Genomic DNA, 60,737 nt, shown 5'->3' on the forward strand with positions numbered 1-60,737 from the left:
GGAAAAATTATATAACTTGTCAAAACTTCAGTTTCTTTGATTTAAAATAGGCACATAATACCTGCCTCAGGTGGCTTGGTGGGAATGAGAGGAGATACTTTATGTAGAAATTCTTGCCCATAGTAAGCCTGCTTGAACGGCCATGAAAGTGATGATGATTATGATGGTGATCTCATTACCAGACCAGATCAGGTTTTTAAATTTTCTTTTTGAACTTCAAATTACAATTACTTTTTTTAATATAAGTATTTTCCATACAATATTTGGGATTACTTATACTAAAATTTTGTTCTTTGCTTATTGGAAATTAACTAGGTATCTTGCATTTTTTTCAGTGTAGAAGTTATTATTTAGTCATTTTATTTATTTCATATTTTATTTATTATTTTTTATTTTTAAAGATTTATTTATTTTATACAAGAACCAGGGTACAGGCCAGATGCGCGGGAGGGTGAGAGGATTCACCAGAGACAGAGTGGGGAACAGAACAGGCAGACAGATGAAATACACTGCTGAGGGGAGCAGCGGGGCGAGACAGGAGAGGTCTGATGTGCCATGTGGGATCCTTGCCGGTTGGCAGGTATTGAATGGGTGCTGCAGAGGCTGCAGATAGCTTCACAGCGGCGCTCAACTGCCTGCGCCACCAGGGGAGGCTATATTTCATATTTTAATTGCATCTTTTTTTTATTCAAGTAATGTTGGTTTACAATACCACAGATGACTTAGAGGTATAGATTCACACCTCTTCAGATCAATGTTATGACATCACATCCACCACCAAAAACCCCATATTCCTCCAAAATATACCATTGTGTTCCCCCACCCTCCTTATTGTCAGATTTCTAGGGTTTGTTTCGGTTCAATTTTCCCTGTTCCTTTGCTTTGTTTCTTTACGTTTTACCTATAAGTGAAATCATCAGAAATCACCATCAACATAAAGTGTTCTCTTGATTGACTTATAATATTGAAATGGTATCCACAGGCACAGAAAGTAAGCTTCAGGATAGATTGGTAAGACTAAAGTTGGGGGGAAGGTTCTGGAAGAACAAATCCTTTTTCCTCTGGTTTTCAATGTAGTATAACCACACCATTTGGCCCTGTAGCTGTACATTTTATAAAAGAGTTGGTGTGGAGATAGCATTGTTAGTTCTCAAGTTCAGCTACATTCTGGCAACTATAAAGATGGTAACATTTGAATGGTTTTACAGCTTAATTTTTACCCAGGAATCAAGCCTACAGGACTACTGTTAGTTCAAGTGTATTTTTATTTATTTATTTATTTATTTATTTATTTATTTATTTATTCATTCATTCATTCATTCATTCATTCATTCATTTATTTATGCAAGCACTGGGTAGAGTCAGAAGCGCGGGAGGGTGAGAGAATTCACCAGAGCCAGAGTGGGGAGCAGAACAGGCAGAAGGACCGAAGTACACTGCTGAGGGGAGCAGCGGGCAGCAGGAGAGGTCTGTGCGCCATGTGGGACCCTCCTCTGGTGGCCGGGGAGCAGCCGGGGATTGAACTGGAGCTGCAGAAGCTGTGGGCAGCTTCGCAACCCAGCGCTCAACCGCTGCGCCACCGGGGAGACCCAGTTCAAGTGTATTTTTAAGAACCAAAATATGTTTGACCTAGAGTCAGAGACACCTTGAGAGCTGGGGCCACAGGTAGTATCTTAAATACCAGTTCTTAGTCTCTTACCTTGATATGTACTTGGCAAAAAGAAGGTCCCTGGCCTTACCAGGCAGAAAGAAGGTCCCTGGCCTTACCAGGCAAATTAACATTAGTAGAAATAAAAAAATTAAATGTTGGTTGAGCATAAACATGATAATTTATTATTCATTTCATTTTCCAAAATTAGCAAGAAGAGACCTAAGGACAGGTAGCATTTCCCCCAACACAGCATTCTGCTAGTCAGCTGGCTCCTTCCTTCCTTTTGGGTCTTGTTTGCTTTCCTACTTTCTGTTTTAAGATAATTTGAACATTCCTCTCTTTTCTTCTGAAGAACCCATTCTACCCAGACCTCATCTCTTTTTCTCCCCGGGCACTTGTGAGAATATGTTTTTCCAAATAAATACTTACATTCTTACTTGATACCTTAATGCCTAAATGAATATGCTACTTACTAATGTAGATATTAATATAATTTTATATTATCTTATTAGACATAAACATATTAAAATAAATTTTGAATCGTCTTTGACAACTTGTAATTCATCAACTTTTGGTACTCCTGGGGATCATTCTGTTTTTGTTATAGGGAGGGGAAATTAACATGATATTTTATTTGGAAATAAGACAGACCCTGGAAAATGAAGAAACACTAAATGATTTCTAAAATTGATTCAATCTTCTATACATCACCATTTAGCACAGACTGGTTTAAAGAAACACAGGTGGGCCCATGTATAGTCACATGAATTAGGAAAATGATTCAACTACACTGATTCTCAATTACCTGATGCATAAAATGGTTTAGGAGGATTGAATGTAATTAAATAAAATTGAACTTTTTTTTATTTTTTTCATTTTTTATTTGTTTATTTTTTAAAAAGATTTATTGATTTATTTATACAAGCACTGGGTATAGTCAGAAGCGCGGGAGGGTGAGAGAATTCACCAGAGCCAGAGGGGAGAGCAGAGCAGGCAGACTGACAAAGTACACTGCTGAGGGGAGCAGCGGGCGGCAGGAGAGGTCTGTGTGCCATGTGGGACCTTCGCCCAGCAGCCGGGGATCAAACCGGCGCTGCAGAGGCTGCAGGCAGCTTTGCAACCTAGCACTCAACCACTGCGCCACCGGGGAGGCCCTTTTTTTATTATTTTTTAAAATATTTATTTATTTATTTATACAAGAACCGGGGTACAGTCAGATGCGCGGGAGGGTGAGAGAATTCACCAGAGACAGAGTGGGGAACAGAACAGACAGACTGATGAAATACACTGCTGAGGGGAGCAGTAGGCGAGACAGGAGAGGTCTGTCGCGCCATGTGGGACCCTCACCTGTGCCGGCTGGGAGCAAACTAGCGCTGCAGAGGCTGTGGACAGCTTCATAGCGCTGTGCTCAACTGCCTGCGCCACCAGGGGAGGCCCTTCTTTTTTTGTGTGTGTGTTTTGTTTTTTAATTTATTTATGCATACAAGAACTGGGGTATAGGCCAGAGGTGCGTGGGGGGAGAGGATTCACCAGATACAGAGTGGGGGGGAGTAGAACAGGCAGATCAACAGAAATACACTGATGAGGGGAGCAATGGGTGAGTCAGGAGAGGTCTGCTGTGCCATGTGGGTCAGCTCCCTGGCTGGGATTGAACTCGTGCTGCAGTGGCTGTGGATAGCTTCAGAGGTTGTGTCCCAACCCCTTGTGCCACCAGAGATGCCTCTAAAATTGAACTTCTTATCCCATCTAGAACATAATAAATGACCACTAAGTGATGACTTACTATTTTATATAGTTACTTAGGTTGGAAACTCTGAAGTGATTCAACATCAAGAGAAATGGATGCTCTTAAAGATTTAATAATTTTCTTCTGGTTTGCAGCTCAAAGTATAGGAATGTCTAACAATACGCTTTACACTTTTTACTAGTTACAATTAAAAACCCTTTCCCTGAATATACACAGATGAGTATCTAGGTATAAAAATACAAGTTTTAGATAGATATTTCTATTCTGCAGCATTAAACAACCTTAAATGAAGCTAAACAGTCAGTCCTTGCAATGATTTGTGTGGACGCCTGGTGGAAGGAGCACAGGCTGGTTTTCAGTAGACAGGACTGACCATGTGCCTCTGGGCAGTGTCTTGACCTCTCTGAGCCTCTCATTCCTTATTTAAAAGCATTCTGTTCTGTCCCTCAGCCTTAAAGTGACTTGTAGTGACCCTTTGGTAGCAGAGTATAATTCCTATCATGTCACCACAGAGAGTGCCAAAATATCCTAATATCTGTTTTTTTTTAGAAGTTGGATTTGGTGACTCCTAGACACAAAATTGGTCATTTTTGCCATTGGTACCAGCAAACATGATACAAATGACAATTTAACTATCATTAAAAATAATTGCCAGTAAGGGAGTTATGATGGGGTCATTAATATTCTATTTAATGTACTTTAGTGAGTATCTGACTCCTAATTTATGTTCAGATGAGAAAACGTAAACTCCAGAAGCTGCAGTGACTTCTCTACATATTATAAAAATAAGTTGATAGTAGAAGCAAGAACGTAAACATACTGCAGAATTGAAACAACATACGTTGGCATCTCAGTTATTAGGCAGGGAAAGCAACAGCGAATAGTGTGAAGGGAGCCCATTTGCAGCAGTCTTTTTAGATTAGCGAGGCAGTGGTTTCGCTGGAGAGCAGGTGTGGGGCACAGTAGTGAGAGGTGAGATTGAAAAGATAAGTTATAACCAGTGTGGGGAAACTCAGCAATGGAGGGGATAGGAAAGAATGGAAGGTTTCTGAGAAGGGAGCAAAATTTAGCAGGAAATGCAGTCTCCATGGCACAAACATCTTCAAGCCTGGACTTCTAGGGAAGGTTTGGAAAATGGGGAAAGCACACCTACCTGTGTTCTCAAGTTGATTGTGGAAGCAACAAAGGATTAACTGGGGAAATTAATGAAAACACAAAGAAGGCATGATATCCATGGCCAGTGGGACACTACTAAGCTATAAAAAAGGATGAGCTTGTGATTTGCAACAACATGGATGGATCTTGAGGTGGTTATGCTAAGTGAGATAAGTCATAGGAGAAAGATAATCACTGATGATTTCACATGTAGAAGATAAACAAAGTTAAAAAAAAACCAACTAAACAAAACAGAAGCAAACCTGCAGACTGACAACAAAACGGTGGTTTCCAGAGGGAAAGGGGAAAGGGGAGAGGGGATGGGAAGAACAGTAGAGGAATTACCTAGAAAGAGATGAATGGTAACTAGACCTCAGTGCTTTATTTAATTTATTTAAAAAGATATTTGTAAGGGCAGGAATGGGCGCAGTGCAGGTTATCTATGATTCTATGCAGACGGGGTAAAGGAGGAGAGTCCTGGAGCCCTTGGTGGCTTTTGCAGACTTTTATTGGGATTTACCAGGATACAGCAGGCAGGGGTGCTGGGGGGGGGAGTGGGAGACTGGCAGGCCTCCCAGCCCCCAGCAAGTCTTCACTTTGTCTGGGCTCTCCGGCGTTCTCTGATGCTCTCATAGTTCTCCTGTTTGTTCTGCTTCTGCTTCTTGTGGTTATGCTCTCTCTCAGTGTCTGCTCTCCTGCTTGCATCCCTGTGACACCACCCTTATAAGCCTAGTCTTAGCCCAGGTGTACCCACTGACACATGCCTACACCCCACTCCAGGTGTCTGCCATCAACATGCATTCGGGACCACAGGGTTCTGTCATCTATCCTAATGGCCAGAGGGCAGAAAAGCCTGATACGTTTTACCTTACCCTACAATATTATTTTCCTTAAAGAACAAATGTGACATATTTGGCTTTTGATAGGGCAAATCAATAATTATCATATATAGAAGAACAGTCAAAATGAAAGGTTAATGAAAGAAACCATCTCAGGGGAAGATTTTGGAGGAGAGTGGTAACCAGCAAACTAACAAGTGGTATAAATGTAGTAAGAAGCACTAAGACAAGGACAAATCTCTGAAGTTAGCTTTTTTGGGGAAAGACCAGAAAGCAGGAGTGGATCTTAAATTGATTATGCACAGCTTCCAGGGAGCTTGTCATAATTAGCATTCCAGCTGGTCTGAATTACTGTTACATTTGGATTCAGGACTCTGCTTCTACAAACTTCTTGAGATAGTCTTTGTAGTCTGTGGGTCGTAGTTTGTAATAAACTATTAGGTGATTTGTCTAAGATATTTTCACATTTTAGTCTGCATGGAGACAGAAGAATCAACTTGAATGAGTTTTCCTTGGGCAATCTCAGACTCTGGAGATGAACTAGTGATATTTTCAAAAAGCAGACTAGCTGGAAAGATTTCAAGACATCCTCTTTCTAAAATTTTCAAGGATTAAATTTAATAATAATTTTGTCCTAAAGGAGCTGTTTTTTCCTCAGTGATTCTACATTAATCTGAAATTTTTTTTTCAATCTTGCCCACTATAAAAGTAAGATAAAATATCCCTAGCTAGTACTTGATTAATAAGGCAAGTTATAAAAAAATAATTAGCATAGGGCCTCCCCACTTGAGCGCTGGGTTGCGAAGTTCCCCACAGCCTCTGCAGCGCCAGTTCGATCCCCGACTGCTCCCCAGCCACCAGAGGAGGGTCCCACATGCTGTGCAGACCTCTCCTGCCGCCCGCTGCTCCCCTCAGCAGTGTACTTCGGTCCTTCTGACTGCTCTGCTCCCCGCTCTGGCTCTGGTGAATTCTCTCACCCTCCCTCGCTTCTGATACCCAGTGCTTGTATAAATAAATAAATAAATATTTAAAAAAAAGAAAAAAAAAGAAAAAAATTAGCATGATGCACATTACAATGCAGGGATTGGCAAACCTTTTCTGTAAAGGATCAGACAGTAAATATTTCAGGTTTTGTGAGTCATATCACAAAGTTGCAACTATTCAGCTCTGCCAGAGTAGCTTGAAAGCAGTCACAGACAATAAATAAATGGATGTGGCTGTGTTCCAATAATACTTTATTTGCTGAAAGAGACAGTAGACTGGATTTGACACACAGGCAGTAGATTGCTGACTCTTGCTGTAAAGGCTTCATGAATTTTATTATTAATATAATGACTTGCAAATAATCTAATATTTAGCAAAGTAATGTCTTTAAATTAAAAACTAAGTATTTATACCATCTGCAACTCCCCACCCCCACCCCCACAAAGGCATCTTATAGGAGCAATGAAAATATAATCTTGCATTTAAATGCTGGTGTCATTTCAATAAATTCTTAAGTTCCTACTGACAGATTGCCCTCATGTTGTTCTAGGCCCTCGAGGGAGAAATCCAGACCACAGTGAAGAACAATGTCTATAAAGGTTCTGGAGAAATAAAAGGAAAAATTTACCTAAATGTTTTACCTATGACCTTTCTCCTATCTTGGATGACTTTGGTCTGGACTCCTGGCAAAGTTTATCTCCCCCAGGTCAGTTAGTGGAAAGAATGAATGTTTTACAGCCTCATGTTTATCTATTATGTTGCTTAATGTCTATTGACTTTGGGCTGTTTGGGACTCTTAGACTTCAGTTCCAAGAAAATGTCTGTTTCTTCTAACAAACTGATATTCTTTCTTTAGTTAGATGACAAAGACTACATATTGTTTAACTAAGGTTACACTAGATATAAGACTCAACTGTTATAATGGTGTCCCTCTGCTTGGCAAATAGACTTTTCTTCCTCAGTGCTTTTTTTCAGAATGTGAATGATTACCTAAGATTTATTGTAAAAAAAATGAAAGACTTTTTTCATTGGACCCTCCTTCAAATGCCTTTTGAAATATAAAATGGACCCTCCTTCAAATGCCAGCTGAAATATAAACCAAGAATTATACATATAATTAATCAGATCATATTTGTTACAAGAGTGGCTTTTTTATGGAATGCTTCCCCCAAAGTAACTTAAATGTAATTAAAAATAAAATAAATTGTTAGTAATTACTTTATCAACAACACAGGTTTTTATGCATTAGTATTTTATGGGGGTGGAGTTGTTGTAAGTTCTAGACTCAAGCTAACCTGCGTGCCAATCCCAGGACCAGCCATGTGGTTTTGGACATGTCACCCAACTGCTCTGAATCTCTGTTTCATCATCTGTAAAATGTGTAGTAACGGTATCCATCTCCCCAAATTGTGAGAATTAAACAAAATAATACATATAGAGTGTATATAACACAATGTCTACTCTATGATAAGTGGAAAATATAATAGAGAACTATTATGACATACTCATTTTTATTTTTACAGCAGGGTTTCTCTTAACATATGAGAAATGTGGCCATTTTCTCAGCTTTCATATTTTTAGTTTTTCTTTAAGACATATTGAATAACAATAAAAGCTTTATGCTCACACATTAGAACCACTGAAGTTGGAAAAAAAAAGCCACAACCACAGCAAGAAGCCCCAAGATTTTCAACAGGAAGGAAACTGGGGAATTTGATGGAGCTTTTAGAGCCCTTGTTTTTAAAGGCTTCAGTATCCTTTGTTTCTGAGTGAGGATGGCACGCTTGGCTCCTTCCCATTGCCCTGGCCCAACCAGGCGATACTGATAGGAGTTGCAGGGTCCAAAATAGAGTTTCACAGCCAGTGTAGGATCTTGTAAGAAGAGTGAAAGGAGGTCTGGTTTCGCACCTATCTCCAGGGCTAGCTCATCCAAGTAGTCGATGTAATTGGTCTGCAGTATTTGGCTCTGGCTCTCTCCAAACCTTCATGAAAAAGTAAAATGGGTAGGTTTACAGATCAGACATTCAATAGGTGTTGAAAAATGAAAGCATAAGGGCCTCCCCTGGTGGCACAGCGGTTGAGCGCTGGGTTGCAAGGCTGCCCGCAGCCTCTGCAGCGCCGGTTCGATCCCTGGCCACCAGTGAGGGTCCCACAAAAAAAAAAAAAAAAAAAAAAAAAAAAAAGAAGGCATAAGTGAATGAGTTTTGAATGGAGCTTTCGTGGAAAATGCCAATTTACCTCATTAGGAGTCCCTCTTCCCCCCACCCCCAGATTGAAAGTAGACTGAAAAATAAATAGCCATGAATTCATGGAAGTTTTAAGAATGGACAAGATTCATAGCCATCAGTACTACCTGATGTTTACTATGTGACAGCTTCATGTCTCTAGGCAGGTATAGACTCTTTTGGATTGCTACAAATATTCTTAAGGTAATACAGAGGGGCGCCTTGCTCAGTGTCCTACATAGAGGATGCTTACTATTTGTCTGTTAAAATTATTTTTTTATTTTTTAAAAAAAGATTTATTTATTTATTTATACAAGCACTGGGTACAGTCAGAAGCCCTGGAGGGTGAGAGAATTCACCGGAGCCAGAGCAGGGAACAGAACAGGCAGATTGAAGAAATACACTGCTGAGGGGAGCAGTGGGAGCAGCAGGAGAGGTCTGTCATGCCATGTGGGACCCTCGCCAGTGACCGGGGATCGAACCGGTGCTGCAGAGGCTGTGGGCAGCTTCGCAGCCCAGCGCTCAACTGCTGCGCCACCAGGGGAGGCCCAATTGTCTGTTAAAATTATTAAGGTATCTGGCTCTCTAGCTGGCTGATAGTAGATACTCAATAAGTGTTAGGTAAATTAGAAATTGAACATGAGATAACCCCGCCAAGTGAATTCTCCAAGAGTACATGATCAACAGTGAGCCCCATTTCACTGCATTGTAAAGTACAAATCCTGAACCTTCACTTCTCACCAATCCCTTTCTAATGTAATTTTTTAAAAAAGATTTATTTGTTTATGCATACAAGACCTGGGGTACAGGCCAGAGGTATGGGGGTGGGGTGAGAGGATCCACCAGAGACAGAGTGGGGAACAGAACAGGCAGATTGACCAAAGTACACTGCTGAGGGGAGCAGTGGGTGAGTCAGGAGAGGTCTGCTGCACCATGTGGATAGCTCCCTAGCTGGTCAGGGATCGAACTCATAATGCAGAGGCTGCGGACAGCTTCATAGGTTGAGTCTTAACCCCTTGCACCACCAGGGAGGCTCTCTAATGTAATTAAAAAAATATTTATTTTATTTATGCATATAAGAACTGGGGTATAGGCCAGACGTGCAGGGGATGAGAGGATTCACCAGCGACAGAGTGGGGAGCAGAACAGGTGGTTCTACTGAAATACACTGCTGAGGGGAGCAGCGGGTGAGACAGGAGAAATCTGCTGTGCCATGTGGGTTAGCTCCCTGGCCAGGGATGGAACTAAGTGCTGCAGTGGCTGTGACAGTTTGACAGCACTGAGACTTAACCCCTGTGCCACCAGGGAGGCCCCTTTCTAATGTAATTTGATGAGAGATTCCTCTGTTAACTTTCCAGAGATATGTAGACTACTGTTACCACCATGGCCTCCAGACTACGCCCTTTTTAACCAGAGAGTGTGGGTGGCTTGAGAAGATATGGACTATAACACAGACAGAAAACAAAACTGAAATGAAGTGATGTCAAGGAAAAATGTTCTGCTTTGGTAAAGTTTCTATCTTGAAGTAGTTGCCTTAAAATTAGTATGCATAAGAATTACTGAGGAAGAACATAACTCACATATTTCTACTCTCATTTGGAGATTCTGATTCACATAATCTGGGTTGTGACCCAGGAATTTGCATTTTTTATAAGCAGTTAGGTGGCTCTTATAGGTAGTTAGATCAATATACTTGATGTCGAGAAGTTTTGTAAAAGCTATTCTTACAGTTCAATTCTGTTTTCACTCCTCTTGATAATGTCCAACATCATGGTATTCTCTGAGGGCAAGGTACACAAGCCTAGAAAATAAGAGCTTCGTTGAGTAGTGGATTTTAGTCAATATCTTTGCTTTAGCTAGGAGTTAATTTTATTATGACTAAACTCTGACCATTTACCTGTGTTAAACATTCAGGGCTACAGTGCTGTTGAACTCCAGGGGCACCCCACCCATTGAGTTTTAGCATGATTAAGTCCTTGAAGCACAGGCTACAGCATGAATTATGGAGTTCAGAGGAGTAAGAGAAGGAACTGGAAAAGGAAGGTGAGCCTGTGGAGCTGGGAAGGCATGCCAGGTGATTGGAGATTTATTCTGAAGGCGATGGTAAGCTATGAAAGGATTTTCTGCAGTTGCTGACAAGATCAGTCTTGCCTTGGAAAGATTCCTCTAGATGCTGAGTTTCAGAAAATAAGCTCCAGGCAGGTGAGTTTGAAGACAGTAAGACCAGTTAAGAGATGTTGAGAGACAGAGTAGAGCAAACTAAGATAGAGTAGTGGGGATGGAGAAGGTAGAGTCATGTAAGAATTATGATTTGTATATAATTCTGTTCCCTGTCCAATAAGTTTCAGATAGGTAGAAAAATGGTAAGTTCTGAAAAATTAAACCAAAACAAACCCTAGAAATATAAATGAAGAAATGAAGCTGCTATAAGGGAAGAGAGGGTGGAGGTAGGAACAAAAGGGAGAGGTGACCCAATGGTCTGTGGTAAAAGACTAGAGGTGCTTTGATGGTAAGTGTGGTATGGTGACAAATGTCTAAAAAGGTGCGAACCTATTCCTCTAAATCATATAAATGCTGTAAAACAATATTACTTCAATAAAGAAAAAAAGATTTAGTTATCAGACATCTCAGTTCAAGGATTCCAAAACTGAGCTCATTACACAGCATGGGCTAGAGAGGCAGGACTCATGCTGTCCCTTGAAAACTACTATAAAACAAAGACTGATTAATGCTCCTAGAAAAATCCGGATACTTTCAATCAGCTATGCAGGCCCAGGACATTCCCAGAGAGTTCAAGAACTAAGGTTGGTGGCTGCTGAGGGGAAAGAATAGGTGGGGGTTAGGGGGAGTGTGTCTGTGTGGAGAGGTTGACTTCCCAAGCCTTGCCAAGGGAAACCCAGAACATTGTGGAATTCCTTGGAGGAATTTTCCTGAGTTCATCACTGAAGCCCTCCTGTCCAGATTTCCTTCTTCTTCCTTCTCTATTCGCAATACTGCTGTCTACCCACTTTCCATGGTCAGAGATCAACAACTTATTCTTGATTCCTCTTTCTTTCTCTAATTTCCCCACATCATGATGCTCAGATTATTTCAACCCTATCACTCAGATTTAAATCCTGGCCTTTATCTCTCTGTAGGCTCAGTTCCATTCATAGTTTGGTATAAACTGTTGCAGTGGCCTTCTTATTGGTCTCTGAGGCTTCACTCTTTTCTCCTTTCAAATCTATCTTCCACACTAGTGTTGACACAATGGATCAAAAATATAAATCTGGTAAGAGCTCTTCCTTGCTTTGAATCCTTCCTTGGGTCCTAGGACTGAAAACTTTCTACAAATGAAGATTCTAGGTCCTCAGGTCAGGCTTTCTTACTCAGGTTCCCTAAGGGCCCTCCAGATGATTTTTATGTGTAGTCATATTTGGAAGGGGCATTTTTTTGGATCTAATTTTTTTTTTATTCCAAGCTCTTTAGCATACTTTACAAGTTCCTGTGTCCTAGCTCCTTCTTCAAGAATGATCTCTCACCTTCTCTGTTTCACATGTCATGTTGTAGGAATGTTAAGTAGCTTATAATTCTCAACATCTAGCAAGACTCTGTGCTTTGGCTTAAGTGATTCTGCCCCTGAGAAACCCACCCATATAGGAAACTTTCTTTGACTATGTGCCCTCCTTTTATCCCACCCTTCTGTTGCTAAGAACCATTTCTCGATTTCCCACACACTCCATGCATTCTTTTATCAAAGCATTTGTCCTTTTATGTTAAAATTGGTTTAAATTTCACTCTATCCCACCAGGTTCCAGCATGGGGCTAGGTATGCAATGTGTTTTTACTGAGCTGAATTAAATCCTGGAGTCTGGAAGATTATATCCTCAGAGGAGTACAAAGTGCTAGATAGATGCTTAGATAGAAACTTTTCAATATTTATTATTACTTTGTAGGGATTTATGAGGTCAAGATGCTTAGTTATTAAGAGTTAGTTTGGATTAAGTATGGAGTGGGACCTAGGTCTTGATTTGCACACATTCTGAGGAACTTATAAACATCATATGAGTAGTACCAGAGTCATAAATGTTTTTCTTAACTGTTCTCTTATGATACAAAGAAAGGATGACATGTACTTGACTTTATGCCAATCAAAACTTTTTAATATTTTAAAGGAATGATTGTAGATGTTTATTATACCACATGTCACTATTTGTTATTTTCTCAATCCTCCACTCACTTTTTAAGATGTTAAAAAGTGAAAGCAGCCAAGGTTGGCAACCTTCTTATCTAAAATTGTTGTGGGAAGAACTCCAGGAGATTTGAAAACATCAGCCATTTACTTACCTTTAAAAACTCTTGTCGCCCAACGAGCTTGAAGTTCCACGGTTGGAAAAATGGAACCTAGGGGCTGGATGAGGCCAATGCATGCAAGGGTTGACTTCTCCAGTTGAGGAGGGAACATGTATTTATACAGTGAGACCATATTATTCTCCACTTTCACAAGTGAATCTTCAAGGAAGGGAAAGGAGAATGTATATCCTGTTGCAAAGACAATGACATCAATGTCCTCCTGTACTGTTCCATCTTCAAAGATGGCAGATGTTTCTGTGAGCTCTTTCACTCTCGGTTTCACTTGGATTGCTCCGTAGAGTAGACGACTGGGAAGATCATCATTTAGTATAGGCTCTTTCATAAGGTATCTGAAACACACAGAAAAAAACATCAGAAGTAGCCCTGAAAGGGGATTCTAGAAGTCTCTTGGTATTTCATGGGATTGGTTCTGAGAATTAAAAGATTTTTCAAATGTCCATACAATTTCTCACTTGACTAGTTGGCCTATCTCAAGCCTTATTATCTGACTTTATTCTCATGTCACAAATCTATCCCCTCAACAAATAAGAGAAGACATGTGGGTGATGTGGGTAAAAGACATTTTAAAAAGAAGGCATCCCTAAGGGCTTAAACAAAATGACAGTGCCCATGGTCAGTCCCTGAGTATTGCTTCGCAACATCCCAATGATGTTTTGACCATTGTTTTATGTTATACCTTCAACCATCTTCTGTTCCACTAAGTCTCTATCTGATGATCAGTAAAGAAGAGAAAATTTGTTAAATTCCTACTCATTTTGAAACTTATTAAGAAATCAGTGTGGGGCCTCCCTGGTGGCTCAGGGGGCTGAGCGCAGTGCTGTGAAGCTGTCTGCAGCCTCTGCAGTGCGGGTTTGATACCCGGCTGGCCAGGGAGATGCCCAAATGTGCATCTGTCTCACCCACTGCTCCCCTCTTCTGTCTCGTCGACTGCTCCCCTCAGCAGATTTTTTGGTTCGCCTGCCTGTTCTGCTTCCCATTCTGTCTTTGGTGAGTCCTCTTGCCCTCCCGCACCTCTGACCTGTACCCCAGTTCTTATATGCATAAATAAATTTAAAAAATCAGTGTGAAAATTAATGTATAAAATTAAATTTGGGTGTATTTGTTGATCCCAAGTTTCATGCAGTCTCTGTGACAACATAGGTAATGGAACAAAGCCAGTTCATATTTCTGAGATTTCCTTTTGTGGATTTTAGTACCAGTTAAAAAAATAGGACAATATATGCCATACACATCAGACCTTAGAATATTGCAGTTATATGGCATTTGTTGAGAGTCCAATGTTCTTTTTTTTTTTTTAAATGAAAGAAGACTGTTACCAACTAAAGAAAAAAAATAAACATCCATAGTGTTTGCCTGTATTTATAAGTTCAACGATGTGTAATGCTGAGATCAACAAAGATTTGGTTTTTGACTATGAGACATTGAGTATGTTCTCAAAAGCCTCATGGAAAGAAACTTCATGGTGTATAGTTCACAAGCACATATTATCAGATGAGAATTTGGCATGTTTTCTACCACATGCCTCTTAAAGTGGCCTTTTCCAATGTTGAATAGCTCTTGTTATACTAGAAAGGTCTCTCTATAACCCCAGTTCTGTTTTCTGGAGGAGGTGGTAGCATTGTGACTTCATTGTCTTAAGAATTTATTTAATTTTTTGTTTATTATTTTTAAAAGATTTTATTTATTTATGCATATATAAGAACTAGGGTACAGGCCAGAGATGTGGATAGTGAGAGGATTCACCAGAGACAGAGTGGGGAACAGAATAGGCAGATTGACCGAAATACACTGCTGAGAGGAGCAGCGGGCAAGTCAGGAGAGGTCTGCTGCACCATGTGGGTTGCTCCCTGGTTGGCCGGGGGATCAAAGTCATGCTGCAGTGGCTGCAGATTGCTTTATAGGTTGCGTCTTAACCCCTTGCACCACCAGGGAGGCCCTTAAGTATTTACTTTTAAAAGATATACGGAACAAATTTGGACTGCAAATTCCATGACCTATATGATACCCAAACTAATAGGTTGTAGCTTAAACTACCATGGTAGCAACATGATTCTTCGGAAAGGGAGGCTACTCTTGACAATCTTACTTAAAACTGAGCATAGCATAAAAAAATCAAAATAACTCTACTTGTTTTGAGGCTCAAGGCCATAATTTTCGTGGTTGAACCACCGATTCATCTGTTGTTCCATCATCCATTTCAGAACTGCTCGTGGCAGGACATTTCGGAGCATGGAGCTAAAACGAGTGTGAAATATCATGTCCCAGGGGTAGCCGTCTTCAGAGATACGACTCATGACCCAGGAACCCTGCTTGGTGCTGATAGACACCTGATAAGAAAAAAGGAATGCATTTAAAATTAGGGCATCATCCTTTTAGGGAGCAATCTACATTGACCATCCCTTCAGGAGGGGCATCTGTCTTGGCTAGATCCACCAGATGGTGTGATATACCTGAGGATTTAGGCTGAGAGTTTCACTGACATGAATACTTCAAACCAAGGGCCAGAGGTTTGGTTTTTGTTGGGGTAGTTGTGGACGACTCTGCACCTGTAGTGTCTTGAATAGTGCTTTTGGACTATGGTAGAGCCTGCTTTATACTTATGGATGTGAACTTCCTTTAACAGGGTCAGGGCACACTCAGGAGTAAGGTGTGTTTAGATTGTTATTTTGGGCTTTCCAGATGCACCTTGTTCTACCTCTTGCATATGTAACTCTTAAAAAGGTTTTCTCATAATTATGACATATACTATTAATCTCATTGATACTGAAGAGACACTGTTTAAAAGATTATCTAAGGAGCTGTAAGGCACACAAATGCAGCTATGGTGGTGACTTTGACACCATAGACAGATTTATTACATGGCAAGGCCCATATAAGGAACTGGCTCTTGTGACCCAAGATTGATATCTTTGGAGCATCTTTTCAAAATCCAAATCCTGACAACACATAATGGCCTTGTATAGGGCTTCACTTGGATGGCAGGTAAGTCAGCTCCTTTCAATTTCTCTTTCACCCTCTCCTTTTCATTCTTGACAGTTATTCCCCAATGGAATAGAGACATAGCTGGGGTTGCCTCTTTTTGATTCTGCCTCCTCATTTATTCTACACACTGAGATCTTCAAGCTATGAAAAGTAAAAAATGGTTGCGTGACATCTTGGGTCCAGTAAACCTCTTTCTGGTGTTAGTGACTTGCTTTGTGTCTAGGTTGGTGCTGACTAGTAACACTGACATTGTAACCCTTTCATTAACCTGCTTAGGAGACATGTTTGTTTATCACTTTTATTATTGGGCCTTTCCAGGCCTCAATATGTGAGACTAGGGGAGTTTATGTTTGTGGACATGCTATGGTAAGTTGTGTATCCAGAAGTTAGTAGGCTGAGAAGGCTGGTGTAAGAGTGTTAGGGATCCTGGGTCCAGCCTCCATGGAGAAACAATACTTTCAGGAGAGGACCCTTAGCTATTTTCCCATCTTTACCTAGGTCTGTCCTTCAAGAAGGATTTATTTTCAATCATTCCCAACTATCACTGTCAGCATTATCTACATATTAGAGTTTTTGGCTTTTTGGCAGCTGAGCAGTGTCATTTCTGGGCAGGTGCAAAGATGACAATGGTCAGAAGGCCACAGAGCACCTCAATAGCTATGATCTTTATGGCTGGGCCTCTATTTTATCTTTCTATCTATTTAATTTTTCATGGTCCTTGGGTGAATGAAGATTATTTACATTTCAAACAAAATTCAAATAGCCACTAAATTTCTAAAAGGCACCCCCAAAATATGAGCAGGTCAACTTTTCATTAAGTCCCCAGGGTAGAAACAACCCTCAGTGCTGAAAGTCATCTAATCCTACTATCTCATTTAAAACAAATGAGGGACCCATAACTCAAGAGATGTGAAATATCTTGTTAGTTATGTTGCTCATTAGTGGCTGTGCCAGGAGGTAAACTCTGTTTTCTTGACTTCTGATTTTCTATTCTACCACACTGATTAACCATCCATCCAACCAACCAGCCAACCAGCCAACCAACCAACCAGTCAACCAACTAGCCAGCCAACCAGTCAACCAACCAATCAGCCAACCAAAACAACCAACCACCCAGTCAACCAACCAACCAACCAACCCACCAACCAGCAAACCAACTGATAGACCAATTATGAGTAATGGAGGTTGATGATATAGCTGGGATTTTCTGAAATGCCTTCCCCTTTCCTCTCCACCATAGCACAAGGTCAGTAGAGAACATCCCACCTGAGCAGCCTTCTTACTCAGCTCGACGGCAATATCTGAGGCAGAGTTTCCTATTCCAATCACCAGGATGTGTTTCCCCTCAAATCCCTCTGGATGCTTGTATTGACGACTATGAAAATACTGGCCTTTGAACTTCTCAATACCTTCAGGGGAAAGAAGATAGAAGCCCAGGAACTATGTTAAATTAATTTCAATAGAATTGCATTGTCAGCTTTTCCTTTCTGGGGTCAATCATTTGTTTGGCCTTTTCTCCTTTTTAGGGGTTACACTAGTAAGACCAATTGACAAACTCAAAGTATAAAGCATATAAGAGATGGTAGGTTAAGCATATAGTACAGGACCAAGGGAGTTGATTTTAGAAGTGCAGCTTAGATATTTATTAAAGAATAAATAGTTTTCATGAATAGATGCTGGCTTCTGACTACCCATTATCCTATTTGGAATTGTACATATACTTCAATATCATATAGCATACATTTAAATGTTTCTTAAACTTATTATAAAATGCTTTTATTATAATTCTGCCACAGTTAGAATGCTATTTATTATTCTATTTTGCAAGAGCAAACAAAAACTAAACTAAAATAAAAACCAGGGACATAGAAATTGAGAGATAGTTTCCACAATGCTGTAAGACAGTAACTTACTGGGAAAACCTCTTTGAAGACAAGTCTCTTTTCTGTTTCTTTTCCAGGAATACATGACTTTAAATATCTGTTTTGAGGGTGGGCTGCTTGAAAGAAACTTTAGATCATATTTCTTAAATTGTAATCCCTTAGACAACAGACTAGCATCACCTGGAGCCTTGTTAGAATTGCAAATTCTCAGTCTCAAGCTAGACCTACTGAATTAGAAATGTTAGCAAGTTGGGGCACTCCAGGTGATTCTGTCTGAGAACCATTGCTTTAGATCAATAGGTTTCAATGCTGGCTTCATATTAAAATCACTTGAGCAGCACAATTATTCAATTCCTACTCAATATCAGTTGACTCTTTGGAGGTACCAGGTGTAGAAGCTCCACAGGTATTTCCAGTGTGGGGCATGGACTGGAAACCACTGCATTAGATAATTTCCTGAGGGCCTTGCAAAGGAAGTACACTCTCTCACAAAAGGACTTGGGAGGTACCAGGACATATAGCAGTAGGATTTCATTGCCATCCTTCCTCCCTTGCATGCACTCACCCCCACCCCCATCAATATTTTGTAGGAGCACTTATTTCCAGGAACTCTTCCCTGTCCATAGGTATGGCTCTGTGGAAAAGCTCCATGGACACAATAAAGTCACAGGTGTTGGCAGGATGGAAAAAGACTGAGGTCAGCACATGGATAACAGGGACTTTCCACCAGATAACCAATTTGGATGAAAATTCTCTGTAATTCTGGGGGGAAGATTTAGTGACTCTAGAGGAGGTTAGCCAAAAACCCTGTGTATGAAGAGCCAGAGAGGTCAGTATAATGGAGATGGCATTGGGAGACTCATCTTTCTTTTTCTTTTTCTTTTTTTTTTTTTTTTAAAGATTTATTTATTTATTTATACAAGAACCTGGGTATAGTCCATAGGCCAGATTTGAGGGCAGGTGAGAGGATTCACCAGAGACAGAGTGGGGAGCAGAACAGGCAGACTGATAAAATACACTGCTGAGGGGAGCAGTGGGTGAGACAGGGGAGTTCTGCTCGCCATGTGGGACCCCCGCCGGTGGGCCAGCTGGGATAGAACCCGCGCTGTAAAGGCTGCGGACAGCTTCACAGTGATGTGCTTAACCTCCTGCACCACCAGGGGAGGCCATGGGAGACTCATCTTTCTGGCTCTATCTGGATCTTAATATTATGTCCAGCTGCAGCAGTTCATTTTGCCTACCATCTCAAACTGAATGGAAAGTATCTCGACACCTACTTTGAAATGCTGGAATCCTTTTGGGCCTCACCTGGAAATGACTCCAATGGGATGTGAGGGAGGATGTGGTGGCCACTGCAAACCATAACCCCATCAAAGATGGCACTCTGCTCCTTGCCGTTGCTCTCGGTAACAACCTCCCATTGGCCAGAAGATGCAAAATCCGGGCATTTTTTCACCCTTAGGACTGTTGTCTTGAACAAACACAGAGAAGGCAGTATTGAGCATTACTCTGACATAACGGGGTAGCATCCAACCCTGGGAATGGGTGGATAGATGCAATTTAGGACTCCATTTAGGTTCCATTTGAATCCATTTCAAGCCACCTCAGGCAAAGTCTACTAAGTGCGTCTCTCTCATTCTTCTTTGGCAGCTACCAAAGATCTGCTGGTTGTGTAAGAAGCCTGACTCAGCAGTGGGAACCAGTCTGTTAGCTGAACAAGGTCTCTGAGAGAGACAAAGAAAGGAAGACAAGGTCTGGGCTGGATATAAACACATGTCAGTCACTCCAGCGATCATACAATCAGTGTTTACTAAGAATGTTTTGTGTCCACTCCTGTGCAAACTATATTAAAGAAGATACTTCATCTGGAAAACTTTGTATAGTGCCTGGTACATTCTTAGCACTCCATGAAGGGCAGTGGTTAGTATTTATTATTTTGGTTTTATTTTTAAAAAAGATTTATTTATTTATGCATACAAGAGCTAAGGTGTAAGCTAGAGGTGCTGGGGGGCGGGGTGGTGGTGAGAGGATTCACCAGAGGCAGAGTGGGGAGCAGAACAGGTGGACTGATTGAAATACACTGCTGAGGGGAGCAGTGGGTGAGACGGGAGAGGTCTGCTGCACCATGTGGATTAGCTCCCTACCGGGGATCAAACTAGTGCTGCAGTGGCTACTGATAGCTTCATAGTGCTGAGAATTAACCTCTCATGCCACCAGGGAGGCCCCAGTATTTATTATTTTGAATACAGAGAAATCATGTTAGCAATACAGTTCATGATATTATTTGGATGCAATAATTTATTGGTTCACTGATTTGTAAAAAATGTGTGTGGTTTACTGTCTGGAGTCCTTTTAATTTTTAAAAGTATACATAGAGATGGGTGTCTGATATATTTAAGCAACAAAATCAAATAAAAGCAAAGCTTTTCTACCATTCCTCTGAATGGTGTGCCACTTGTTTGTAAGTATTTGAGTTCCTTAAACATGCTTTTCAGATGTGTAGTTCAGTTATATATTAGTGAAAGTAGTGTGAACTCTTACTACACAAAATATGGTTTGAAGTCCCTATGGAAAATAGCATGGCGGTTTCTCTAAAAATTAAACAGGTCAACCATAAAATTCAGCCATTCCATTTCTAGGTATCAACCTGAATTTCTACACCAATTTGGAGGGATAGATGCATTCCTAGGTTCATTGCAGCACTCTTTACAATAGCCAAGTTATGGAAACAGCCTAAGTGCCCAAGGGCATGAGTGAATTAGTAGTAGGTGGCATATATACACAATGGATACTATTCAGATATTAAAAAAAGATAAACTCTTACCATACACAACAATATGGATGTAAGTGGAGGGGGTAATGTTAAGAGAAATAAGTCAGAAGGAAAAAGAAAAATACTGGAATGTGTCACTTAGATGTGGAATATAGAGAAACAAAACAAAAGGTCAGACAAGACCAAACTGATAACAAACCCCAAAAATCCAACTGTTGAATTCAAGCTACTAGAGAGGGAGAGTAAATGGGAGGGGACCCAGTGGATTATGGTGAAGGACTGTGGGTGACTTGGTGGTGAGTGTGGTGTGGTCACACATATCTGAAAGGTGTGATTTTATGCCTCTAAATCATATATAGTATTGTTCCTTCCAAGTTCCTTGCAACTTGGCCATGATATTTAAATGAACAGATAATTTAAATCACACATCATAATAAGGAAACATAGCTATTAAATGGATTGTTAGCTAAGTGGTCAAAGACTATAAATGTTTCTGGTATAAAGAAGCTGTCATTTACCTGATAGATCTACCAGGTGTTGGAGAAAATCTACTTAGATAAAACTGAATAAATAATAGTATTTATAAATATTGATTTATACCCACATCAATGATATATTAAAATAATACAAATAAAGACTAAAATTATATCCAAACTAAAAAGAAACATCCAAAATTAAAAACTAAATCAGGAAATGATATATGTTAAATAATGAGCTTCACTGATGTTTATTTATTCAGAGATACAATACAGGTTTACTTCCTAAGTATAATTATTTGTTCTTAGGTTGTAGGTTATTGGTAAAAATTCAACACGTCATGAGAATGTTATTTTCATCTTGTTGATTTATTGTTTTTGAGGAAGCACAAGAACAGTAGTTCTAATTGTATTTCAAAATGACCTGGCTGTCTTTGTGTTGCTAGAGAACATCCTGAAAAAAAACATAATTAGCAAAAATAGTTTCCACAGACTTCTGGGATGGAGTGCCTTGAGTTTATTTAGCATATTAAAAAAAGAAATTCAATTTCTACAGAGCAGGTAAGAAAATAAAATAACAGTCTGATTTTTTTCATATATCCTTTTAAGGGATATGAGGCTTAGAGTCTACAGTAGTTATAGATATTAGCTGTATCTATAATAGAGCTATATTTATAGTTTTTACTACACTTACAAATATCAGCTTCAACTGTAATTTCACCATAAATATCATCACAATTCAAACCTTTGATTTTAGCAAACAACTTTACTGTTCTGTTAATATATACCATCCATAATATCAGAGGTAATGATAAAACTTTTGGAGTTTTCTTTCATGCTCTATTTTTCCACAAATAATTAGATTGGAATATTTTGTTTTATTCACAATCTACTTCATACCACAGTATCTTCTTTATTTAAATGTGAGCTGAACTCAAATGGAAAAAAAAAAAATCCTCCACCCCTTTGCCCTGCCTCAATACAATACCTGGAATTGAATGTACTTTAGAAGATCAAACTTTTTGGCAAAAATCCTGAAATATTCCAGGAGTTTAGAATTATGTAGGAAGTTTGGAAAATCTTCAGGCATTGGAAAGTCACTGAAACAGGACATTTCTTTGCTGGTATTAGTGATGACAGACTGATAGATACTTGCTCGGCCATCTTCAACATTTTCCTAAAGGACCAAAGACAAGAATGATAATCATGTGTTTAAAAATAAAATCCCATGGTTGTCAAATCTTTTTCCAAATCTAACCCCTGGGTGAGGTGATATGATCCTCTATCATTGCTGTAGTGTGGCTGAAATGTTAGGGTGATAAGGTTTATATACCCCATCACCTTATCTGATAGGGCTTAGTTGGGGTCCTCCAGTGTTGTTCACCAGAGGGACATTGTCATTGGTCACCATGACAGTAGGATAATCCTTTTTTTGCAGGATATTTAGCATCCAACATCGGGATTCAATGTTGGTCATTGACAATGATACCCATTCTGAAGTTCTCTCTGGGGAGGTTATGCCACCTCTACCTCTTTAGGGACTAGTAAACCCCAGAATGCTGGTCAGAGAACAAAATAAAGAATTTCAATTAAAATAAGCACTTCTGGGGGCAGGGAGTTTTCTCATCTTGATTTAAATCTCATACCTTCACTTTATGACTTATGCAAATCAACCTTCCTCATGTGAACAAGGTGAACAACATTAACACCAGTCAAATCTTAAACTTGACTCTGAGCATGTGATGACTGAGTTTATAATTTCTTCTAGTAGTTTATAGACTTTATAATTTCCTCTAATAGCAGCATTCTGTATTATGATACTATCCTCTATGTTAAAGTGTGGTGATTCAAAATTCCTGAGGTCAGCATACCACCAAAGAGGTGTTTATAAGAAAATTTAAATAATGCTATCCAAAAACTCCTCAACAACTGTTTCTGGATGTGCAGAAACTCAGGCATTATCCAGGCAAATAGTAGTTGCTATTATGACTTATTATTAGGGTGGGATGTAAGGAAATGGAGAAGTTGTAGGAACTCAGTCATTTGTTGAAATTTATTGCTTAACCTTACATAAACTGCACTATAATCACTCCAGCAGAATAGTAAGTAAATATTCAACATTAATCCCACCACCACAATAAATCAACAGGGTATGATCCTTTCTTGTCATTAGTCAAATAAAATCATTGCTTTCCTGATAAATATTTAGATCAAGATTCCTTAGATTTTTGGCAACATTGAAAGAGACAACTTTATTAGCAGAATGAATCTGTGTTTGGAGGTAGACATAGGTTTGAACCCATTTCTTTCAAAATGTTGGTCTGGATGGGCCTCTCCAGTGGCACAGCGGTTGAGCACTGGGTTTTGAAGCTGCCCGCAGCTTCTGCAGCGCTGGTTTGATCCCCGGCTGCTGGGTGAGGTTCCCACATGGTGTGCAGACCTCACCTGCCACCTGCTGCTCCCCTCAGCAGTGTACTTTGTCAGTCTGCCTGTTCTGTTCCCTGCTCTGGCTCTGGTGAATTCTCTCAACCTCCCACGCTTCTGACTGTACCCAGTGCTTGTAAAAATAAATAAATAAATAAATCTTAAAAAAAAAATGTTGGTACAAATCCATAATCACCAAAACTGCATGGTATTGGAACAAGAACAGACACACAGACCAATGGAATTGAATAGAAAATCCAGATAAACCCACAGATTTATGGCCAACTAATATTTGACAAAGGAGCAAAGAATTTGCATTGGAGCAAAGAAAGTTTGTTCAATAAATGGTGCTGGGAAAACTGGGTTGCTACATGCAAAAGAATGAAGCTTGACCACTACCTCACACCATGCACAAAAAACAACTCAAAATGGATTAAAGAACTAGACATAAGACCTGAAACCATAAAATACATAGAAGGAAATATAGGCAAAACACTACATAACATGCACCTCACAGACATCTTTACAGACACATCACCCAAAGCAGTGATAGTGAAGGCAAAGATAAACAGCTGGGACTACATCAAATTAAAGAGCTTCTGCACAGCAAAAGAGATGATAACCAAAACAAAGAGAAACCCCACCGACTGGGAGAACATTTTTGCACCCAACACTAATGATAAAAGACTGATCACAAAAATCTGCAAAGAGCTGATGAAATTCAGCAAAAACAAAGAAAATAATCCAGTCAAAAAATGGGCAGAAGAGCTAAAAAGAAACTTCTCTGAAGAAGAAATGCAAATGGCCAACAGGCATATGAAAAAATGTTCAACATCACTTGTAATCAGGGAAATGCAAATCAAAACTACCATGAGATACCATCTCACACCAGTGAGAATGGCACATATTAAAAAAAACTAGCAACAACACATGTTAGCGAGGGTGTGGAGAAAATGGAACTCTCCTGCGCTGTTGGTGGGAGTGCAAACTGGTCCAACCACTATGGAGAGCTGTGTGGAGATTTCTTGACCTACTAAACATAGAGCTTCCATATGATCCAGCAATTCCACTCCTAGGTATTTACTCAAATGACACAGAAACAGTAATTCCAAAGGGCACCTGCACCCCTATGTTTATAGCAGCACTATTTACAATAGCTAAGCTTTGGAAACAACCCAAATGCCCAGAAATAGATGACTGGATCAAGAAGATGTGGTACATATATACACAATGGAATATTACTCAGCAATCAAAAAAGACAAACACATGCAGTTTGCAGCAACATGGATGGAGCTAGAAGGGATCATGCTCAGCGAAATAAGTCAGAAAGAAAAAGAAAAATACCGGATGGTCTCACTCATAGCAGGAATTTAGAAAACCTAAATAAGAGACCAGGAAAAAGACTAATCAATACAAAGTAAAAATCAAAATCAACAAGCAACTATAAACCACAGACACACTACGGGGGTTGTGGGGGAGGGAGGAGTGGGGAAAGGAAGGACTAGAGTGAAAATAAGGTGGGGGAGTGAAATCGTATGGGGAATATAACCCAAATGAAAATGCATACATTGTGCAAAGATGAAAAAAGATGTAAAAAAGAATTATAAAAAAAAATGTTGGTCTGGAGCAGTCAGTGCCCTTGAGTTTCAGTCCCCTCATCAATGACATGGGGATGTTTTAGAGATCAATATTAGTGTCAGTTGTCCATGATTATTGAGGAAGCTTTAGGCTTCAGCAAAACTATCAGTTACAGTCCACTGTTCATTGCAGTGTGAAAAAGACTTCTTGGGTAGCTGCTCTGACTCCAAAATAGCTGATAGGACACACTCATTATCACATGAGTTTTCTGTACAAGAGGCTATATTTGATTTCAAATAATTAAAAGGAGTAAATTTGGAGCTTGTCTCTTTTATTAGCAAAGCCCTTAATATCTGTTGGTCTGTCTGTGTCCTCATTGCAGAGATTATCAATACCATTGTGAGTCATCAAAGCTAAAATGATGTATATTCTCAGATCAAGTTATTTAAGAGCAATATATAGAATCCTTGCTAAATTGGTCTAAGTTGTAAAGATTCTCTTTCTTCAATGCACATTCCTTCTCTTTCTTTTTCATTCACCCACACATCGACTTATCCAGCCCTCCTTTCTTCCCACTCCTCTTTCTTCCACTCATGCCAGGAGTCAAATGCTGTTTTTTCTTTTTTTTTCTTTAAGATTTATTTATTTATTTATGCAAGCACTGGGTACAGTCAGAAGCGTGGGAGGGTGAGAGAATTCACCAGAGCTAGAGCAGGGAACAGAAAAGGCAGACTGATGAAGTACACTGCTGAGGGGAGCAGCGGGCACGGCAGGTGAGGTCTGCACGCCATGTGGGACCCTCGCCTGGCGGTGGGGGATCAAACTGGCGCTGCAGAGGCTGTGGGCAGCTTTGCAGCCCAGCGCTCAACCGCTGCGCCACCAGGGGAGGCCCTCAATGCTGTTTTTAATGAGCTAAATTGCTCATTAAACTGTTGCTCAATTTAACTGTTCTAGTACAGAATCAAGGCTCATACAATAACTTCGCTATAGTTTCAAATGACTTGGTAAAAGCTAGTATGATTGGCATATGCAAGCCAGCTTTCTAATGATGAATTTGAGGTGGTGCTATTGTTAGCTTTATGTAAGTAGAGAATGCGTTGTGTTAGAATATGAAGTGGCTTTTGTCTTATGCAGAAGGATACAATGATCTGAACTCTGATGAATAAACTATGTTATTTTTATTTTTAAATACTAGCTTCAAATTGCATAATGTTAGAGTAAAACTGATATGTAAACTATTTCTGGATGTTTCAGAATGATTGAACACAATGTCCTTGGCAAAACTGAATGTCTGAGTTTCTTATCCAACCAAGTTTTTAAAATGTGAAATATTTCACGAAACAGAGAAATACTGTTTTTTCCCCAAGATGATATAATTTTATGAGTAGTATAGAGTAGAATTAAATATGAAAACTCCAGAGTCAGACTAGGTTGAGATTCTAATTCTACCACCTATACTGACTTTATAACCGTGGACAAATTACATAAGCCAGTTTCTTCATATCTTCTGTAAATTGGGGTTCATTAATAATTCCAGCAGCAAGCAATTGTTATCAAGTTTTTTTAAACTTTTTTAAAGATTTATTTATTTATGCATACAAGAACTGGGGTATAGACCAGAGGTGCAGGGAGTGAAAGGATTCACTAGAAACAGAGTGGGGAGCAGCACAGGTAGATATACAGAAATACGCTGCTGAGGGGAGCAGCAGGCAGATAGGAGAAGTCTGCTGCGCCATGTGGGTCAGCTCCCTGGCTGGGCTGCGGATAGCCCCATAGTGCTGGGACTTAACTCCTTGCACCACCAGGAAGACTATGTTATCAGGTTTTAACAACATTAGATAAAGCATTTAGCACAATGCCTGGCTGTAAATAAATGTCTGCCTCTATTACCACGATTACAATCCACCAGAGTTCATCTTACTAAGCCAGTCATTGTTCTGAATAACTAAACTCAGGTTGATTTATACTATAGCCAACATATTAGTTTTTTTCAAGTGCCGGTAAATTGTCTTTAAAATGTGGTTGACTTCTCTGTCGGGTTAATTTTAAGGAGACTTTTGGGTGAATAGCAAAACTGGTTCTTATGTCTGAGCCTCACAGTAATTTCAGAGCCAATCAAGACTCTCCTTTTAGGGTTTTAGTTACAAATTTTGTCATCATTTGTTGGTAACATCATTATTCTTTTTCTGAAGTTCAAGTAATAATCTTTATTGTTGAATTGATCAATGGTCAGCAGTTAAAACAACAGAACTTTGTAGACATTTCTTTCTATGTTGTCTGAGGTAGATGTCTATATATGTAGACAAATCTGGATAAAACTAGTTGAGTTTGCCTGAAGTTATCAAAAGAAGATGATTCTTATTGATTTAATAAGCAAATATATATCAACTGTCTATCAACCATCTCTCTTGCCTAGACCCTGAGGTTAGGAATAAGATGCAAACAGGACACACAATTTCTGCCTTCCTGGAGTTTATTATTACATCAAATTAAAACACATTTGGGCTTTGGGGATATGAAAGTGGAGACAGGAAGAGATGAGGGACTTTACTCTCAACCAAAACAGGGCAAGGAAATAGTTTTCAAAACAGATGAAATCAACTCACATATTTATTTAAAATGCAAGCACTGCCTAAAAAATATATATTAAACACAAATATAGATAATCTGAATTTCTTAGTGGATAGAACTTGCTACAATCCACTTTTTAAGATAAATCATCATATAATGGAGTATCTTGATAATATATAGAAATTTCTGAGTGTGAGAAGACTTATAAAACAAAGTTCAGACAGATTTTTAGAATTTATGATCTTTTGATCAGGTGCTAGACTGCAGTTTATCTTTGATTCTATAAAAATAAAAAAGATGTAAAACTAAGTTAATGGAAGATTATAAAGCAAAATTCAATCTATTTGAGAGAACAAGCTTATAAAGCAAAAATAATATCCTTATTACAAATGTAAATTATAAGAACTTATACAATTAATCTTTTTCATCATGACACTTCACTATTTTAACCTCTACTAATCAATATTTTGTTCTCATGCCTAGTTAGTCTGAGCAGTTAGAAATAAAAAAAAGTTGTTTTTCTTTAAATATTTTCTATCATACTATATTTTCATTCTTTCAGGCAGACTTTATAATTATGTTCCATTACTTGAAATAAATGATTGAAATTTCTTATTTTCTTATTAGTTGCATTAGAAGAATTTGGAGGGAACTTCTAAAAAATATAAAGTCTAAGTAGGTCTGATTTAGGTACAGACATCTATATTTCAAGAGTGCTTTCTAGTTGGTTCCATGTAGGATGAACATGGGAGCCACCATCTTTGTCAAGGAGTTGCTAGATTCTGGCATTTTTCCATTTGGTACCTCTCTAGGTTTCTGGCCTTTATCACTAGCAGAGCTCCCTAGTAAAATCCCTGACTCAGAGGTTGCCTACTTTCTTTCTTTTTTTAATTAAATATTTTTAATTGAAGTAACATTAGCTAATGACATTACATAGGTTTCAGAGATGTTATTAGAAATCAACATCCATATATACTACATTTTGTTCACTACTATAAGTCTAATTCCATCTCTCACAATATAATTCAGCTACTTTCTTCACTGCCTTCAGGGTAAAGGGCACATTCACTGGCATGGGAGAAGTTCCTCATGATGTGACTCTGGTTATTGCCTCAAACCTTACTAGGTAGCACTCATCCACCTGCATCCTTCATTCACACCATATCACAGGACTTTCTGTTCTATAAAAGCATCAGGCTTCTTAAACTCCCATACTTCTGCACATGTCATTTGTTGTGCCATAACACTGTCCATATTCACATGTCTAATCTCTACTTGTCAAAACAAATGAAAGCATCACATCCTCTAGGAAGTCCTCCCTGTTCTCTGCTAAATGAGATCCTGTGATTTCCGTAACACTTAGTGTATTGACCCTTTTAAAAATGCTCTCTGGCAGGGAGTATTTGCCTCTTTGAACTATGCATGGACTCTGACAGCATGGACTATGCATTTCTATATTTTTTGCACCTAGTATATGCCTGGTGGATAGTAAACAACCATTAATATGTTTGGTGAGTGAATGAAAGAATATGTAATATTCTATAATAAGAGCATTTTTTCTATCACTGCAAATAGGGTTTAATGATACTAAAAGGGACATTCAGTAGCATGATGAAAATCAGCAGCAGGTTTTGCTAATAGCTAATAGCATGCTATATACTTTATCCTCTTCCGTACATGCAAGCATTACTTTTCTTTTTTAAAGCATTATGGAAAATGAAACAAGCATGTCTTAAACTGTTGGCAAAGAGGCTTAATGACTATATATTTTATATTTGGTTGCTTGTAAAGTTACAAATATCTAACTTGTTAAATTTGGTTCCATTACAGGGACAACAGAGTGCAAAAACCTAAGTTATGTTGTATTATGCTATGATAGATTCTCTGTATAATTTTATCAAAGAGAATTTCTGAAACTAAAACAGGGGTAAGTCAGTTATCTCTTCTGGAAAGGAAATGTTTGTTTGTTCTAAACTAGTTCTGTATAATGTCAACATTTCAGTGAACAATGTGCTGTTTTAAAGAACATGCCAGTTAATTCAAAGACAGGCTGTGAGGTATAGAAAAATAGGAGTACATGTTTAGGTCAATGCGGAGACAACACCACTTGGGAAGTCCCATTTGATAATAATACCAGGTGCCTGCTTCACACTTTAATCTTCCTATTGTCAACATTTTAATCAATGATCAAATTTGCATATACCCATAGTAGGGAGGCACAGCAAACTTGAGAGAGGTTTGAAATTTCAAATACATTCCTGACCAAAGATAAAACCAACTAAATAATATTTAATATGCACAAATATAAATTCCTATAAGTAGGATTAAAAGTCATCAGTTTTACAAGGATAAGGACAATAGTGAGCTGGATTACTAATGTTTCAAATGAAAAAGATCCAGGGATCCTTTGAATTGATCCCAAATTCATCATATATCATTACAGTTATATGAGGTGAAGCATGGTGGAAAACCTGTGTAGGTTTAATTTCTGTATTGCAGATTCCAAGACTGGTCACTTACCCCTTATTAATCACTATGGGCTTTCTTAATCTTGGCTTTCTCACCTCTATGTTGGAATTAATCATAACAAATGTACAGGAATATTGTGACTATAAAATGAGATAATCATATGAGAATAATTATATAATTAAGATGACATCAAGTGTTTTTGGTAGGTGTAGGTTTCAGAACAAGTGTAGCACAAATCAGTGGACCATTATCAGACCAATTGCTATAAATTGTCTGAGGGTGGTAGCAGTTTTTTAAAAATATATATATATATTACATACATACATACATACATATTATATATACACATTATGTATATATGCATACACACATATATGCATCATTGTTCATTTTTGTACAATGTTTGATTCTCCTCTCAGCTGTAGTCTCTGTAAAATTCCCACCACCAAGTCACTAGTGAACCATCACCATAGTGTCTTGTGCTCTTCCTGCCCCTGTTTTAAATTTGAGGGTGGTAATTGTGTCTGACTCACTCTCTAAAGTAGTGCCAAGCACCTCATTGACCCTAAAAAGTTTATGTTGCAAAAATAGATTAATTTGAATGTTAGATCTTGGGGAGTCACGTTTGAAGAGAGAAAGTGTTATTTCAGATTGAATATAGAAGAAGAAAACCAAGATGAAGAGACTGTTATATGAAAATTAATTAAAATAGTTGAATATAGGTATCTGGGAAAAGATATATTTATGTTGAAATATCAAAAAAAATAAACAAAAATATAATATATATTGGCAACTTCCCTGTGAACACAAGTATAGAGAACAATAAGGGAGACAGAAAAGTGACTGAAGAAAAAAATTTTGCTTTTCTCTCATACTTCAGTAAGGTGAAATGTGAGGGCTCAGCAATCTTACAGATTTCATCTCGAGTTATTTCCATCACCTAGTTTCCTTGGGTAAATTATTTAGCTAAACCTCAGTTTCCTCTTCAGATGTAAACGAGTATTTATCACAATACTTTCTTTCTAGTTTTGTGAAGAAAAAGAGAGGATGCCAGGCAAGTACTCCTCATTGCTGGAAAAGTGCTAAAAATGTTAATTTCCCACCCATCATAGCTTCCAAAGCTGCCACTAGGGGGTACTGGAGAACCTTCAGGAAGAATTCAGTACCATATGAGCTTGGCATAGGACAAGGATTCTTAAATTTTGACATAGTAAATGTGTTAAGTGATCTTAGGAGGATTGTATGTAAATTTAGAATTAAAGAATGTTCTGCTTTAAAAATTGATTCTGAATGGCAGAGTTGTGAAGAGGCAGCTTCCTGGGATTGAGAGTGGAAATTCCCTTTATCCTCTCAGCACCCCCTCCACCCTTTGGATCTCCTTTCTTCTGGTAATCAAGACCCTCCCATGGCCTCTTTGGCAAGTGGTAATATTTTGTAACATCTTGCTTATTATGCATTTTATTGTTCAGGGAGATTCTTTGTCTCTGAGTAGAGAGAATTGTTTACATTTATCTATTGGATGTGGTTTAAGGGGAGGTTTGAATTTTGATGTTATTCTAGGAAATTATATATGTAGTCATTTTATATCTAATAAGACTTAATTGATACAGATTTTAATCTAACTTTTGTAACCCATGCGAACATATTGTTAAATCTGGAATTTTAGACACTGGGAATAAGATTGCAAGAGAAATATTTTGGGGTAAGAAGTACCTTCCTGGAATTCATTCAACTTTGGTTTTGACAGACCACTCATAATAACTTTCACCTTTCTGCTCCCAAATTAACAATAATCAAGCAAGAGATAGTTGGCTTCTGTTGTTAAATTCCAAAGCAAGTAATGAAAATTAAAAAAAACAAATTTATTATTAAATAGAAATTTGTTATAATTTGTTGTATTTCTCCCTTATGTTAAAAAAATCTACCAGGGGCAGTGGGATGGGTGGCAAATGGACTCTCTAGGTGAATCTAGAGTGGGCAGAAATGATACATGTCTGGTAGAGAGGAATGACTCTTTTATAATATCATCTTTATATATCATATATCAAGAAAATCTAAAATGATGCTAATGGTGAGTTGTTAGTTAGAAAGGAACATGATTCAACCTGTTTTCCAGTTTCTTCTCTCCAAAGTTATCTGTTTCATATAAGGATCAACATTTCCATCATTAACCCTAATTGTGCTTAGATAATTGAATCAATAAATTTTAAAATATTTAGTATTTGTGCAATGTTTGCTTCATCATAAGATAATTTGGGATTCTTGTTAAAAATAGATTCTTCTCAGAATATTTTGATTCAGTAAGTCTAGGTTGGTGCTCTAGAATCAGTACCTTTAAGAAGCTTTTTTTTTTTTTTTTTTTTAAGATTTATTTATTTATTTATTTATACAAGCACTGGGTACAGTCAAAAGCACTGGGTACAGTTTGGCTCACCAGAGCCAGAGCAGGGAGCAGAACAGACAAACTGACGAAATACACTGCTGAGGGGAGCAGCAGGCGGCAGGAGAGGTCTGCGTGCCATGTGGGACCTTCACCCAGTGGCCGGGATCGAACCGGTCCTGCAGAGGCTGCGGGCAGCTTCGCAACCCAGCACTCAACCGCTGCGCCACCAGGGAGTCCCCAAGAAGCTCTTTAGGTGTGTCTTAGTCATATACATTTGAAAAACCCAATATTAAAAAAAATCCTTTTTGGCATTTAGTTTAAACTTGCCAAGCACATGTGTTGGCAAACTTGTCATCCCCCTAATCGGTCAGCTTGTAGGGAAAGCCCTTCAGCTGTCTCTGCTGATGTGAAGAGTCTACTTTCTGTGCACTTGCCCCTGTCTGGAGCAGCCCCACCTCCTTAATCCTTCACTTAGGTATACCTGATACTTATCCTAAAGATATTGCTTTTGATTTCTGAGTCAAAACTTTGTTTAACCTTTTTGAACAAGAATACAAAGTAGGGCATGATTATAAATAGGGGTTTAACAGCTCAGGAATCATGTAGGTCCAGGTTTGAAGACCAAGCCCTCCAACTGAGTGACCGCAAACACGTCACTTAACTTCTCTGTTTCTGTTTGCTCATCATTAAAATACAGGTATAGTCATTATGGTTAACATTTTTTTTAATTTTATTTTTTAGTGGCATAAAATATGGCTAATGTTTATTATACTCAGTTACAAGTTTCTTACATGAATTATGTCCCTCAATCTTTTAGACAGTTCTATGAGATAATTACTTTTTTTCTAATGTTATCTCTACTCACAACTGAGAAAAATGAGACACCAAGATATAAATCACTTACCCAAGATCTCATACCTAGAAGGTGACAGGCTACTACATATGCAAAAGAGTGTGGAGAGGAATAATTATAACTCTTTACAGTTATCTAATCATGTATCTTTTTAATTTTGACACATATTCTGAAGGACAGTTAGCATTATCAATATTTGGGTTTGACTAATACAATGAACTTAATGAGTAGAATATATTTAATAATATATTTAAAGAGTTTCCTAGCAGTCCTACTAGAGTATCATCAGTAAAGAACACAAGCATAGTTTGTCAGAGAAAAAAGTACAGTAACAGTAGGAGCCTAAAAGCATCTGCTCAATGATTGGGTAGAAGTATTTTCTTGAAAAGGATCTCCATCATTTCTGTTTTGTAAAATGTTTTCTAATATTAACAGTATTGCCATTTTGACAATGGCAAAAATGGGCTTCAGGACAGTTGCCAGACCCACAAGAGAAGATCCTTTATATGCTGGGGCTTGCTACCTGGGAGAGAGGCCAGCCAGCTTATTTTATTTCTTCAGTTTCTGTGTAGTGACTTGGAATAATTCTTATCAAAATCACTTAGAAAATCCCTCAATCTGGTCTGCCACTAGCTATGATTCACCCTGCAGTAGCAGCACAACCTGATCAAGAGAGAAAATCTCACTTACTTTGAACCTCCACAGCCCTCCAATGTCTTCAGTTCTCTCAAAGCAAGTGGGCTCCAGGCCCTCATCCACAGAGCACTTCAGAGAGATCAGGCCACTGACCCCAGCTCCAATCACGGCCACCTTCTTTGTCATGGTCTCCTGTTAAGGAGTTGATTAATTTGTGTCACTTCCCAGGGGCAAAAGATATGAGACTCCTTATGGAGTGGTCTGGTAATCGTGTTTAAACATCATGCCAGTGGTAATTTAATAAGCAGCACTAATTGAATAAAATGCCTCATTAAACAAATCCCAGTCTCCTCTTCCCCTTGAGAGAAGCCAAGGGCTCTCGTTTTTGCTGCAAACCTTGTTTGCAGTGTCTTCTTTTCATATTTAAAAGAAGTCCATTTCACAAAGGCAAAGGATTAAGGAACAGAGTACTAGTAGTAGGAGCTAAAGCTCCAGTTCCCCTCTTTAGCTTGCCAAGTGTCTTCTTGCCAGCTTTCCCCCCAGATATCATCCTTACCTTTGTTTTTTGCCTTTTGATACAGTCTCTTTGGCAGAATAGTTTTCTCGGTTGGTTGTGAGCTGGAAGGAAGTCAGAAGCATTTTAAGAGTTGGAGGAGGTTGTGAGAAATGGGAGGAGCTTCTCCTTCAACATTCTGCCAGCTGAAACTCCAAGGACTTTGTGAGGAGTCCTGAATTTAACCAAGAGGCTCATAATCTGAGGTCCAGGGTAACGATGGAATGTCTTTGTAGTACAAACATACATTTACACACATACCTCATGCAGAAAATTAAAAATATGTTTCATAATGAATATAACCAAGCTCATTTGCAAATATGAATAAATAAAAAGAAGTTAAAATTACTCTTAGCCCTACCATACAGAGATGACTGCAATACTGTTGACATTTTGGTATGCCCTTCCAGGTATAAAATATAATTAATATAAAGTAATGTTATATACCAATTATAGCTTACATAAATCAGTACATATGTACATAAATAAATACATAAATAAAAAAAAAATAAGCCACCTAATTGACATTTGGGTCACACATTTTGTAATTAGCCTGTGAGCAATTCTCCAATTATATCTTCATTTCCTTCTCTAGTTAATTATGATCTCAATAGAAGCCCTGTAAGTAATAATTATTTCTGACAATCATACAGAGAAAACAAAATATCCGGATATGTTGACAGAACCCTTTAACCCTTGGGCAGATGGTTCTTATGCTCCCCTAGGACATAACTTAATTGGACATATTAGTGCACTTTTGTGTCAAAATGAACATTCACCTGTGTTCCCAGCAGCAACCCTCAACTTGGAAGCAGGCATCTTCTTGGCATCAGTACCAGCTGAGAAACTTGCTTTTCAGACAGCTCTGGCTGGCAAATGGGACTTAGATAGCCAAGTACCAACAAGTCCCCTAGGGAGAAGGGTGCATCCACAAATGAACTGCAAAACACCCCACAATTTTTGAAGTTCTTTCTGAGTTTTTGCCATTATAAAAATGCCACGATGAATACTTTTTAAAAAAAGATTTATTTATTTATTTATGCATGCAAATACTGGGGTACAGGCCAGAGGTGTGGGGGATGAGAGGCTTTACCAGAACAGGCAGATTGACTAAAATACACTGCTCAGGGGAGCAGCGGGCAAGACAGGTCTGCTGTGCCATGTGGATGGGTTAGCTTTCTGGCCAAGGATCGAACTTGATGCTGCAGTGGCTGTGTATAGCTTCACAAGACTGAGACTTAACCCCTTGTGCCATCAGGGAGGCCCTGCAATGAAAATTTTATGTATATCTGCTCCTCCTTACTTAATCATATTCTCAGGATAAATACCTTAAAAGGGAATTGCTGAGTGAAAGTGTGTTTACATTTTTAAGACTACGGTACTCCTCAAACTTTATTTTTTTTTTTTTTTTTTTTTTTTATATAAAATTATTTTATTATTTTTTTTTAAAATATTAAATTTTATTTTTATATTCCCCCATACAATTGCAAACGCCCCATTCTGACCCCAATCCTTCCCCTCCCGCCCCCCCCCCAAAAAGTGTCTCTGGTTCATAGTTTTTGTTGATTTTGATTTTCACTTTCTTATAGTTATTCATTTTCCTGGTCCCTTATTTAAGTTTTCTAGATTCCTGCTATGAGTGAGACCATCCGGTATTTTTCTTTTTCTTTTTGGCTTATTTCGCTGAGCATGATCCCTTCCAGCGCCATCCATGTTGCTGCAAATTGCATGTGTTTATCTTTTTTGAATGCTGAGTAATATTCCATGGTATATATGTACCACATCTTCTTGATCCAGTCATCTATTTTTGGGCATTTGGGTTGTTTCCAAAGCTTAGCTATTGTAAACAGTGCTGCTATAAACATAGGAGTGCAGGTGCTCTTTGGAATTGATGTTTCTGTGTCCTTTGGGTAAATACCTAGGAGTGGAATTGCTGGATCATATGGAAGCTCTATGTTTAGTAGGTCCAGAAATCTCCACACAGCTCTCCACAGTGGTTGGACCAGTATGCACTCCCACCAACAGTGCAGAAGAGTTCCTTTTTCTCCACACCCTCGCCAGCATTTGTTGTTGCTAGTTTTTTTAATATGTGCCATTCTCACTGGTGTAAGATGGTATCTCATGGTAGTTTTGATTTGCATTTCCCTGATGGCAAGTGATGTTGAACATTTTTTCATATGCCTGTTGGCCATTTGCATTTCCTCTTCAGAGAAGTTTCTTTTTAGCTCTTCTGCCCATTTTTTGACTGGATTATTTTCTTTGTTGTTGCTGAGTCTCATCAGCTCTTTGCAGATTTTTGTGATCAGTCCTTTATCATTAGTGTTGGGTGCAAAAATGTTCTCCCAGTTGGTGGGGTTTTCTTTGTTTTTGTTATTGTCTCTTTTGCTGTGCAGAAGCTCTTTAATTTGATGTAGTCCCAGCTGTTTATCTTTGCCTTCACTATCACTGCTTTGGGTGATGTGTCTGTAAAGATGTCTTTGATGTGCAGATCACGTAGTGTTTCGCCTATATTTCCTTCTATATATTTTATGGTTTCAGGTCTTATGTCTAGTTCTTTAATCCATTTTGAGTTGATTTTTGTGTATGGTGTGAGGTAGTGGTCAAGCTTCATTCTTTTGCATGTAGCGACCCAGTTTTCCCAGCACCATTTATTGAAAACTTTCTTTGCTCCAATGCATAGTCTTTGCTCCTTTGTCAAAGATTAGTTGACCATAAATCTGTGGATTTATTTCTGGATTTTCTATTCGATTCCATTGGTCTGTATGTCTGTTCTTGTTCCAATACCATGCAGTTTTGATGATTATGGCTTTGTAGTATAGTTTGAAGTCTGGAAGTGTAATGCCTCCATTCCCTTCTTTTTTTTCAGGAGAGCTTTGGCTATTCGGGGTTTTTGTGATTCCATATGAATTTCATCAATAATTGTTCTATTTCTTTGAAGAATGACATTGAAATTTTGATTGGAATAGCATTGAATCTGTATATGCTTTTGGAAGGATGGCCATTTTAATAATGTTTATTCTTCCAATCCACGAGCAGGGGATGTCTCTCCATTTCTTTGTGTCTTCTTCTATTTCTTTTAACAGTGTTTTATAGTTTTCTTTGTATAGGTCCTTTATCTCTTTTGTTAGATTTATTCCCAAATATTTGATTTTTTTTGTTTCAATAACAAAAGGGATGGTTTTTTTGATTTCTTCTTCTTCAGATTTATTGTTTGTGTATAGGAAGGCTACTGACTTTTGCATGTTGATTTTGTATCCTGCCACTTTACTGAACTGATTGATGAGTTGAATTAGCTTTTCTGTGGAGTTTTTGGGGTTCTCTATGTATAATATCATATCGTCTGCAAATAGTGATAGTTTGACTTCTTCTTTTCCTATTTGGATTCCTTGGATGTCTTTCTCTTGTCTTATTGCCCTGGCTAGGACTTCCAGTATTATATTGAAAGCAGTGGTGAGAGTGGACATCCTTGTCTTGTTCCAGATCTTAATGGAATTGCTTTCAGCTTTTCACCATTGAGAATGATGCTGGCTGTTGGCTTGTCATAGATGGCCTTTATGATGTTGAGGTATGTTCCTTGTATCCCAAGAATTTCAAGGGCTTTTATCATGAATGGGTGTTGCACTTTGTCGAAAGCTTTCTCAGCATCTATTGATATTATCATATGGTTTTATATTTCTTTTTGTTGATGTGTTGGATAACGTTGATTGATTTTCGGATGTTAAACCATCCTTGTGCCCCTGGAATGAATCCAACTTGGTCGTGGTGAATTATCTTATGGATACATTGTTGGATTCTGATAGCTAAAATTTTATTGAGGATTTTTGCATCAGTGTTCATTAGGGAGATTGGCCTATAGTTTTCCTTTTTTGTGTTGTCCTTATTCGGTTTTGGTATTAGTGTAATATTGGCTTCATAGAACGTGTTTGGTATTGTCCCTTCCTTCTCAATTTTTGGAAGAGTTTGTGAAGGATAGGCACTAATTCGGCTCTGAATGTTTGGTAGAATTCATTTGTAAATCCATCAGGTCCTGGGCTTTTTTTTGGGGAGGTTTTTAATTACCATTTCAATTTCGCTGCTTGTAATTGGTCTGTTTAGGTGTTCTATTTCTTCTTTATCTAGCTTTGGGTGATTGTAGAGTTGTAGGAATTTGTCCATCTCCTCTAGATTGTTGAACTTGTTTCCATATAACTGTTCATAGTAGTTACTGATTATTCTTTTGATTTCTGCTGTGTCCGTTGTGATTTCTCCTCTTTCATTTATGATTCTGTGTATTTGTGCTTTCTCCCTTTTTCCTTTGTGAGCCTGGCTAGGGGTTTGTCTATTTTTTATTTTTTCAAAGAACCAGCTCTTGGTTTCATTGATCTTTTGGATTGTTTTTTTAGTTTCAATTTCATTTATTTCTGCTTTGGTTTTTTATTTCTTTTCTTCTACTGGTTCTGGGGTTTTTTGTTGTTCTTTTTCTAGATCTTTGAGCTTCGAGATTAGGTTGTTTCTTTGAGTTCTTTCTTGTTTTTTGATGTGAGCTTCTATTGCTATATATTTCCTCTTATTACTGCTTTTGCTGCATCCCATACATTTAGGATATTGGTGTCCTCCTTGTCATTCATTCAAAGAATTTTTTAATTTCTTCTTTGATCTCCTCGTTAGTCCAGTGGTCTTCCAGTAGTGTGGCTTTTAATCTCCATGAGGTAGGATAGTTCCTTGCCTTCTTTTTATGGTTTATTTCTAGTTTGATGCCTTCGTGGTCAGAAAAGATGGTTGGTATGATTTCAATCTTGGTGTATCTGTTGATGTTTGTCTTGTGCCCAGTATGTGATCGATCCTGGAGAATGATCCATGTGCGCTTGAGAAAAATGTGTACTCCGTTTTTTTTGGTTTAGTGTTCTATAGATGTCTGTTAAGCCAAATGCTCTAGGTCCTTATTTAGAGCTTTAGTTTCTTTACTTATTTTTTGTCTTGTTGATCTATCCATTGTTGATAGTGGTGTGTTGAAGTCTCCACTACATATGTGTTTTCTCTGATGTCTGTTTTCAGAGAGGACAACAGTTGTCTGATATATTTTGGTGCTCTTTCGTTTGGTGAGTATATGTTAATGAGTGTTATTTCTTCTTGAAGTATTGTCCCCTTAATCATAATGTAGTGACCATTGGGGTCTCTTTTATTTTTTTGAGTTTGAAGTCTGTTTTATCTGATATAAGTATAGCTGTTCCTGCTTTCTTTTTTGCCCATTTGCTTGCAGGATTGTTTTCCATCCTTTGACTTTGAGCCTATTTTTATCTTTTGTAGCTAAATGTGTTTCCTGGAGACAGCAAAAGGTTGGGTTTTGTTTCTTAATCCAGGCTGCAACTCTGTGTCTTTTTATTGAAGAGTTTAGTCCATTTACATTTAGAGTTAATATTGATATGTTAGCATCTGTATTTGCCATTATGTTTGTCTTTCCTTTGATTATTTATTTATTCTTTTAATAACTTTTTTTTTTTTTTTTGGTCTTCTTTCGTTGTTATTCGTCCCTCTGAGGTTCTGGCTTTAGGATTCCTTGTAGTATTTTTTGGAGTGGGGTTTAGTCGCAATGAAATTCCGGAGTTTCTCTTTGTCTGGGAAGGTCCATATTCTTTCTTCATGGAGGAAAGAGAGCTTTGCGGGATAGAGTATTCTTGGTTGGCATCTGTTTTCTTGGAGTCTGTTGACTATGTCCCTCCACTCTCTCCTTGCCCGTAGTGTTTCTTCAGAGAAGTCTGATGTCAGCCTGATTGGTTTTCCTTTGAATGTTATCTGTTTCTTCCCTCTTGTCAGCTTCATTATTTTTTCCTTGTCCTGGATTCTTGGGAGCTTTACTATTATGTGTCTTGCTGTGTTTTTCCTTTCGTCGTGGAAGTTTGGTGTTCTTCTTGCTTCTTGTATATCAATTTTCAGCTCCTTCTTCTCATTTGGGAAGTTCTCTTCAATTATATCCATGAATATTTTCTCTGTTCCTACATCTCTCTCCTCTCCTTCTGGAATTCCTATAACTCTTATATTCCTTTCCTCATGGAGTCAGATAGTTCCCGAAGTCTTTCTTCATTTTTTTCCTTCGTACTTCTCTTTCCTTTTCTGTTTTGGTTCTTTTATTTCTGTGTCTTCAAGATTACTTATTCGTTCTTCCATTTCATCTATTCTGCTTTCATTGCTTTTCCCAGAGTTCTTTAGTTCCTCCATTAATTCTTTGATCTCCTGCATTTCTCTTACTTCCCTCTTTAGGGACTCAATTCCTTCTTCTGATCTATCACTTTTTAATCATGGCAATTTAAATTCTCTTTCTGGAAGGCTCAGAAGTTCTTCCAAGTTGCTGTCGTTGCAATCTGGGGAGTGGTTTCTTTTGTGGTGTGCTTCTTTCCTGAGGAGTTTTTAGGTTGCGTGTGGTTCTTCTACTCCTACTGTCTGTTTTCTAATTTGTCGTATGCGTTGGGACACTGTGTTGCTCGGACTGACTGACATCTTGGGTGAACTTCTCCGCTCCCCTCTGGCTCTTCCAGGAGCCATCTCTGTCTTCTGGGGGAGCTTTCTGCTGGATTTAGGCAGTTTTTACTGAAGAAATGTCCCTGTTCTCAAATGGCGAAGCGGGATGCAGTCCCTGCGCCTCCGGTTTCAGGCACACTCTTCTGCGCACCCGGTCTGCCCCGGACGTGGGTGCCTGCTCCCTCTGTGGGCTCAGACTGCTGGTCGGAAGGGGCCTGGCGTGGAATAACTTCCCGGCTGGCCACTGGGTCCTCCAGAAACCTGCCCTTTTCAAGCAGTCTTAAGAAATGTCCTGTTTTATAGGGTGTTAGTGACTTTTTTTTTCCTGGTCGCTAGGTGGCGCCAGAGATCTCTCCTATTGTCCTTGGGGGCTGTTTTTCGCCTCCCCCACCCCGTGGGACAGAGAACAGAGCAGGAATGGTAGGGTACACCTCAACAGCTTTGGGGTGCTGTGTCTGCCTTGTGCCCCACCGTCGTGGAGAACCCACGCCCCGAATTTTCGTGCCCCGGGTCTCAGTTCAAAGCCCTCAGTTCCAGGACGCGGGCTGTAGCCCAGTTCAGTGGCGCGGGAATGGCGCCTTTTGCACCGCTCCCGTGCCTGGGCGCCTGGTTCCTGCTCACTCAGGGAGGGACCTTCACCTCAGTGAGGACCTCCGCGCAAGCCTAGGTCGTCTCCCCGCAACCCTAGGTCGCAGGCGCGGGGACCTGGGCAGCCGCGATCCAGGTCTGCACTTGCTTTTCAAGCGCGCCGAGCGCGCCGCTCTCCGCGCAAGCTTACCGGCAGCCCGGGCTGTGTGCGCGTCTCTCGGGGTCTTTGTTCTTCTCTAATGGCGCCCGGAGCCGTTCGCTCACCACCGCGGTGGATCCTGCAGGATTCGCCTCAGCTCCCGTTCACGGGGTGTGGTGGCTGCAATAGTTCCTTTCCACTCACAGTCCCGCTTGCTGAGTCGTTTGTCTTGTGTGTAGTTTTGGTTTGTTGTTCCCTCCTCTCTGCTGGTCGGAGAGTGCCGCCTCTGTGGGCGGGGGAGGGAGCAGGGTTCTGCGCTTCCCTCCCTTCTAGTCCTCTTTTATGGCCAGTTTCTTCTTCGGGCAGTTCGCTGGCGTCACCCGTTTATCTTCCGTGTCCCAGTTCTCACTGGGACCTGCCGCTTTTCCTCCTATTCACTTTTTTTAATGGGAGATCTTACTCGCAGCGTCTCCTCACCGCCATGTTGCTCCGCCCCCAGAATTATATAAAATATTTAAATCACTCCTCAAACTTTAAATTGTGTGTGAAACACTTGGGCATATTCTTGAAAATGCAAATATGGATATAGCTATGGTGGACATGAGAGTCTTTGTTTTTTTAACAAACTTCCAGGGATTCCCTCCCAATGTTCCTGATCCTTATAGCACGTTTTGAGTTTTAAGAATTTACCATGATTTGCCAAGTTGCCTTCCAGGAAGCAGATAAGTTTTCATAATATTCTATCCTTAAAAAATGTTTCAGAGTGTAAAAATACTTTCATATATATATACATTCATTTGACTCCTTTTATTATTGTTTTTAATGAAGTGCCATTGTTTTACAATGTAGTTAATTTTTTGACAATATGTGGAAATAAGTTTGGCTTGGCTATAACAAAGTTTAAGAATAACCAGTATGATAATGAGCTTTTTAAGACCTTGTCACGTAAGGAGTCACTGAAAATACCTTTGATGTTTAGCCTAAAGGATATATGTTGAAAAATGTATCATTGCCTTTAAAAAGACTGTTATATGGTTAAGATCTTAAAGGCTGTTTAGGTTAGACTTCAAAATTTACCAAGACAAAATATGGGACTGTTACAGAAAAGCTGAATTTGCCTCAATGTAAGGAAATCTTATTGGGTAAATTGCTGTACAAATAGGGAATGGACTACTTTATAAAGCTGTAATTAATTCTCTGTTTCCTATCACACTACACCCACCACCAAATGTCCAGTCACCACCTGTCACCAACCAATCATCTCCCTCTACCCATTCCTTTCCCCCTTCTTCCCTTCTGGCCATTCTGTTGCTAGAGTCTAAAGGCTTGTTCCTTTGCTTTTTTTTTTTTTTGGTTATAATACATAAATGAGTGAAATCATATTGTATTTGTCTTTCTCCTTGTTTCATTTAGCACAATCCCCTCAGGGTACATCCATGTTGTTGCAAATGGCAAGATTTCATCTTTTTTATGACTGAGTAGAATTCCATTATGTACATATACCACATTTTAAAAAATCCAATCATCCTTCATTGTTAGGTACTTACATTGTAGCATATCTTGGCTGCAGTGAAAAGAGGGGTGCATATATATTTTCAATTAGTGTTTCCATATTTGTTGGAAACCCAGAAGTGTGATTTTACTTTTGATTTCATATTTTTATAGAAAATGTCTTAAAACCATGTCTTACTCCCAGAAGAATGAAGCACAGAGCCAGGAGGACACATTCTCTCCTTAAGTTGCTTCAGATTGTAGGCAAATGACAAGCCAAACTAGTCTTATTATCTGTTGACCATGATGTAGGTTTTTTTTTCTGTTTGGATGAATTCAACTGTATCTCCTCTATGATGTATATAATCCCATCCCTTCCTATATGCCCTACATGTTCTTGCACAATTATCTTCAAATATAATCCTCTTGGAACTTCTCGATCAGAAGGGTGAACTGAGCAAGCACATTTATTACCTTCTCCAAATCTCATTTAGGTGGGAGGGAAGTTTTCCAACGGGGATAAATCCATGATGATGGTGAGAAAAAAAAATGTTCTATGGACCAGATTCCCTCCCCCCACGCCAAAATTACCCAGTTATTGATATATAGTTCATGTGTATATAATTCGCCCAATTAAAATCTACAATTCGGTGATTTTTAGTGTATTGACAGAGTTGTGCAATCATCTCTACAATTAATTTTAGAATGTTTTCATCAACCTCCCCTAAAGAAATCCTGTTCGTTTGTGGGAGCAACCACTCCTCATTTTCCTTAAATGCCCTCAGTCCTAGAAAACTGTTAACTTCCTTTCTGTCACTATAGATTTTTCAATTCTGAAAGTTTCATATAAATGGAATCATACGATATTTGATTTCTGTGACTGATTTCATTCACTTAAAAATTGTTTTCAAGGTTTATCCAGGTTGTAGCATGATTCATTTTTCATTCCTTTTCATTGCTGAATAATGTTGTCTCTATAGATATCACAATTTATCAATTCATCAGCTGATGGACATTCGGGTTGTTTCTACTTTGGGCTGTTATGAATAATGCTGTTGTATTCCTTCATTTGTATGTGAAAACTTTATGTGAAAAACACATTTGTTGTGAATTCTACCAAACATTCAGAGACGAATTAGTGCCTATCCTTCACAAACTCTTCCAAAAAATTGAGAAGGAAGGGACAATACCAAACACGTTTTATGAAGCCAACATTACACTAATACCAAAACCGAACAAGGACAACACAAAAAAGGAAAACTACAGGCCAATCTCCCTAATGAACACTGATGCAAAAATCCTCAATAAAATTTTAGCTATCAGAATCCAACAATGTATCCATAAGATAATTCACCACGACCAAGTTGGATTCATTCCAGGGGCACAAGGATGGTTTAACATCCGAAAATCAATCAACGTTATCCAACACATCAACAAAAAGAAATATAAAAACCATATGATAATATCAATAGATGCTGAGAAAGCTTTCGACAAAGTGCAACACCCATTCATGATAAAAGCCCTTGAAATTCTGGGGATACAAGGAACATACCTCAACATCATAAAGGCCATCTATGACAAGCCAACAGCCAGTATCATTCTCAATGGTGAAAAGCTGAAAGCAATTCCATTAAGATCTGGAACAAGACAAGGATGTGCACTCTCACCATTGCTTTTCAATATAATACTGGAAGTCCTAGCCAGAGCAATAAGACAAGAGAAAGACATCCAAGGAATCCAAATAGGAAAAGAAGAAGTCAAACTATCACTATTTGCAGACGATATGATATTATACATAGAGAACCCCAAAAACTCCACAGAAAAGCTAATTCAACTCATCAATCAGTTCAGTAAAGTGGCAGGATACAAAATCAACACGCAAAAGTCAGTAGCCTTCCTATACACAAACAATAAATCTGAAGAAGAAGAAATCAAAAAGACCATCCCTTTTGTTATTGAAACAAAAAAAATCAAATATTTGGGAATAAATCTAACAAAAGAGGTAAAGGACCTATACAAAGAAAACTATAAAACACTGTTAAAAGAAATAGAAGAAGACACAAAGAAATGGAGAGACATCCCCTGCTCATGGATTGGAAGAATAAACATTATTAAAATGGCCATCCTACCAAAAGCAATATACAGATTCAATGCTATTCCAATCAAAATTTCAATGTCATTCTTCAAAGAAATAGAACAATTATTGATGAAATTCATATGGAATCACCAAAAACCCCGAATAGCCAAAGCTCTCCTGAAAAAAAAAGAAGGGAATGGAGGCATCAGACTCCCAGACTTCAAACTATACTACAAAGCCATAATCATCAAAACTGCATGGTATTGGAACAAGAACAGACATACAGACCAATGGAATCGAATAGAAAATCCAGAAATAAACCCACAGATTTATGGTCAACTAATCTTTGACAAAGGAGCAAAGAATATGCATTGGAGCAAAGAAAGTTTGTTCAATAAATGGTGCTGGGAAAACTGGGTCGCTACATGCAAAAGAATGAAGCTTGACCACCACCTCACACCATACACAAAAATCAACTCAAAATGGATTAAAGAACTAGACATAAGACCTGAAACCATAAAATATATAGAAGGAAATATAGGCGAAACACTACGTGATATGCACATCAAAGACATCTTTACAGACACATCACCCAAAGCAGTGATAGTGAAGGCAAAGATAAACAGCTGGGACTACATCAAATTAAAGAGCTTTTGCACAGCAAAAGAGACAATAACAAAAACAAAGAGAAACCCCACCAACTGGGAGAACATTTTTGCACCCAACACTAATGATAAAGGACTGATCACAAAAATCTGCAAAGAGCTGATGAGACTCAACAACAACAAAGAAAATAATCCAGTCAAAAAATGGGCAGAAGAGCTTAAAAGAAACATCTCTGAAGAGGAAATGCAAATGGCCAACAGGCATATGAAAAATGTTCAACATCACTTGTCATCAGGGAAATGCAAATCAAAACTACCATGAGATACCATCTTACACCAGTGAGAATGGCACATATTAAAAAAACTAGCAACAACAAATGTTGGCGAGGGTGTGGAGAAAAGGAACTCTTCTGCACTGTTGGTGGGAGTGCAAACTGGTCCAACCACTGTGGAAAGCTGTATGGAGATTTCTGGACCTACTAAACATAGAGCTTCCATATGATCCAGCAATTCCACTCCTAGGTATTTACCCAAAGGACACAGAAACATCAATTCCAAAGAACACCTGCACCCCTATGTTTATAGCAGCACTGTTTACAATAGCTAAGCTTTGGAAACAACCCAAATGCCCAAAAATAGATGACTGGATCAAGAAGATGTGGTACATATATACCATGGAATATTACTCAGCATTCAAAAAAGATAAACACATGCAATTTGCAGCAACATGGATGGCGCTGGAAGGGATCATGCTCAGCGAAATAAGCCAAAAAGAAAAAGAAAAATACCGGATGGTCTCACTCATAGCAGGAATCTAGAAAACTTAAATAAGGGACCAGGAAAATGAATAACTATAAGAAAGTGAAAATCAAAATCAACAAAAAACTATGAACCAGAGACACTTTTAGGGGGGCAGGGGTGGGAGGGGAGGGATTGGGGTCAGAATGGGGGGGCTGCAATTGTATGGGGAATATAACAATAAAATTTATTAAAAAAAAAAAAAAAAAAAAAAAAAAAAAAAAAAAAAAAAAACACATTTGTATTTTTCTTGACTATAAACCTAAAAGTGGAATGACTGCATCATATGGTACCTCTGTGTTTAACATTTTGAAAAACTGCCAAGCTGTTTCCAAGGAAGACAAAATGTTTTGCATTCTCATGAGCAATTTATGACGGTCCTCATTTTCTCATATCCTCTGTAACACTTGTTATTATCTGTAATTTTTGGTTATAGCCATCCTAGTAAATGTGACATGGTATCTCATTTTGACTTTGACTTGCATTTTTCTAATGGCTAATGCTATCAAACATCTTTTAATGTACTTGGTCATTGGATATCTTCTTTGGAGAAATATCTACTTAGATCCTGTATGCATTTCATCTTTTTATTATTGAGTTGTGAGAGTCTTTCATATATTTTAGATACAAGCCCCTTATCAGATACTTGATTGGCAAATATTTTCCCCCATTTTGTGGGTTTTCTTTTAAGTTTCTCAGTGGTGTTATTTGAACACATAGTTTTAATTTTGATGAAGTACAATTTCTTTTCTTTTCTTTTGTTGCTTGTACTTTGGTGTCTTATCTAAGAAGACTTTGCCTATTTGTAGAGTAAATTTTTGATGAAATTTTTGGAAGATGGAATTTGGATGAGACCATCTTGATAAACCAGAGTAAGGGCCATTGACCAGAACATATGAGAGAAGGCTGTGGGCAGAGATGGGAGGTATCCTTACCAGTGGAAGCAGCTGAACGAGGGGGGATGGCAGAGAGCTCTGAACTGTGGCTTGGCAATTTTTCTTTATACTCACAGTTATTTTGTCATTTTGGAATTCTCTGTCTGCAAGTTACTCTCAGGGCTGTTTTGATGTAGGAATTACTTTTCATTTCTTGTTTCAAAGCATGCGATTAAAAGATCCTGGAGATGGGGCACTGTACAATTATCTTCAGCTACTTCAGATTTTTTTTGGTTTAAATTTGTCCTTGTGAATATGTATTCAATTAGATAATAAATTCTTGGAAAGCAGGATATAACTATTATTTTTGTTACTAGCACAAATGTTCTGCATGAACAAGTTGCTCCTTGATTATCTTTCAGGGTCAATTGATTTTGAATGAAATGATACCTTAATCAACTGGGATGGCTTGGAGATTATTTATATAGTCTTACTACTTTTGAATTTAAGATTTGTTTTTTGCATCATGATTACTTTTAAATTTGAAAGAACCCTGGAAGGGGGAAGACTTCTTAGAAAGAGATCATCATTTATTATTGTCACCGTTCTTATTTTTATGGATTTTGTGTTGCAACAATAGCTGATTAGTTTGGTTTCTTAAACAGATTGTGTCCCCCGTTGAAATACTGTTCACTTATTATTTGCTTTTAAAACTTAAAAATGGAAGTCATGCTTGGCACAAGTTCATTTTACTACTACTTTATGCATATAAGGGATTCTACATAATTTAGTGAGACTTATGAATTTCACAGAGATTTAATGAAACATGAATTTCTGTTATGTTTATAAAATCTCTTAGAAAAGAAGATGCTGAATTTCTCCTTGTCACTCATTCTTTCAGTAGTACTCACTATCAGGAAGTTCTTCATTATGTTTAAACAAATCCTTTAAACCTAATAATGACACACCTTTAATATGACCAATGTTTAAGTAAATAAATAACTTGAATTTTTGCTGGCTTTCTTGTCAGCAGACACATCATAATTTTTAATCCTACTAAATTGTCTCGCTTAAAACCATACAGTTTAACTTTATGGTCTAGTATAATTTCTGGTCTACTTTTAAATTTTCTAAAACACGTGCTAGTATAATTCATACTTTATTCTATAGAATATTTTATGGATGAGAGACCATTCATTGAAATTTGGGAGAGCCAAAAGTATAATGTTAGAATGAGAGCCAAAAATATATATTTTAAAAATGAATGATAAATATATCTATTTAGTAAATTTTTCTTGAGTATATATTGTATGCCAGGTATTGTACATATTTGTGCTACAAGGCAAATTGTTACCCAATTGGAGTTTTTCAAGAACAAGCTTTCAAAAATATTTGTTTACAACTAGTGAGTGTAAAACAATCTTTAGCACATAGTCCTTGGAACAAGATTTCTTCCAATATATTTAAAATATTTTATACTCTTAACTTTCTATTGCAGTTTTAGCTTTCTATTATAATTTTGCTTATAGTATTAAGTTTTCATGAGACTTCTCTTTTACAGATAAAATAAAAGACAGCTATAACTGCATTGGAATTGTCACAACTTCTGAATTATTGCAATAAGGCCTGAGCTATTACAAAAACCTTTTTTTTTTAAAGATTTATTTATTTATTATTTATACAAGCACTGGGTACAGTCAGAAGCGCGGGAGGGTGAGAGAATTCACCAGAGCCAGAGCAGGGAGCAGAGCAGGCAGAAGGACCAAAGTACACTGCTCAGGGGAGCAGCGGGCGGCAGGAGAGGTCTGCGTGCCATGTGGGACCCTCCTCTGGTGGCCGGGGAGCAGCCGGGGATCGAACTGGCACTGCAGAGGCTGCGGACAGCTTGGCAACCCAGTGCTCAAGCGCTGCGCCACTGGGGAGGCCCTATTACAAAAACTTTTGCACTTGTATTGTTTCTATTCTTTCCCATTTAACAATAAAATTTTCACCCAGAGGAATCTCAAATCAGATTCTTTTCTTTTTATTTTGCTGAATTCTTTTATTAGTTCAAATAGTTTTTAAAATAAAAATATTGAATATTTTCCTTCCTGTGCTATATTTATTTACTTGAAGTAAAATTGCATTGTAGCATTATATATGTTTTAGATACCCATAATTAAAGTCAACATGTGTACATACTACATTAAATTCACCATAAAAAATCCAATCAAATGATTTTCTTAGGTTGTTAATTTAATTTACACCACATCTCTGCCCTCCATTGATTTCCCATTAATTTTTTGAGCCTTTTAATATATTATAAATATTTTATACCCAATCACATTTTGTTCTGTGTACATATTTATGAATAAAAAAATTACAATACATACAAATGAAACAGTGAACTGATCAATGACAAGCTCTGCCACAAGTAAATATTTAAAGGACACACACACACACACACATACCCTGTTAGTATGCAAATGTTAAGAGTTTTGACATAGAAGTGAAGAAAACTGTAGCAAAAGTCCCTTACTTTCCCAGCAAAATCAAAACTCCTAACCATAGTCTTCTTGACTCTATGTTCTTGAAAAGGCAAAGCGATGATCTTTTTCCTCCTTTCTATTTCTTAGTTACAAGATGCTTCTTTCTGGCTTTCATTTTACCTTTTAAGGCTGTCCTTGCTTTCCCTGTGACAGAACAAATGATGATGAGATATGAGAAGAAGTAGCAAAGCTGTTGTTAGACACAATGTTCATACTGTTTTCAAAGGAGTACCCTTTGTGACTGAGATGATAGGTGAGTGTGCTGGATTGGAAAAGCCAGAGAGAATAGAGTTCTAATAAGGAAAGAGTGGAAGGTTGTGGGGTCAATGTAGTGGGACCAATTTTGAACCAGAAGGTGGGGAGATAGGGTTAAGACCATAGGGGATGACATATCATCAAAGAGGAGATTTGAGAAGCTGAGCTATCCAGTGAGGATTTTATTTTTTTTTTTTTAAAAATTAACTTTTTTTTTTTTTTTATTATTTATTTATACAAGCACTGGGTACAGTCAGAAGCGCGGGAGGGTGAGAGAATTCACCAGAGCCAGAGCGGGGAGCAGAACAGGCAGAAGGACCGAAGTACACTGCTGAGGGGAGCAGCGGGTGGCAGGAGAGGTCTGCGCGCCATGCGGGACCCTCCTCTGGTGGCCGGGGAGCATCTGGGGCTCAAACCAGCACTGCGGAGGCTGTGGGCAGCTTCGCAACCCAGCTCTCAACCGCTGCGCCACCAGGGAGGCCCCCAGTGAGGATTTTAAGTTAAGCTTTTCTTTATGGTGTCAGATGTATCTTTTGTCTTCCCATAGAAAAATCTGAATGATTTGTTAATATGTCATAGAATGAGATTTATTTTGAAGGAATAGTGGGAATAAGAACATAGGTTGGCAATAGGATTAATTGATTTACTTAAGGTCAATCTACTCCATATTCAAATGCTTGTGTGTATGTGGAAGGCGAGCAAGAATATGGATGTCTTGTGATTTGACAACTATTCCCATGGTGGTCTCTATTTTCACTACTTGGACTGAATAGCTACAAATAGCTGAGGAGAGAGAAATAAAGATTCTTTGTAATATTTTAAGCATAATGGGCTATCATATACCAGGCACAAGACCCTTCTCTGTGTAGCCTGTTGGGAACCCTGTTTTATTTCCTTTTGTTTTTTCTTTTTATTTATTTTTTTAAATTACAAATTTTTTTTTACATCATTGTTCATTTTTAAACAATATTTGCTTTCCCCCACCCCCTCAGGTGTAGTCCCCATAGAATTTCCTTCCCCAATGCACCTGTGCACCATCACCTCAGTCCCCTGTGCTCCTCCCTCCCTCCCTCTGATCCCTCTCCCTCCTCCTAGCCTGCAGTGTGTCTCTGATTTATAAATGTCTGTTTTTGCTTTGTTGTGTTTTGTACTGTTAGTATTTTTTTTACACTGATGTCTGATTTGTTTCTCCTATATCCCTGCTATAAGTGAAACCATCTGATATTTTTCTTTTTCCTTCTGGCTTATTTCACTGAGCATAATTCCTTCTAGCTCCATCCATGTTGCTGCAAATGGCATGAATGCTGGGAATGCAGTTTTAGAAGTGATACTAGGATATCTCCAGGACAGAGCTGAACAATAGCTGGCATAGGGCTAAAGATAGACTTGGGGTCACAACAACAGAGTGAGAGTATGGTAGAGAGGAGATGCTCACAGAAAAATAAACATTTGAATATATAGTAAGTCTTCAAATGACATTATTTTATTCAAAGTCATCATTTTGCTAGAAGTTGAGACAAACATGATCCTGGCTGACTTTGAACGAAGTGATGTTATTCAAAGATCTGCTTTTGTGATATGTCATTCTCCTTGAGGTCTCAGTTTCCAAGCAACTGTGACAACTTACTGTACTAAAGTCAGACTCATGGGACAATCTCTTTCCAGTCGTGATTCAGGACAGGTTGAAGGCTCTAGCCAGACTAATGCTGCTCCATCCTCAGACTGATACTTGAAATCCCACTCTAAGTATTTATCCATTTCCTTAGGTGATGTCTTTGTGTAACTGTCTCCCTCCTGTGGCACAAGCACAGAGCTTGATAAAATGGAGATAAGGATGCCAGATAAACTACACATATTGCATGGACTATGTTTATACTAAAAAATGATTCATTGCTTATCTGAAATTTAAAATTAACTAGGTGCCCACTCATTTTATTTGCTAAATCTTGAAACCCTGTCTGGAAAAACTCAACAATTTTAGAGTAGTCTATTAAAATCACAGTGTAAATCAACATGTCATTTTTTTTTTCTTTTGCAAATCAAGTTGTTTATAAGGATTGTATGGGCCAAATGTGGGCGAAAGAGGAGTCGGAACAATGTCTTCCAGAAAACCCTGCTATGGAGAAAGAAGAAATAACAACAGTAATAACAAATTTAAGGGGGCAGTGGTAGAGATATGTGTGGGGTGATGGAAAGAAAGTGCTGTGGCAAAAGAAAGAGTTTGCACCAAGGCAAACATGTTGGTGAGAATCATTAGTGTGAGTTTAGAAAATGCTACCAGTCCAATATCACCAGAGCATAAAGAGGGAGCCAGGAAGAAGTAAGAATGGGATAGATTAGGGCCAGATCATGAGGTGGTTTTGAATGCTTTTGAACTTGACATTAACCGACAGGTCATAGGATGACTTTGAAAGGAATTTGAGTCTGAGTTTGCTATGCCAGACTTGCAGCATGTATGCAGTGACAGGGCATGCTCAATACCTTTTGGTCATCTTTTTTCTAGATCTCAGAATTTGCCTATGTAGAGTCAGAGAAGCACTTACCCTATAGCTCTCTGGGTTCCTCTCATATTGATCAGGCAACCAAATTGACCTTAGATAGTTTAGTAGGAGAAAAGGAAAAGTTTAATTACATATATATGGAGGATTTATACGGATATAGATTTTTAAATTTTTTTAAAGATGCATTTATTCATGCATACAAGAACTGGGGTACAGGCCAGATGTGTGGGAGGGTGAAAGGATTCACCAGTGACAGAGTGGGGAACAGAACAGGCAAACTGACTGAAATACACTGCTGAGGGGAGCAGCGGGCGAGACAAGAGAGGTCTGCCGCACATTGTGGGATTCTTGCCGGCTGCAGACAATTTCACAGCACCCTAGATTTTTTTCAATTGAAGTGCCATTGGTTAACATCACTGTAGGTGATTCAGAGGTACAGGTTCACACCTCTTCAGATGTTTGTTACCACACCACACCCACCACAGCACTCATAGTCTTCAACCACAGTCCAAATGGGTCCCTTCCCCCTTTGCACTTCACCTCCCTCCTCCCCTTCTTGTAGTTTAAATTCTACAGTGAGATTTCTAGGATTTGTTTTTGGTCTGTTTTTGTCTGACCCTTTATTTTATTTCTGTACCTCCCACAGATAAATGAACCCATCCTATAGTTTTCTTCTGCTTTCTGAATTATTTCACTTGGCATTATCCCTTCTAGTTCCATCCATATTGTTGCAAATAGCAAGAGTTCATCTTTTTTATAGTTAGGCAGTATTCCATTGTGTACATATATTTTCCCCAATCTACATTTTCCTAATCCACTCATATTCCCTTGGGCATTAGGTTATTTCCATAGCCTGCTTATTGTCAATAGTATTGCAGTCAAGATGGGAGTGCAAATATCCTTTCAGATTAGTGCTTTGGCATTCTTTGGGTAGATACCTAGAAATGGAATTGCTGGATCATGTGGTAGACCCATTTTTAATATTGAGAAGCTTCCATACTCTTTTCCATAGGAGCTCTAGTAGTCTATATTACGTGGATGTAGATTTTCATGTCAGTGGGGCCAAATGAGATGAGGAATGTTCAGAAAAATACAAAATAACTTACAGAGGTTTGAAGTCAGCCATAGGATATCACTATGACAAAGAGATAGTAAAGAGATAAGCTGTGAAAGGTTCAGGAAGGTTTTCCCAATCTTCATGCTGCTACACTCAGACCACCAATTTGAAGAGCCCAGAGCCTGGAGTCCGTGATGAGGGTGCTCTTCTCTATGCTAGATTTTTATCTCTGAAGTTCTTGCTTTCTCACACACAGATTGTATCTGCCACAGTGACAATGATCTCTTGATTTCAAGTATGCATAAAACTGCTCTGCTGGGATGTTAGACATTTATCATATGCCTGTGAAAACAAATACTTTATTACTTTAATATGCTTATTTTATTTTGTATTTTTTAATATTTATATATTTTTTAGATAATTTTTCATTTGTAAACAATGCTTGCTTTTCCTCCCCTCAGGTATAGTCCCCACAGAATTTCCTTCACCAATGCACCCGTGCACCAGCACCTCTGTGTACCCTGCGCTCCTCCCTCCCTCCCTCTGATCCTTTTCCCACCTCCTCCCCTACAGGATGTCTCTGGTTTGTAATTGTCTGTTTGTTTTTGTTGTGTTGTGTTGTGTTGTGTTATGTATAGTTACTATTTTTTCCCCTGTGTCTTATTTGGTTACCCTATATTCCTCCAAGTGAAACCATCTGATAATATGCTTATTTTAATGTGATTTTTTTTTTCTAATGCCAATAGCCTGCCTTTCTCAAAGGTATATAAGCTGGATCTTACCTCATGGGGGTGGGGAAAAGCAGCTGGTTAAGACATTCTTCATGTTGGACTATTTGCTTTTCCCTTCGTTAACTATCAACCTCGACTTTGAAAATAGAGTTTTTCTTTCCTCCATTCTTCAGTGATTATTTTTTTAGTTGACAGAGAGGATATATCTTAAACTAAGAAATGGAACAGGGACCTGGGCTTTAAGGGGAGAGGAAGGAGACCCACACTGAGGAGAAGGTGACTCACATGCCAAAGACCAGCTGCTCTGTAATGAGATGTTTACCTGCTAGATAGTGCTTCCAATACAAATGTTATTTCTGGTAAAAAGCCTGATTATAAGTAAGACCCTCAATTTTTATTCTTCTAGATAGTTAAGGGAATGGTAAATGTTTCTTATGAGCCTGCAGGTCCTTGATTGACCTTACCTTAAAATCATCTTCATGCAAAAGTGATAAATCTTAAGAAGGTCTGTTCTGGACATCTGGGGAGGCTTATCCTCTACCTGGGTTGTCCATTATGAAGTATCATTTATATAGTTACCTGGAGCATCTCAATTCCATTATGCTTACCTTTCTTATTTACAAGGCATACTGTCCTGTTACTTGCTTGCAACTCACTGGTCTTGGTATTTATCTACAGGCCGGGAATTGTGAATTTACTTTTTGTCTACAGCCTTATCTGACCTTTGTTAACTTACCCATGTAAACTGAAAGTTTGAGTTTTAAACTTTGAGTTCACTTTACTAAAGAGAAATTTATTAAAGAAGTTATTCAGAGCCAAACTGAGGATACTGGCCTGGGAGACCAATGTCAGATTTCTCTAAGTGACTGGTTCCCACCCTCATAATTTTTGGCCTCAGTTAACATAAGTAATTCATATGCACAGAAAAAATATATAATTGTTTTCTTTTAACAAAGGAATATATTATCTCGTTAATGTCTAACATTTCCAGTTAACTAAAGGAGGTTGTTTTCTAACAAATTTAGTTAATGAATAAAGAAGAATCACTGTTCATAACTTCAAAGCTGCTTATTTTGCCAGAACTGTTTGTACTTGGGAAGATGTAAGGACCAAAGTTTATTTGATTCTCATAGGAGTACCCCTAAAAATGTGAAGGTGCAGTCAGGTCATTATCTCATGATTCCTCCTCCTGCAACTAACAAACATCATAGAGACTTGGTCTGTGGACTTTTCAGATATTCTCTTTGTTTTTCTCCCCAGGGTTCTTCACAGTAAATAAGCCATTGTTCTGCTGACTCTTGCCTCTTGAGGCAGCCCTGTCAGGGCACAGGTAAATATTTTCCATCAGAGCAAATGTACATTTTTCTTTTTTTGATCCACACACTTGACTGTTCGGATGAAGTGCATTCCAACAGTGAATACAAAACTGACTAGTCACAGCCCTCTTAAATATTGTTACATAACATACAAAACTCATTGCTCTCAACACAGGGAGTGGTAATGACACAAAGCACAAAATAGAGCTATTGAGGAAGCAGAAAAACTAATTTGCAGTTGAAGCTAAAATTCATATCTATAAAATCTCTCCTTTCCTCTTGTCTCCATAAAGTTCACCAACCAGATATTTTATAGGTGCTTTCTAGGCTGAGAGATTTCTCTTTTCAAAAAGAGTTCTTTACAAAGTCGTATATGAATGTAATATCTTTGAGCATATATATGTGAAATCATGGCCAATCCCCAAGAATACTTATGTGTGTTTAAATACCTTTTGAACTTGTTCTTACAGAGGCAACAGAGCATGACAATAATCTGTGAGTCATATAACTCAAGAATATGCAGAAGGGGCCTCCCTGGTGGCACAGCGGGTTGAGTGCAGTGCCATGAGGCTGTCCAGAGCCTCTGCAGCACAGGTTCGATTTCCAGCTGGCCAGGGAGATTCCCACATGGAATCTCCTGTCTCTCCCCCTGCTCCCCTCAACAATGCTTTTGATTGGTATGTCTGCCTGTTCTTCTCCTCTCTCTGTCTCTGGTGAATCCTGTCACCCTCCCGTGCCTCTGGCCTGTACCCCAGCTGTTGTATATAAAAAAAAAATCTTAAAAAAAAAAGAATGTGCAGAAGCAGTTGACCAAGCTGACTAGAACCACGAGACTATCAACACAGCAGCAAGAAAAGAGAAAAAAGTGACAGCCCAGGTACTATTTAGAAATGAGGAGCTAATTCCAGAATCCAGGTACCTTTTCCACATAGAAACCAATTACTGTCCAATCAGACTTTGCCAAGCCTATAGCTTTTACATTTCTAACTTTTCCCTCTACTTTGCTCTGTTTCTCTAAATAACTCTTAGCCCTCAAATTGGGGAAACATATTTGAGCCTTGCCTTTTGTCATATTGATGGTTGACCTTGCAATAAAAAAACAAAAAACAAAAACCAACCTCTTTCTTTCCTTAAAAGTGGGCGCAGTGTTGATTGGATGTGCATTAGACAGTGAGCCCATTGCTTGGTGACAGATGTGTATATATAAAAATATTCTTGATAACATATCATATATAAAGTGCATCTACCTAAATGAGAAAATATTAATTGCATTGTTTTGTGTTTTCTTTTTCATTAAACAGTATATTTAAGAGAGGATGTTATGTCAGGCTGATAACATATATTGTGCCATATGTTATTTTACAGTATAATGAGTACTTGATGTTTTCCAGATTTTCAGGATTGCAAACAAAGCTGTACTGAATGACCTCATTCATCCATCTTCATGCATTTCTACAAAATTTTATAGAATAGACTCCTAGAAGCCGTAATTTTTTTTCAGTATTCCACTAAATAATTAATTATCCCTGCAGACAAATTTAGATGCTATTAGCTCAGGCACAGAGAAAGATAAATAATTTGGAATGAATTCAATGCTTCACTTTTGGTTGTGGAGCTTTTGCATTTGGAAGCTGGAGCTTACAAATGCTATCAGAGGGTTGGTGATGAATCACCATTTTGAAAGGATAGTGGTCACACTGGATCAGAGCCAGAGACAGGTGGGGATCTGAAAGTTGATTCAGAGGGTAATGAATGAGTGTTCAGATAATATGGATATTGTAGTAACCATACAAGTATCAACATGGGTTAAGTTAAAACCCCATTGAACTCTGAAAATGGTGACTAGGTGAAGGAAATACCTATTATTTTCAGGAAAGGCAAGGAAAAGATCTTAAACTGGAAGCCTTTGGCTGAAAACTACTTTCATCTGGCCCACCCAATGTTTATAAATCTTATAATAGTTGCTAAACATTTGTTTTTTAATTTATTATAATTATTTTTTTTTCCTGATATAAATCAGAGACATTCTGCAGGGGAGGAGGAGGGAGAAGAATCAAAACAGGGGTGGGAAGAGCACAGGGGACTATGGTGATGGTGCACAGAGAAGAAAAGCATACACTGTACAAAAATGAAGAATGTTGTAAAATATATAAAAAATTAGAAAAATTAGAAAAAATAGGTGCTAAACATGAAAAATATAGAAAACATTAACAGATAACAATATAGCACTATCAAACTTTCTAAAAAATTTGGAAAATCTGGTTGCACTGGGCCTGCACATTTCTTTGTAGAAGAAAATGCTCATACCTATATGTTTTATTTGCCAATAACATGATTTATATGCAAACTATCTGCTTACCTCCTTTATTTATCTTTCAAGTCCCTGAAGGCATCTAAGATTGGATGCTAAAAGATTTCAGTAATACATTAAGAGTCAGGTTTGTAATATGAGTCAATCCTTTGATACAAAACTCATTAAATGGTTAGTAGGTTGGTTTAGTAAAAGTCCTGTGAAGAATTAATGCGTCAAATGCCTGAAGATGACATTTCATTTTTTAAAGGAGGAGTAACAAACATTGGCATTAAGGCTCTGTTTATACTTTTAAAAAAAATAAAAGGTAGTCAGCAAAGCTTTTCCTTATTGCATCTCAACACAAGACAGTTGAATGAACCTGGTCAACTGCAGTTCAATATAAAATGTAAACTTTGAATATATGCATGGGAATTTCAGATGTACTTCTTTGTAGCTTTAAATTTTTTTAAAAAGATTTATTTATTTTTATATAAGAGCTGGGGAACAGGCCAGAGGCTTGGGAGGGTGAGAGGATTCACCAGAGACAGAGTGGGGAACAGAACAGGCAGACAATGGAAATACACTGCTGAGGGGAGCAGCGGGTGCAACAGGAGAGGTCTGCGGTGCCATGTGGGAATCTCCCTAGCAGGCCACGAATCGAACCTGCTCTGCAGAGGCTGCAGACAGTTTCACAGCGCTGCGCTCAACCCGCTGCGCCACCAGGGAGGCCCTAAAATTTTTTTTGAATATTCATTTATTTATGCATACAAGAGCCAGAGATGGTGAGTGGGGAGCAGAACCGGCAGATATACTGAAATTCACTGCCAAAGGGAGCACTGGGCGGGACAGGAGAGATCTGTTGTGCCATGTGGGTCACCTCCCTGGCTAGGGATCTAACTCATATTGCAGTGGCTGCGGATCGATAGCTTCATAGTGCTGTGTCTTAACACTTTGTGTCACCAGGGAGGCCCCTTAAGCCGTCAATAGACATTAGAGTAGGGAGATGTGGTATATCCCCATTATGAAACACTATTCAGTCATAAGGAAAGATGAAATGCAGTAATTTCAGCAAGATGGAGGGAGGATAAATATGTGTAGTAAAAATAAATGATAAAAATAAATCATGGATGTTTACACAGCAGATGGCTTGATAAAGTAAAATACTTACAAAAATTAGTGGACACTGCTTAATAGTGGTGGTAGGGAAAAGTGTTCTATTGATTTATTAACTATTTAATTATGAGTGGCCAACCTAGCATATCCCCATCTGCATTGCATGCTGTCAATGCCATTTAATAGGCAAAAGACACCACATTGTTTTAATATGATTTTTCCATGTTTACAGTGTTGAATATTTTAGTGTATAATAATTCTATTTCTTAGTGCTGAAATATGTCCAAATCCTTTAAGTTTTCACTAAAGGTTGATCATTGAGTTTACTTGTGGAAGTAAAGCACAATTTTCCCCTTGAAAGCATGTAGGATTGTTAGGTTGGATGGGGGAGGTTCATTCTAGGTAGAATAAATAAATGAAAAAAAATTTAAGTTATTATTCATTTTGCTTTCATGTTTTTTCCTTAAAAGTCATATTATGGTGTTGTATCTGAATACATCTGTGTTGATTACTAAATTCAGTGATAGGAGTAAAAGGCATAACAAGGCAAGTGGTTGAAAATAAAGATGAATAGGGAGATTGGACCAGCTTAGACTGAATCTTATATTTAGACTGAATCTTATATTTAGACTAATGTGTTTGGAATTTACAATATAAAGGAACAGCAGTTATGACATCCTGAAATATGCCAGCTTAGCAATAAGGTGATTTTTGAGCTGAAGTCAATAGAGAAAAAGGAGAAACAAGAAAAATTCTCTATCATTTTCCCTACTTGCCTAAAAGCAGGACATAAATCTCCAAAGGTGTTTCTCCTCCCTCTCTGCCATGTTTTATCCCTGGAGACAACTTTAGGCCCCATTAGCTCAGAGAAGGCATAAAGGGACTACATAATAAAATTTATTAAATAGCCTCTATCATTGCTCATGGAAGCCTAAAATCACATTCCTTTGTGAAATCATTTCTCCATAAATCTATTGTTGTTTGTTGAAGATGCTATATAAACTGGAATTCTAAGCTATGGTGGGAGGTTATTTATTTTCCCCTGGGTATTTCCATATAATTATAAATTATGAATATAAAAATCTAAAAAACAGAAACAAAAGACATTCAAACTGGAATAAGAGAAGTAAAACTATCTTTTATTTTAGACATGATCATCATTTTAGGAATTATTGTTATATGCATAAAAGTTACTAGAACAAATAATTGCATTTCTATGTATTTGTAATAAACAATAGAAAACTGAGAATTTTTTAAACTATTATTTATAACATCAAGAAATAGGAAATACTTAGGAAAAATCTAATACAAGAGGGGTAAGACTTATATACTAAAAAACT

General features: G+C 38.3%; 1 protein-coding gene across 1 annotated transcript; it reads right to left on the bottom strand.

Moving 5' to 3' along the window:
- Positions 1 to 6,619: 6,619 nt before the first annotated feature.
- On the bottom strand, positions 6,620 to 50,134 carry FMO2 (flavin containing dimethylaniline monoxygenase 2). Its single transcript, XM_037506502.2, has 10 exons — positions 50,122 to 50,134; positions 34,539 to 34,600; positions 34,037 to 34,174; positions 22,057 to 22,245; positions 19,128 to 19,290; positions 17,203 to 17,345; positions 15,082 to 15,281; positions 12,928 to 13,283; positions 10,330 to 10,402; positions 6,620 to 8,358 (listed from the first exon to the last, which is right to left on the bottom strand). Exons 3-10 carry the CDS (start codon positions 34,166 to 34,168, stop codon positions 8,007 to 8,009), a joined length of 1,608 nt encoding a protein of 535 aa, XP_037362399.1. The 5' UTR covers positions 34,169 to 34,174; positions 34,539 to 34,600; positions 50,122 to 50,134; the 3' UTR covers positions 6,620 to 8,006.
- Positions 50,135 to 60,737: the final 10,603 nt, after the last annotated feature.

This window comes from Talpa occidentalis, unplaced genomic scaffold (assembly GCF_014898055.3).
Source record: "Talpa occidentalis isolate TD23 unplaced genomic scaffold, MPIMG_talOcc4v2.1 talOcc4.12, whole genome shotgun sequence".
Classification (NCBI taxonomy): domain Eukaryota; kingdom Metazoa; phylum Chordata; class Mammalia; order Eulipotyphla; family Talpidae; genus Talpa; species Talpa occidentalis.

Bases quoted from the DNA above. Each gene is read 5' to 3' on its own strand.
- FMO2 (XM_037506502.2), bottom strand. From the start codon at position 34,168: ATGACAAAGAAGGTGGCCGTGATTGGAGCTGGGGTCAGTGGCCTGATC. The intron at 17,346-19,127 runs GTGAGGCCCAAA...TTTCCCCTGAAG, and splicing joins CCCATTGGAGTCATTTCCAG to GTATTGAGAAGTTCAAAGGC. The intron at 8,359-10,329 runs GTAAGAATAGCT...TTTTTCATGAAG, and splicing joins AGTGAAAACAGAATTGAACT to GTTTGGAGAGAGCCAGAGCC.